The sequence below is a fragment of the Helianthus annuus genome, chromosome 14 (assembly GCF_002127325.2).
Source record: "Helianthus annuus cultivar XRQ/B chromosome 14, HanXRQr2.0-SUNRISE, whole genome shotgun sequence".
Taxonomy (NCBI): domain Eukaryota; kingdom Viridiplantae; phylum Streptophyta; class Magnoliopsida; order Asterales; family Asteraceae; genus Helianthus; species Helianthus annuus.
Genome location: NC_035446.2, coordinates 123166825 through 123238913, shown reverse-complemented (window position 1 = coordinate 123238913; position 72089 = coordinate 123166825). Strand labels below are relative to the sequence as shown.

The 72089-nt window shown below is 37.3% G+C and overlaps 3 protein-coding genes across 4 annotated transcripts; 2 read left to right on the top strand and 1 right to left on the bottom strand.

Annotated features, from left to right (window-relative positions):
* Positions 1-22790: 22790 nt before the first annotated feature.
* Positions 22791-26550, top strand: LOC110907299. Its single transcript, XM_022152297.1, has 4 exons — positions 22791-22892; positions 22972-23183; positions 23305-23622; positions 26307-26550. Exons 1-4 carry the CDS (start codon positions 22791-22793, stop codon positions 26548-26550), a joined length of 876 nt encoding a protein of 291 aa, XP_022007989.1.
* Positions 26551-34167: 7617 nt separating this feature from the next.
* Positions 34168-42244, top strand: LOC110909269 (DNA repair protein RAD4). 2 transcript variants are annotated; one of them, XM_022154302.2, is made up of 14 exons: positions 34168-34436; positions 34736-34774; positions 35574-35695; positions 35765-36058; positions 36171-36263; positions 38045-38137; positions 38226-38324; positions 38430-38479; positions 38553-39278; positions 39377-39480; positions 40012-40118; positions 40550-40906; positions 40999-41208; positions 41727-42244. In XM_022154302.2, exons 1-14 carry the CDS (start codon positions 34394-34396, stop codon positions 42111-42113), a joined length of 2724 nt encoding a protein of 907 aa, XP_022009994.1. In that variant the 5' UTR covers positions 34168-34393; the 3' UTR covers positions 42114-42244. The 2 variants fall into 2 exon arrangements, with proteins under 2 accessions (XP_022009994.1, XP_035839121.1); XM_035983228.1 differs by having other exon boundaries at positions 34175-34436; positions 35597-35695.
* Positions 42245-44112: 1868 nt separating this feature from the next.
* On the bottom strand, positions 44113-45508 carry LOC110909270 (HMG-Y-related protein A). Its single transcript, XM_022154303.2, has 2 exons — positions 45358-45508; positions 44113-44930 (listed from the first exon to the last, which is right to left on the bottom strand). Exons 1-2 carry the CDS (start codon positions 45406-45408, stop codon positions 44466-44468), a joined length of 516 nt encoding a protein of 171 aa, XP_022009995.1. The 5' UTR covers positions 45409-45508; the 3' UTR covers positions 44113-44465.
* Between the last annotated feature and the right edge of the window lie 26581 nt (positions 45509-72089).

Below are 72089 nucleotides of genomic sequence, written 5' to 3'. Positions count from 1 at the left end.
AAGGTGAAAACACCGGTGAGCAGTGATGATGAAACAACTCCGGTGATTCGAAAGAAAGTGAAAGTTCCAGAGTTCAAGATTGATGAAGAAGCTGTTGCTAAGAAGAGTCCAATAATTTGTGAAAATTGTGAAGTTGTAAAGAAACAAAATAGTTCTTTGATTCACAATATGAACAGATTAAAGGAATCTTATGATGTGCTTAACAAAGCGATGAACATGTACAATAACACAAGTGAAGAGCAAGCAACTGCAATGAAAACACTTCAGGGAGCTTTCATGGTCAAACAAAAAGTTGTAAACAACTATATTGAAAAGTGTGCTGATCTCGAACAAAAACTTGAACTTCAAAGAATTGAAACTGAAAGAGTTAACCGTTTATTAAAGAGTTACTCATGTTCGTCTTATGTAATTGACAGGATTTATCCGATGGCTGAAAGCTTGAAGGCGTTTGAAGATAATGAAGTAACTGAAGAAAAGAAAGTTTTAGAAGAGAAGGTTGAAGAAAAGACTTCAGTGAAAAAGACCAAAAAGAAGAAAGACTCTGAAAAGACACCATCTGGTAAGAAACTAAGTGTCAGTTACAACAAGTGTCCACCCCCACTGGAAAATGGATATCTGGCTAGAAATCCAAATGATGAAACAGTAAAAAAGGCAACAAATTTACAGTGGGAGTCGGAGTCGTCAGTAAACTTGCCAGATAGTATTGATGTTGTGTTTACATCGTCTGACACTAATCAACAGTCTCAATTGATGAAGAAAGTCGTGGATCATGTGTTAGAAAACGATGACATAGAGGAGTCAGAGTCGGAGTTTGCGTCAGAGTCAAAGTCTGGGTCAAGCACTCCGTGTCAAACAGAAAAACAGGACAAAATAGTTTATGATAGAAAATTTCTGTTATCAAAATCTAATTTGGATGATGGATTGTTTAAAGTTGCATACACTTTGAATGATTCTGACAAATTATATTCTGATGAGGAATTTCCAATAAGAGGTGTCAAAACTGAATTGATAAACAAGGTTTTCAAACTCACAGAAATTAATATTTCTGAAATAAAAGACTTATGTCTTAATGAAAAACCAAAAAAATACACCTCAAGAGTACAACAAAGATTGAACAAGAAAAAGAATTACAGTTCTGGTTCAGGTTTCCAAAAGAAATCAAACCATAACGGTAATTTCAAAAAGAAAGGATTAGGTTTTACTCCTACAGAAAAACAGAAAAATGAAAAATATGTTCGTGATTTTAAATCCAAAATGACATTTGTTTCAAGAACGTCATCTGAGGAAGAAGAAAAGAAAGATTTCTGGAGACAGTCAAACAATGAATTCCTTGCAAAGAAGCAAGATGAAGTGAAGAAAATGACTGAACAGAAGAAAGATACGAAAATCTGTTTCCGATGCAACATTGTTGGACATATTGCCCGAGACTGTTCTAAGGCAATACAATCAAAACAGGGAGTATTTCGTAAACTCAAAGAGAAAGTGGTTGAGTTCGAACCACCAATTGATAGAACAAAATTGTTTAAAGATTCTACATTTGAAATTGGTGAGAGTTCGAACAAGTTTTACAAGAAGAGAGCTAAATCTGACAACCAGAAATGGGTTGTTAAGAAAGTTGGTGAAAGCTCTAGCGATGATTCTGATAGGTCAAAATCAGAGGAGCTATCTTCAGGCGATGAAACTGATTCCACAAAGTCAGTTGAGCCACATGTTGTTTCAAAATGTGAAGCTATTTTAAAAGATGAAAAATCAGTTCCGATTGTGAATGATGAAGATTTTCCATCACTCCGGGCTGAAAATTATAAAAAGAAAATTGGTAAAACTGAAATTTCTAACCAATTTTATAATGATAAACAGGAATTTGATGCTGAGAAGGTCTTTAACCCCAAGGTAAAACATATCTTTGGAAAGATGATTGACCGAAAAGTCAAAGGGGTTAAGGAATTTTATGAGAAGAAGAGAAAAGGTAAGAAACTGAGTGCTGGTGACTCGGTGAAACCCAAGGCTGGTCAGGCTTGGGTGGATATTTTCTTCGACTAAAAACCTGACTTGCCGGAGCTCCCAGGTTGGTAAGCGTGGAGCATGAATCGGCATCTTGTTTGAGTTTTATTCGGTAACGTCAATCATACAAATGGTAAAGAGGTTTTGTTTATATTTGTTGGTTATAATTACAAGTGGTTAGGAGAGTTGATGGTGCTTGATTGCATATGGTAAATCAAGGACATTAATTTATACTTGCATTTTCCTACAAGTTGTTGAGAGACAATATGATGAACCACATCCCCGTTCCTACAAGTGGTAAAATCAATCAAACTTATTTTCTGGAAAAATCATTTTGATTAAAACAAACTTAAGTGTTTTGAAATCTAAATGGGAAAATAGTTTGTTGATAGGGGGAGTTCTGATTGTTTATGCCTAGTGAATGGCGATTTGATGCAATTTGATGTCAGTTGTCAAGTTTTGTACAGTTTGTTTTATATTTCATGTTTCTAGTGGGTCAAGAGCTTAGGTAGTTTTCAAATTTCTTTAATGTGTTTGCATTTTAGGGGGAGTAGAAAATTTCAGAAAATCCAAAAACATTAGCAAATTTAAAAAAAAAAAAAGTCAAAAACATGATAAAATTTAAAATGAGTTTTTGTTGCATAAAAGAGGAAATGATAGTACATCAGTGGACTATCACAATATGCTAAAGAATTGGAAAGTCAAAATGTGATAAACGATCTTACTGCGGATGTGTCAGTAGATTTTCGCACATTTAGTAAATTGAAACGAGATATAAACCTAAATTCAAACTTACTTGATTTGTGGGTAACTATTCTTGGATATATGGGTAACCCCCGAAATCTTGTTTGAAAGGTCCCTCTTTCTGAGATACTAGGTCTTTATGCTCAGTGATATCTGGGGTATTATTCCGGGACTTCTGTTGTATGGAAGTACTGACCTAGTCCCCGAATAATACTTTCTGCAAAAAGCTTTGAAATATAAGCTCGCCCTCAGCAAGCTGATGAAACAATAAAATTGATAGTCACTGCTGTTGTAAAAAAGATCCTCTAAAGGGGACCCACCTAAAGTCGAAGCCGTCATCTCTCTGCGTATACGGAAGTATCGACCTGAGCTCTCACGGCCCTCGCACATAACCCCTTTACAGATATCATCTGTGGTATACTCACCTGTAAGACTGAACATTGGGATCTGGATACAGGAGTATATTCGAGTGGAGTGATACACAATTAAGTTTAAGTTTCTAAAACATTAATATCATATCTCGAATCGATTGAAATTTGTATGAAAATTTAAAGTGGACCAATATACTGACAATCTAGGTAAAATTGTTTAGAATTGAGAATGTTTAAAGCTTAACGGTGTTAGTGATTTGTCTTAAAACTGATATGATCCTCTTGCACAAACTCACAAAAAAAATATTGTCTGTAAATAGTCCATTTCTGCATTTACTTTCTTTCAAAAAATCCAAAAAGATTTTTGGTGTGTTTTAGCATAAATTTTTTTGAAAAGTCAAAAAGATTTTCGACGACTGATATTGAAAAGCTGATTTTCAAAATTCTAAGTGCTAAACATGATGAATAGTTGGCTTGGGAGATTGTGTTTGTTTTGATAAGAAAAATGTTACAATTCCAAGTAGTTCATCAGTATCTGATTGGTTGATTAGTTTGTGATTAGTGATGTCTATATGCTTAAATGTTTATCATAAAACTTATGTTTGTGGTAGAGTTGTTGTGCAGGAAGAGTCAGAATGTGAGGGGGAGTGCATGTTGGGGATGAGGAACTTAAAGATGTCAACATCTAAGAGAAGAAGTTTGTTGGTGATTTAAGAGTAAGAGATGAAAAAAGAGAGAGAGAAGCCCAAAGACTGATCAAGACTGAAGGTGCGAAGATACGACATTGTCAAAGACTCGATGAACGACTCCGTCAACATCTGAGGGGGAGTTTGTTGGTGCACTACATCTGTCGACTTCGTCTTGGATCGAGTCTTAGTTTTAGATTGTTAGATCAGGGCACGTTTTACGAGAAAACTGGAGAGTATATGTGTTTTAGAGAGTAGGTCCGCTTATTCGTACATGTCCGTATATGGGAACCTACCTGGTCAGGTCCGCTTATACGTACATGTCCGTATGTGGGAACCTACCAACACTATAAATACCACATAAGCGAACTTGTTTGTAACTTTCGAGAATTCCATGCCGAAGTGCTGCCGGTGTGAGGTTTAAGCTATAAACATTGTCAAATCAATAAAATCAGTAGTTTAAGTGAAGATCAAGCTATTTCTATCTCCGTTTCTTGTTATTCCGCACCTGAAACAGAGAAGAACACCTCTGAACGTCTCATTCGGGTCAGAACACGATCCTACACGACCCAACTCTGGTAGCGCACTTCCCGTAATATTCCTGCTTTGAGCAGCTCACAAACTTGTTTATTCATAGCCTTTGCTTTGTCAGTCCCTAGGTTGCGCTTCCTTTGGACTTTAGGCTCAAGGGATGGATAAGTGTTTAAACAAGCTCGGTGATGTCGCACGGGACGCGCGTCATGTCAGACGGTGTCCAGGCGAATATATCCATGTTTCTGAAGAGCAATTGCTTTAGGTGTGTCCTGATGTTTGGGGAAATTGCGTGGCCGATCGTCACCGTTTGATCTGGGTACTTGCGATTCAAAACCAATTTCTCTGGTTCAATTGGTGAGATCTTGCTGGCCTTTACTGGGCGAGCATCCTCTGTCGCCATCGCTTCTTTTCTTGAATAAATAATCGCCACCCCCGTTTCAGTTGGGAAGCCAACTGCTGAATGGGGAGTGGAGGTTACCATGCTCATTTCTCCTTCAGTTTCTCTTTCGATCAGAACGTCGTGTCTTGATTTTACTGGCATAACCATGAAGTTGACGTTCGTTGTTCTCGAGTGCTTGCCGCCAGATAGCGTTAATGGGAAGCTAATCTGACCTAACGAGAAGACTGTTTCGTTGCAGAACCCAGACAGTGGGTAGTTGGCTGGCTCAAGACGCGCTTTATCTTCAGGGTCGAACTGATTGAAACATTGTTCATAGATTATATCGGTCGTGCTTCCATGATCAATGAAAATGTAATTCGTTTCATAATGGGAAGATGACTTGCTGCTCTCGCCAAGCTGGCTCAAATGGGCGCTTGCCCTTGCTTTTCGCGTTGTGTCTTGGTCCATCGACCATGTGAGTTTCCAAATGTCTGACCTTCTTCTGGCCTCCATCATCATTTCTTTGGATTTGGCACGTCTCCTTGAGCACGTTCTTGACTAGATGGCTCAACTTCCCGCTTTTTAGGGCTTTCTCAATCTCTTGCCTTAAGCAGATACAGTCATCGGTTAGATGCATGTATCTTCGTGGAAGTCACAGTAGAGATTAGGGTCTTGGCCCTTCTTTTTTGTCATTGGTTTCGACGCTTTAAAATCATGATTCTCCGTCATGAGCACCTCCTTGGGTGTCTTGATGAGCGGAGTCCAATGTTTATCTCTATTTTCATTCTTGACAGCTTTGCGATAACCAATCCGACCAATTGTATCTCGCGCATCCTCCTTGAAGCGAGGTCTCTCTTCATAACCGCTGGACTGGCTTGCTTTCCAGCCAGGGTTCCTGTTTTTGTTGTGCCTGCCAGAGTCACGCGTGTTGCTTCTTGAATAACGATCCTCAGAATAAGTATTCTTGCCACCTGCCAACGATTCTTCTGTCTGCGCAACAATCTTTGTTGCTGCCATGAGTTTTTCCCATTCTTTAGGCATGCTGTCTTTACCTATGATAGTCCTAATCACATTGTCACAACAGATGGCCTTTTTGAAATGGGCGTGCCTTAAATCTTCACTTACGCCTCCAATTTCCAAACACTCTTTGTTAAAACGAGTGATAAAGTCTTCTAACCCTTCATTGTCTCTTCGCCAGATGTCCATGACTTCGGATGTATCGCGCTGATAACGTCTTTGCTGGCTAAAGTGCGTTACGAATTGGTCTCTGAAATCGGTCCAAGATTTGATTATTCCGGAAGGGAGGCTGTCGAACCACGCGCGAGCAGCTCACGTGAAAGTCTGGATAAAGAGATGGCACCACATTAGGATGGTCTATTGTCCCAATATACCAACACTCGTGAAGAGTCATACATGATCGTCGGGGTCAGTAAGGCCGTTAAACTTTCCCACGGTTTGTGGTAATTTAGCTTTTTCCAGCGGAGCTAGAGTGTAACGCCCCAAAACTCGGGTCTAAATATTTTATTTGGACATTTTATTTGGTTGGCATAAGTAAGTAGGATTTATTAGTTAAGTGGGATATTTCACAAATAACCAAGCTATCTAACTTGGTTAGATAGTGTTGGCTAACAATTGAGAATGGAAAATAATGGGGGTTAAATAAATAAGAGAGAACATGAGGGACTAAGGTTGCCAAATATGAATCTGAATTTAATTAAAAACAAAATCTCACACACACTAGATGGGTGTGTGCGTGAGAACGATCAGGGAGAAGAGAAAAGGGGTGAAACCCTAGTTCTCAAGAAAGCTTCAAATTGACAAGGAAATTAGGCTCAAATCCGATGCATGAACTCGTTTTCTTGATGATCTAGCCCTAACAAACATGTGGTAAGTTGTATTTTATGATTTGATGATCTTGCTATGAAGTGGGTTATGGTTAATCCATGAAATTGTATGAAATTGATCATGTAGATGTGTTAGAATCACATTATAGAACATGAACTATGCAAGATTCTAAGTAATTTGATGATTTTGGATGAAACCCACTTGTGGTAGTGAAGATGATGATATGGATAATCATGCATGTTCATTTGTTGTGTAAGATTGATGTATGATGTTGTATGTAATGAGTGATGGTCAGTTAATTTGGGTATAGTATGAAAATTACATGATTCTAGTGGAATTTGATGATCTTGATATGAGTTAGTAAGAATTTGCAAAGAATGCTTGTACATAATGTTTTGTTAGTAGTACATCCGCCAAGTGTTCGATGAAATGCCTAAGAGAGCAAAATTTGTGAAATTGTATGAAAGTTATGGGTAATTATGTATAGAAGGTGCTTATGGTGTAGCCATTAGCAAAATAATAAGTTAAGTATGCTTAAGGTGGAGTCATTATGAGAATTCGGATTTGAATGTATGGTTTGGTAAAATTATGCATTAGGAACTTGTACCTTATGTCCCAATGATGTAATGCTCGCCATATACTTTATGCATTTGATTCATGGTGATTGAGAGCAAATGTGTACGAATATGTGATGCGTAGTTTATTGATAAGTGATAATGTTGGAATTATGTCGTGTACATATGTAAGATGATAATTTGATTGTGCGAATGTCGAACAATGCGGTTGTCGAATGTAGAGTTAAGAAAGCATAAGTATGTGTATATTGTGTAAGCGACTAGGCGATCATATAGTTGTATGTGTTATACGACATTATGTATGAAATTAATATGATGTCATTAATATGATCTAAGTGGTTGACAAATCATGTCGTATGCGTGTTAGTGGAAGTCAATGTAGATAAGAGTTGGAAAAATGTATGTTAATATGAATAAGTATAAATACTAACATTATTATGGCATGACGGCATGAAAGAATAGGAACCACACTAGCATGGACCAAGCATGGAAGGCCAACGGGTCAAGATGAGGCAAGGAAGCGGTTATGAACACGGATGCACAAGGTAAGTGATTTCCGTAATCACTTCGTAGTACAAGTAAGTAATAAAGTGTTGTAATGAATTAAATATGATGTTTGAGGTCAAATATGTGTTAAAGTCTTTCGTCGTAAATGATGGGTTTAAGGTTGACCAAAATGCCCATGATGGGTATTTTGGGGTAAACGAACTTAAAAGTGGTTTAGAAGCAAGTTATTCGATTAGAGTAATGTTTTGGACAAGTATGGAAGTGGGGATGATGGTTTGGTCAGTCATAGACCAATTAATGCGCGAATACCCTTAACGGGTCAAATAGTTAGAAAATAGTTAAGTCGAATATATGTAAGTTAAGGATTTCTGTAATCCGGAGGTAAGATTTTAAGTTCATATGATAGAATGTGAATTTACAAGCATGTAGGAAGAAACGGGAGGTCAAACGGGTAAACGGTTCAAAAGTTACGTGCATTTTAGTGCGTACGGACGACGTAACGAACCTGCAGAAAACTGCAAAAACTAGAGGGCGTCGCCGACGGGTAGGGTACCCAAAGGTGGGATCCTAAAGAATATGTAGTAATATGGTACCCAAAGGTGGGATCCTAAAGAATATGTAGTAATATGGTACCCAAAGGTGGGATCCTAAAGAATATGTAGTAATATGGTACCCAAAGGTGGGATCCTAAAGAATATGTAGTAATATGGTACCCAAAGGTGGGATCCTAAAGAACATGTAGTAATATGGTACCCAAAGGTGGGATCCTAAAGAACATGTTGTAATATGGTACCCAAAGGTGGGATCCTAAAGAACATGTAGTAATATGGTACCCAAAGGTGGGATCCTAAAGAATATGTAGTAATATGGTACCCAAAGGTGGGATCCTAAAGAATATGTAGTAATATGGTACCCAAAGGTGGGATCCTAAAGAATATGTAGTAATATGGTACCCAAAGGTGGGATCCTAAAGAATATGTAGTAATATGGTACCCAAAGGTGGGATCCTAAAGAATATGTAGTAATATGGTACCCAAAGGTGGGATCCTAAAGAACATGTAGTAATATGGTACCCAAAGGTGGGATCCTAAAGAACATGTAGTAATATGGTACCCAAAGGTGGGATCCTAAAGAATATGTAGTAATATGGTAAAGGTGGGATCCTAAAGAATATGTAGTAATATGGTACCCAAAGGTGGGATCCTAAAGAATATGTAGTAATATGGTACCCAAAGGTGGGATCCTAAAGAATATGTAGTAATATGGTACCTAAATGTGGGATTCTAAGTTAAGAATTTCCTTAAGTAGATACGTATGAAGGTATGTATGTATGTATGTGTGAATATAAGTGGTATGTATGAATGAATGTATGTATGTATGTATGTAGGTGTGTATGTGGGTAGTATGTGTATGTGTATATATATATCCAAGTGAGTATGTACGAAAGTGTGTGCACGTATGTAGGGTTGTGAGAAGGCATGTAATAGGTATGTATGTAGACATGTATGCATGTATGTATGTAGGTATGCACGTATGTAGGAACGTACGTATGAATGTAGGTACGTAGGTTTGTAAGCAGTTATGTGTGAACGGATGCACATATGTAAGTATGTATGAAAGTATATACGCATGTATTCAATGAAATTGAGTATTGACGATAATAATAGTGTGCCTTGTGAACGAAGTGTAACGCAGGTACAATGAGAAAGTCTCACCACGGAATGTACGATCAAATGGAAAGCTGGGATGTAAAGAATTAACGGAACAAAAAGTAAACGTGAATAAATCTTGTATGTTTATAATGCGTACTAATGTTATGAATTTAATGTGGTGAGCGCAGGTAGTACGAGTCATGAGGATCATCAAGGAACAGAGATCGAGGATCGAGTCACTAGTGAGATTGTACGGGAACGTTGATGTATATAATGTAGTAAACATAAGCTATGTTTCTACTTAGTAAATAAGTCGATTGATGGATTTATGTGAAAGAGTTATGTTAAAGTTAATTTTTAAATAAGTTAAGGTGTTTATAATGAAAGAAAGTTTATGGCTTGAACTTCCGCTGCGACTTTTAGTCAAATACGTATTAGGGTCCTACAAGTTCGTATCAGAGCCCTGGTTTGAGGGAATCAAGTACGAGAAGGTAGGTACTTGAACTCAAACCTATGTGCTCTTGTGATAAGGAACCTGTACAATCCATGACTCGATCAAGATCTAAAGGTAGAAATGGTATGAAAACGTATATGTATGTATTCATATGGAGAAGCTAACGGTTTGCTATGTGCAAGGTAAGCTTAAAAGTTTGGAGAGGATGATCCGTGAATGCAGTCTAAGGTGGATGCTAAGGCAGTTAAGGATGTGAATGGACAGACGGACCCCAGGTACACAATGTTGATATGTATGGGTACCGTTGTTAAAAGAAAAAGGAAGAAGTCTCCTTGGGAGGGTAAGTACTAAACGGAAGACAACGATATTGTCTTGGTAAAATTTAAAAAAAAAATGTAGCACGAACTGAGACCCACTAATGCGGACATAAGGCGATGATTACCTGATGGCACGGAATTAGTATGTGAATTGCGCACCTGGCCAGTACGCAAGAAGCATATGACATTCGTGAGACCGTGGTAATTATCGCAGGTGTGTCCGTTAGAATTGGGTAGCTGGTGGGCGTGCGGGTGAAGTGGGTAGTAAGGCTCTCGGGAAATTGAGAGTACTATGTAGGAATGAAAAGTATGAGTGATAAAAATGAAGAATGTTGAATCCGTAAGAAAGTACGGATCAACAGGGTATAAATGAAATGTTTGAATCCGCGAGACGGATTCAAAGAATGAAAGGTGTAAAATGCAATGTTTGAATCCGCAAGATGGATTCAAGGAATGAAATGCAGAAAATGATATGTTTGAATCTGTGAGACGGATTCAGCACGTGTAATGAATGAAAGATGTGAATGGATGATGTAAGTGAAATGTTTAAATCCGCGAAAAGGATCTAAAGTACGAAAGGAAGAAAATGTATGAATGGTATGTTTGGAACCGCTAGACGGATTCAAAACATGAAAGCAATAAAAGGCATGAAGGTGACGTTTGAGTTCTCGGGACGGATTTAAAATATAAAAAGGATGAAATTAGTCCACATCACAATGTGTCGACAGTTTGACCGTGGTTGTGTCAAACGAGTCATACGGGTAAATGTAAAGTAATAAACAAAAGAATGATCGTAGTGGGCATGCAAACCTAAATTTTAAAGCGAAAGAAAGAAGTTCGAACAAGTTATGTGTTAAATGTGTTAGTAATTGACTCTTAGGAGTCATAGTGAATTACGGGCTACGACCCGGATAATGATTTAAGTACGAACAAGAAGGGTAAGTTTTGTTAAGAATACCGAAATGATGTAATGAATGTCTTTGCAGGTAAGCATGAATGGAAAGAAGTATGAAGAGTACCTCAATACATCTATGGTAAGTAAGAAATGACAGTCCGACCTGGAAAGGTCAAACTGCAAAGGTTGATGAAATGAGGAACCAGAATAAAAGAATTTCATGTAAGGAATGAATTGCGAAATGTGTTAAAGTTTGTACGTAGGACGTTGAAAAAAAAAGGAAATATAGGTGAGTAATCACCTAGTATAATGAATGCCCGAATGAAATGTGCTAACCGCTAAAATTTTAGATTATAATGTTAGGAACTATTGATGTGATGAAACCAAATGAATTGGTGGAAGGATGTGCACGGGCGAAAGCGCATTACGCGGATGAATGAAATCTAGCCTGGTATGGCTAGTACTCGGGAAGAATGCGGATCGGTCTGGGTTGCGGATCGTCGATTGATGATATGAGATGAGGTCAGTAAAAAGTTTAACTTATGTTAGATGAGTAAGAATTGGTATATCGAAAGTCTATGATATGCGTATAATGATACGTCGACCCTTCTATGAAGGTGAAATGTAAGTAGAAAGGACTTTAGTAACGGGATGATAGGATTTGCTCGTGGTGAGCAGAATGAAACAAGGTATATGATACAATAATAGAATGAAATAAATCACAAAAGTGAAAATGACACTAGTAAGGGCTCTGGATAAGTTTCTGACCGTTCCTGTGTTTGTGAAGGTAAAGTTTGCTTAATTTAAGAAAGTAGGGACAAAGCGTACAAGTATACTCAATTATGAGTAAAATTTTAGCCAAGATCGTGAATATATTCGTATTGTATTACGCACTCTAAATGAGTACAAAGAAAGGAGGGTAAGAGTAAGAATGAGCAAGGTTTCGGGGACGAAACCTCTTTTAAGGAGGGTAGATTTGTAACGCCCCAAAACTCGGGTCTAAATATTTTATTTGGACATTTTATTTGGTTGGCATAAGTAAGTAGGATTTATTAGTTAAGTGGGATATTTCACAAATAACCAAGCTATCTAACTTGGTTAGATAGTGTTGGCTAACAATTGAGAATGGAAAATAATGGGGGTTAAATAAATAAGAGAGAACATGAGGGACTAAGGTTGCCAAATATGAATCTGAATTTAATTAAAAACAAAATCTCACACACACTAGATGGGTGTGTGCGTGAGAACGATCAGGGAGAAGAGAAAAGGGGTGAAACCCTAGTTCTCAAGAAAGCTTCAAATTGACAAGGAAATTAGGCTCAAATCCGATGCATGAACTCGTTTTCTTGATGATCTAGCCCTAACAAACATGTGGTAAGTTGTATTTTATGATTTGATGATCTTGCTATGAAGTGGGTTATGGTCAATCCATGAAATTGTATGAAATTGATCATGTAGATGTGTTAGAATCACATTATAGAACATGAACTATGCAAGATTCTAAGTAATTTGATGATTTTGGATGAAACCCACTTGTGGTAGTGAAGATGATGATATGGATAATCATGCATGTTCATTTGTTGTGTAAGATTGATGTATGATGTTGTATGTAATGAGTGATGGTCAGTTAATTTGGGTATAGTATGAAAATTACATGATTCTAGTGGAATTTGATGATCTTGATATGAGTTAGTAAGAATTTGCAAAGAATGCTTGTACATAATGTTTTGTTAGTAGTACATCCGCCAAGTGTTCGATGAAATGCCTAAGAGAGCAAAATTTGTGAAATTGTATGAAAGTTATGGGTAATTATGTATAGAAGGTGCTTATGGTGTAGCCATTAGCAAAATAATAAGTTAAGTATGCTTAAGGTGGAGTCATTATGAGAATTCGGATTTGAATGTATGGTTTGGTAAAATTATGCATTAGGAACTTGTACCTTATGTCCCAATGATGTAATGCTCGCCATATACTTTATGCATTTGATTCATGGTGATTGAGAGCAAATGTGTACGAATATGTGATGCGTAGTTTATTGATAAGTGATAATGTTGGAATTATGTCGTGTACATATGTAAGATGATAATTTGATTGTGCGAATGTCGAACAATGCGGTTGTCGAATGTAGAGTTAAGAAAGCATAAGTATGTGTATATTGTGTAAGCGACTAGGCGATCATATAGTTGTATGTGTTATACGACATTATGTATGAAATTAATATGATGTCATTAATATGATCTAAGTGGTTGACAAATCATGTCGTATGCGTGTTAGTGGAAGTCAATGTAGATAAGAGTTGGAAAAATGTATGTTAATATGAATAAGTATAAATACTAACATTATTATGGCATGACGGCATGAAAGAATAGGAACCACACTAGCATGGACCAAGCATGGAAGGCCAACGGGTCAAGATGAGGCAAGGAAGCGGTTATGAACACGGATGCACAAGGTAAGTGATTTCCGTAATCACTTCGTAGTACAAGTAAGTAATAAAGTGTTGTAATGAATTAAATATGATGTTTGAGGTCAAATATGTGTTAAAGTCTTTCGTCGTAAATGATGGGTTTAAGGTTGACCAAAATGCCCATGATGGGTATTTTGGGGTAAACGAACTTAAAAGTGGTTTAGAAGCAAGTTATTCGATTAGAGTAATGTTTTGGACAAGTATGGAAGTGGGGATGATGGTTTGGTCAGTCATAGACCAATTAATGCGCGAATACCCTTAACGGGTCAAATAGTTAGAAAATAGTTAAGTCGAATATATGTAAGTTAAGGATTTCCGTAATCCGGAGGTAAGATTTTAAGTTCATATGATAGAATGTGAATTTACAAGCATGTAGGAAGAAACGGGAGGTCAAACGGGTAAACGGTTCAAAAGTTACGTGCATTTTAGTGCGTACGGACGACGTAACGAACCTGCAGAAAACTGCAAAAACTAGAGGGCGTCGCCGACGGGTAGGGTACCCAAAGGTGGGATCCTAAAGAATATGTAGTAATATGGTACCCAAAGGTGGGATCCTAAAGAATATGTAGTAATATGGTACCCAAAGGTGGGATCCTAAAGAATATGTAGTAATATGGTACCCAAAGGTGGGATCCTAAAGAATATGTAGTAATATGGTACCCAAAGGTGGGATCCTAAAGAATATGTAGTAATATGGTACCCAAAGGTGGGATCCTAAAGAATATGTAGTAATATGGTACCCAAAGGTGGGATCCTAAAGAACATGTAGTAATATGGTACCCAAAGGTGGGATCCTAAAGAACATGTAGTAATATGGTACCCAAAGGTGGGATCCTAAAGAATATGTAGTAATATGGTACCCAAAGGTGGGATCCTAAAGAATATGTAGTAATATGGTACCCAAAGGTGGGATCCTAAAGAATATGTAGTAATATGGTACCCAAAGGTGGGATCCTAAAGAATATGTAGTAATATGGTACCCAAAGGTGGGATCCTAAAGAATATGTAGTAATATGGTACCCAAAGGTGGGATCCTAAAGAACATGTAGTAATATGGTACCCAAAGGTGGGATCCTAAAGAACATGTAGTAATATGGTACCCAAAGGTGGGATCCTAAAGAATATGTAGTAATATGGTACCCAAAGGTGGGATCCTAAAGAATATGTAGTAATATGGTACCCAAAGGTGGGATCCTAAAGAATATGTAGTAATATGGTACCCAAAGGTGGGATCCTAAAGAATATGTAGTAATATGGTACCCAAAGGTGGGATCCTAAAGAATATGTAGTAATATGGTACCTAAATGTGGGATTCTAAGTTAAGAATTTCCTTAAGTAGATACGTATGAAGGTATGTATGTATGTATGTGTGAATATAAGTGGTATGTATGAATGAATGTATGTATGTATGTATGTAGGTGTGTATGTGGGTAGTATGTGTATGTGTATATATATATCCAAGTGAGTATGTACGAAAGTGTGTGCACGTATGTAGGGTTGTGAGAAGGCATGTAATAGGTATGTATGTAGACATGTATGCATGTATGTATGTAGGTATGCACGTATGTAGGAACGTACGTATGAATGTAGGTACGTAGGTTTGTAAGCAGTTATGTGTGAACGGATGCACATATGTAAGTATGTATGAAAGTATATACGCATGTATTCAATGAAATTGAGTATTGACGATAATAATAGTGTGCCTTGTGAACGAAGTGTAACGCAGGTACAATGAGAAAGTCTCACCACGGAATGTACGATCAAATGGAAAGCTGGGATGTAAAGAATTAACGGAACAAAAAGTAAACGTGAATAAATCTTGTATGTTTATAATGCGTACTAATGTTATGAATTTAATGTGGTGAGCGCAGGTAGTACGAGTCATGAGGATCATCAAGGAACAGAGATCGAGGATCGAGTCACTAGTGAGATTGTACGGGAACGTTGATGTATATAATGTAGTAAACATAAGCTATGTTTCTACTTAGTAAATAAGTCGATTGATGGATTTATGTGAAAGAGTTATGTTAAAGTTAATTTTTAAATAAGTTAAGGTGTTTATAATGAAAGAAAGTTTATGGCTTGAACTTCCGCTGCGACTTTTAGTCAAATACGTATTAGGGTCCTACATAGAGCGATGCTCCGGATAAACTTTGAATGTTCGACTGCTTCCGCTGGTCTGTAAACGAGACTGAAAACGTGCTCGGCTGCTTCATTATACATGGTGCGCGGCCTTGGCCTGTAGGACTCATGGTTTCTCTGCAAGCGGCTGAAAACTGAAGAACCTTCGTCTTCTTGCCATGTGGGATCATCCCCGTCCGTGTTGTCCCATTCGTTGTTGATATTGCGTGGCCCAAGCCGGCTGTGCAACAGACGCATGTGTTGCGCATTGGATGGACGATCGTAATAATTGCATGTCTCCTCATAAGTATCACGCGTGTCATGCACGCTTGGTCTTCTTTGGGGACGAGGTCTCTCAAACTGTCTTTGTACGTTCTGATGAGGAGTTGCCTAGCGCGCCCCCTGTGTTGGCGCAGGGGTTGCCACCAGAGATGGTTCTGCTTGCAACACTGCTTGTTGTACGCTTAACAATTGGTAAACAACGTTCACAGTAGCAATCTCTTTGGCGTACCAGGAGGCTAGGGGTTCACCCTCTGGTAAACCTAACAACGATGATATGTTCGAAGATGTTGGGTTTGACGGACCAGCAGTGTTACTCGTTGGGGTAGCCGTTTGAGTGATGCGAGTGATACTCGCACGATGATGTCGCACGTGACGCCCGTCATGTCTTAATATATTATAATCTTAATATATAAATACAATTACTTATATTATATAGAATTACTTATATTGTATATAATTACTTATATTATATAGTCCTGATCAACCAATCATTAATACGATCAATAATCTTAATATATAAATGCAATTACTTATATTATATAGAATTAAGTTATTTATCTATATTTTCAAAATTGTATTAAGAGATGTTAATATGCTACATATCATTAATCTTGTATATCTATTAATATGATAAATATACTATAACTAGAGGGATAACCCGCGCTACGCAGCGGGTTTTCTGTCGGTATCAATTCAGTTAGTATGATACCGACACTTTATGTAACAACTGAAAGAGATATTCCAAAGAGAATATCGACATCTACCGGTACAGCTATAGACTTGTTTTATACCATATCGTAACGTCAAGAAAACATAAACAAAAATATGCTACCGGTACCAAATCATCTCATAACTCTTCTAATTAAAAACAAACTAACTATTGAGACAATACTTATTGCATCACTTGGTGTCATCATCTGAACATTTTTATATATCTGATAAGTAACTTCTGGCCAACTTATATAGAATCATAAGCAAGTTAAATTAACAATAAGTATCTAATTAGGAAAATTTAATATTAAAATGATATTTCAGCAAATTTATTAACATCCTCAAAGTATGAGAATTTACAGTATTTGTTGAACTAAAATAAATAGATTACTCAAACAAAATTTTCATTTTATCTTTACCATAAGAACAAAAGAAGTTACATAATAATATTAATGAATAAAAAAAAACAAGTGTGAATTGCAAGAATTGTCCTTTATCTTTATGCCCCTTTACAGATGGTGTCCTTTATGTTGAAAATTGACGAGTTTTGTCCTTTATGTTTAAAAATCAAGCACGTTTTACCCTTTGGGCCTAACCCAGTTTGTTTTCTCAGTTAAATGTGACCACGTGCAGGTCACATGAGGGTAGTTGTGTCATTTAATGTACACATTAACACATGCAGTAGTTTTCCCCCAAATAAAAACCAGGTGTTGTCTATTCCACCACTTTAATCCTCAAGTCTTCTCTGGTTCATCTTCCTCACCCTTTAGGTTTTGAAATTTAGGGTTTAGCCACAAAGATGTGTGATGAAGAAAGTTGGTACATCCGATCAACAGCGCTGGAAGACTTCGAAGTTCTTGAATTTTATGGTAAGGTTTATGTGATTGTAAACCCTAAATTCTTGTTCATATCTGTTGATTAACACTGATAATGTTGAAATCGTGCAGATGGTTTTCCTCATCTATTCACTCTGCGTATTCATCATGGTGGTCGATTAACACAATCTCTAGGTCGTATGTATGTTGGAGGTAAGATTGATCACGTGGACTTGATTGACATCGACAAGTTCTCTGTACATGAGGTTGATCTCATGCTTGATAAATTAGGGTATAATGCTTTAGAACCAATGTGTTACATGTTTTTACATCCTGAAAAAAATTAGACTATGGTCTTGAACACTTGAGTTGTGACCAAGATTGCCTTAACTTGGGTACACATGTGGAAGAGCACAAGATAATCAATGTCTACATATCACATGGGTTGAAAAACATTAAAGAGCTTTTTTCACTAGTTAAAGCTAATCCACCTGTTACCATAGAGGAGATTGATGAACCTGGACCATTTTCAGTTGTTCCTTTTAAGATAAACTTTGGTGTTTGGCATGAGGTTGGTCATGACACCATAGGTTTAGATGTTGGCCAAGGTAGTGGGCTTAGGCATGAGGTTAATCATGACACTGCAGGTTTAGATGCTGGCCAAAGTAGTGGGCTTAGGCAGGATGATTTGGAATTAGATGATCAGGATAGTGGCATACATATCACAAATGCTGAAAATGATGAGTACATTGTAGAAAATGATGATAATGAGGTAGATCAGGCTAATGAGGTAGATGGTTCAAGTGAGGATGACAATGAATATATTGCTGATGAGGAAAACAATATGACAGACCATGAATTTGACATGTCTGATTATAGGATGCATGTGGATTTAGATGTAGAGGACAACATGAATGATCACCCTACTGTTCATCCAGATTTGCAAAGGGATATGTTAGATAATGAGTTGTTTGTTAGTGGGTCAGAGTCTAATGAATATGATACCAACACAAGGACACATCATTTACACAGACTTAAGAGGGAAAATGAAAACATGGGTAACTTCCACCTAGGGCAGTTATTTGGAAGTAAACAGGAAGCCAAGAAGTTGATAAAGAAGCATGTTGTTGAAACTGGAAGGGTGATAAAATAGTCAAAGATGATCATTCAAGGGTACGTGCAGTTTGCCAAGGTTGCAGGCCTGATTTTGAAGTGGATAACAATGGTGTACATGTTGATAGCCAACCTAAAGCTAAAGGAGCTAAACCTAAGGGTAAAGGGGCAGTTTTAGAAAAAGGTAAGGGTAAAGGGGCATTTTTGGAAAAAGGTAAATCTACAGGGGCTGATAAGTCAAAGGGCAAAGAAAAGGAATCTAGTGAAAAAGCAGGGAACATAAATGTGAGTGGGAGGGACAAAAGGACAAACCCCCATCAATATCAATGTCCTTGGGTAATTTTAATATCTAAAGTTCAAGATGCTGAAACCGGGTTGGTAAAGACTTTAAACACCAACCATACTTGCATTCAAAGTAGGAAACTTTATGCATGTACATCTGCTTTTCTCTCTCAAGAGATGTTAGAACAGATCGATGAGAACCCAGATATCCCAATGAGAGCAGTTTCAAAGGAAGTATTCAATTGGGATCTCAAGAATGAAGGCATATAGGGCTAAAGTCATAGCTAAGAAACAAGCTGAAGGGGAATACAAAGAACAATTTTCCTTGCTCGGGGATTATGCCAATGAATTGTTGGATAAGAATCCAGGAAGCACTGTTAAAATTAATTTGGAAACTGGTAATCCAAGGAGTCCAACAAGACAGTTTAAAAGAATGTGTGTGTGTTTAGCAGCATTAAAACAGGTTTAAGGCATTGGGCAGAGATTTCTTAGGGCTGGATGGGGCTTTTATGAAAGGCCCATTCCCAAGGCAAATCCTAACTGCAGTTGGGGTAGACTGTAACAATGGACTCCATCATGTTTGTTATGCAATCGTTGAGTCAGAAAGCCTTGGTTCATGGACTTGGTTTTTGGAACTCCTGGCTTATTGTGACACCTAGCAAAAACAGACATTATGTGAGCATCTTAGATGTAATCCTACGTGATCAAAATCATGTTGTACTAATAAAAGTATTGATGTCGTGTGCGTTTTCAATAACATGAATGATGAAGCTTTCACTTATAATGATAAAAGCTTAACCTCGAGTATTCATATAAGTCCCAAAACAGAAACAAAAACCCCGGACCCCCCCCCCCCAATCGGCCTACAACCTGAAGTATCATATCTAGGGATGAGCATTTGGTACCGGATACCGGTACCGAACCGGTACCCACTTTCTCCGTTTTTCAGTACCGGTACCGGTACGGTACTGGTATTTACGGGTAAAACATTGGTAAGTACCGGTACCGAACCGGTGTATTCGGTACCGGTACCGGTACCGGTACCCACTTTTCTCATTTTTCGGTACCGAACGGGTACCGTGCTCATCCCTAATCATATCCTTGGATACCAGAGACAATACATAACTAATTATACTTTGTATATTAATGTCTAGTCACCACATTAGACACAAAAAGAACCAATGAACTAGGATTTTAAAATGAATGCTAGCATGTACTATGATATTTTTCCTCTACATCTTAGGTATACAAAAAAAAAGAAGTAATATCACAAATTAATGCAAGACCATTCTTCATCACATGGTTGAAACAACAACCCCCTTCTCTAAAAATTTGCACCATTAAGAGCCCACATGTGCACACCATTTAAGATAATAGCAGGAAACTAAATACATATATAGATACTCACACTCTGAATAGCTTCCTAATACAAGTACTAAATCATTAAATGGTAATCACACAACATTCCCTCCATGCTGCTCGGCTAATGCACATGCCCAAATCCTGAATTTTGTACCATGCAATCTTCATTAAACACCCCTATTTACTCTCACACTCAACCACCACACTCACATGTATAAGACCCTATGAGCACATGCCTATCAAAATACAAAACCTACTGAATCTTCTCATCCCATACACTTATAAGAATTTAGCACTCTCCTCACCAGCCTAGGTCACATGGCATAATTATTGAAAAAATCCTTAGAAGTACTTGATATCTCCCTAAGTCACCTATCAATTAATACTAACCAAACCTATCTCTGATGACACCAACTCAACAGAATAAACCCAACCATGATCAATGCCAATTTAAACCACCAAGTTCCAGCCACTTGACACCACCATTCAGACTCATTCCACCACCCACCCACTCAGTTACGACCAGTAGCGGCTGCCACCCCCACCTCTCCAAACCCGACAGCACAAGGCTGCTTCCAGCCCTCTCCGTTGGATTCCAGCCCGTGTACACACATATTCGGAGGTAAAAATCTACACGTTCACTAGTTTTCATAATATATGCTTAAGAACCCACACTAACATAAGGCTTTTCTTGCACCAAGAAAACCTTCCGGAGATCATACACACCACGAACCTAGCAAGGATTTGAACACCTGACATCTTCAAGATAAAATACAACCTAAATTCTTGCTCATTTTATATCAAGTTCTCTGGTTATATATATATATATATATATATATATATATATCCAAGTAATGGGTTGCACAACAAACACAAGCTGATAACAAAATAATAAAGGGAAACCAAGACTTTTGAACTTTAAAACTCATAGTAATAAAAATAATTTTGTTAGAATAAAAGCATCAACAAGTTCTAAGATGTTTTTTTTTATGAATCAAGTCAGCTACGTAAGAATCTAGGAGCACAAATGGTTGTACAAATGAAAGTAGTAACCTGGTAACATGTTGCATGCTGACAGAATTTGAGGATATAATTAAGAAGCCATAAGCTAGTCATCCATGTAATTTTTGACGTTTTTTTTTATAATATAAAGATGCCTACATGATCTATAATGTTTAATGTTTAATGTTTGTTGAATGACATCTATGAGTATCTATGGACTTAAAATAGAAATACAAAGTCAAAAATTTAAGTTTGTGACCAGACCCAATGCTGGCAGAATTTATTTCAAGTGACCATAACCCAGTAATAACCTTCTATTTTTTTACAAGATTTTGAGTCTAAAGTATACCATATTAAGTGGTACCAAAGCCTATAAAATATCACATTTTAGTAACCTATGAACCCTTAAAAGCCACCTACAAAAAGTAATACACAAGTTGTCCTTGTTTGGACAGAATGTTTTGCTACTTTAATTAGCCATAACTCCCAAACTATTGGTCAAACTAATATGGTTTGCTACTTTAATTAGCCTTAAAGGCTGGTACTAAATTTTGAGTCTAAAACCCCTTGAAAGAACGGTTTTCCCAAAGTATTCCGAATCTGACACGAATATAGTTTTGGAAGTTTAGACTTGGGATTTGGTAATGAACTCTACATTTATTTTGAAAGCCCAAAAACATGTCATTACAGGGAAAATATGTTAGGGTTTAATTAGTTGCTTTGTGAAATATTGCCCCAAAAACTATTAAAAAGTTGTTAATACATGAGAATACTTGGATAATACTACGAGATAGCTTTCTATGAAATAGGCATGTTGTATGTCTATATATATTACGTAAAAACCATATATATGTATGCATGATAACTAGATAACCATACAAAAATAAAGAAGTATATGCATGTGTTGAAGCGAAAGAATAAGTTGAATACTTGATATATATACATAATAAGTTATTAACATATTTCTAAAACACGTATCTTAGGATTCAAGGAAAGACCGAGGACATAAGTGCAAGGTGAGTGTTCACGGCCCCTTTTTCCTTTACTTGTTTTATTAACTTGGGGGAGAAACATGCTAAACTATATACACATGATTTGAGCCGGATTCAATCTACATGAGTTACTCAGTTATCACAAACATAAGCACTCGATACTATAATCATTAACTTTAGGGTAAGCCATGGAAAATACGGATAGATCTATTTGGACTGACACCCCTTTTATGATCGGTAGCGCCGACTAGCCCGTCATGGTAAGTAATTGCATATTTTCCATAAGTCACTACAATGGTCCGCGATAGATCATTGTTGGGGCAAATCATTATATTCAGTCCGAGTTTGATTATAGGCTCATGGAAATTATGATACATTAATGATGATTGATATCATATACACTATGGCTCGGAAAAAGTTTTATATTGACAAATTTTATATACTAAACGTGTCAACATCGCCAACCATTTGTTGATATTTTCAAGCATGTTTTTCAGGTAACTAGGGTTTCTCTCGGGAATTCAAGATGAAATAAAAGAAGGAAAAATCGTGTGGGCAAACCAAAGTTATTTTGTGTCATTTCAATTTGAATAAATGTATTAACTAGAGACGATGTTTTGTAACGAACAATGTGTTGTGTAATAATATATATGTTAGTATGTTTGCAATAACCATATGCTTCCATGACATCACACCTCGTGTTTTTCGCCTTGGTGGGGTGTGACGCTGATGACCTTGATCTTCATAGTAACTCAAATTTTATCTTCATCAGTGATAGACAAAAGGTATGCTAATATTTTGTCATACGTTCCTTTAATCACATCATTACACAATAAATATGCTAATATTTTATCATATGACTAGGGAATTCTACCAGCTATCACAAAGTTGTTTCCATGTGCTGAGCACATATACTGTCTCAGGCACATTCATGAAAATATGAAGTCGCAGTTTAAAGGAAAGCTATACAAGGATAAATTATGGAAGTGTGCATCAGCCACAACTATTCCAGAATTTACAACTACAATGGACGAACTAAAGGCATTCAACAAGAAAGCCACCTGTGGTTGTCAAAGGTCCCACCTTTACACTAGTCCAGATCACATTTCTCTAGTATGTACACTTAACAGGTTATAACTTATCATATTTCATTGGTTTAATGTCTAACTAGTGAGTGGGGTATTTTATTACATGTAGGGCAGTTTCTGATATGCTACTGAACAATATGTGTGAGGTGTACAATGCAAAGATAGTGGAAGGAAGAGACAAACCCATCATATCTGCCTTGGAGTATATAAGAGAATACTTAATGAGAAGGATTGTCACTGTGCTGAATGTAATTGACAAAAGTGAAGGATTGTTGACACCTTGGGCAGCTGAGCAGTTTGAGAAAATCAAGAAGGAAGCAACATTTTACTATGTTCAGTGGAATGGAGGGGAATTTTATGAGGTTAGTGGTAAACCAAATCATGCACGTGTGGTGAATTTGGAGAAGAGGACTTGTAGTTGCATGAGGTGGGAAATAACATGTATACAATCTACAATTTGTTTTAGTTATTGGAGATCTGTTTTAAGTGTTTGTTATGGTTAACAATTCTATATGATGGTTTACAAGTATTGTCACACCCCGATTTCCGGTGGGCCCGGATAGGTATAGTCGTGACGGTTGGATAACAGTTATAACAATATAATAATAATATGCAACGGATTTATTGGAGTAAAATTATTAAATTCAATAAAGCTTGAATATATATAAGTACTACAAGCATTTCAGTATACTCCCACAGGCAGGATCTAATAAACAGAGCTTTAGACATCATAGGCTTTAAGCTGGGAGTTGCAAATTCCAATTCTTTTATCATAGCCGACCCGGATTCCCAGCCTAATCGTCAAGGTTTGGTACCTGCAGTTTAGTCTTTTGAAAATACGTCAGCTTTCGCTGGTAAATACAATTAACTGACACATTTTGAAAATAATTTTTCAAAAATGATTTTAATACATAAAGAAAACCCGTAGGTAACCATTTAATATTTCTTGGGATTTAGTCTTGTCACCAGATTTACATATTTGTCATGCATTGGGAACCAGAAATCAAAGTCGGTCATTTTCAGTGTATAATGATTAAGGTACACCCCAAAGTTGAATAACGTGTCTTACAGTCGGTATGCCTACCCCGACACGTTATTCTGTATGGCCATAATAGTTCATGAGCCGGGACGCTCGGACACGGTACCAATAATCCCCGATTGTTTCAGTTATCAAATATAATGGACTAAACCGGATTCTTACATTTATGATCAATCATAGTCGGCTCATTTATGTAGTACCCGCTCCAAGTGGCGTATTCGCCATACCCCAAGTTTTCAAAGAAAATAAGTTAAGTGTATTTACGTTTTTGCTAGCTTCCAATCAATATGGTTATAATTTAGCAAAAAACCGCAAGTCTAAGTATTATTGACCCGAGTCCAATTATCTGGGAGATTCTATAGTCTAGAATGAACAGATTTATTATCTGTTAGAATGTATACGGGTCAAAGGTTAGTCCCTTTAGATATGACGTGTTACTTAAGAATAGGTTCGCTAGATTAAGCGTATATCAAATAGAATGTGGTTTATACCTATCTGAGTGCAATGACTCATTGGGTAAAGGTTAATTAACCAAGCGTTCTGATTTGGAGAGGTTTTCAAATACATGGACCCATTACGCCTAGTTTATGCGAACTAGGTTCGCATAACTAGTTATGTGAATAAAGACGGGTTTTGAAGGTCGGATGGGCATACGACAAGTCCAAATAGCATATTACATTTTTAGCTGAAGTACTTACTGAAAGGAAGTCAGATTATAAGTTTATTTTAGTTTAAAATCATCCTTTTGGTTCATTTGACCACATAAGGGCATTGCGGTCATTTTTAATAATATAATTTCGACTTGTCATAAAACCCATCAAACGGACTGACCATGTAGTATAACTTCAGTGAGTTATACTTAACAATATCATGGTCCTAAAACTAATTTAAAACAAGTCTAAACATTGATCAAACGGGTCAGAATCGAAAGTCAAAGCAAAAGTCAAACTACTTGACTTTCCATATAGAATTAAGCTCTAAACAAGAAATGACGAGGTAGACATGTCCTAATATGTTTTATAAACCGATATAATGTCAAAACTTCAAGTTTTAATAGTTAAACGCTTGATTAACGTTATTTGCAAAGTTTACATTTTTTACCATTTATTTAATATAATTGTGACTCGTCATTTCGCCTACTTAACGTGATCTTTAGAAGGTATGATCCCAGAGGATTATAACCTTCATTATTACGATCACGTAGCCACGTTCGAATCAAACTTTGGCTTGACCATATTGGTCATAACCGAAAGTCAAACAGAAAGTCAAACTGTTTGACTTTCGGCTAATAACTAGCCTACAAATGAAAAAGACTGAGAAGGAACATTTACCAGTGATCCAAGGTGAGTAAGAACTCAGTTGGGAGGTTTCCTTTGACCAGGACACTCTCCAAGAATGAGTAGTGAAGAAATCAAAGAAATGAGCAAGTGTTCAATGGAACTAAGCTTGCTATTTATACTAGTTTGGATTGTACAAGACCTTGCCAAGTGTTAGGAGGTGTTCTAAGATGAAAGTAGGTGTGCTATGATGTGTTAAGACCAGAGAATGTGTGGCAAAATCGAGCTATGTGTCTACTTGTGATGTTATGCTTGGAGACCAAGCATAATTCTGCCAGAGCGACCCCTTAGGGACCATAAGGGTTCACAGCTTACGGTCCGTAAGGACCTTCAGCGCGCACCAGAACTTAAACACCCTTGCGGACCGTAAGGGACCTCTAAAATTTATATTTTGAGTTTTTCACATTTTTAGTCATCTTTGGCCATTTGGCAATTATAGTCCCTCTCCTTCCCTGAGTCGGGATTAGTCAGAGATCCGAGACGCATTTTAGCTAGCACACGATAAAAGTTTCTCTCCTTCCCAGAACTGGGATCAGTCGGAGATATGGAACACGTTTCAATGAATCGTAGAACATAATTCCTTCCCCCTTCCACATAGTCGGGATTAATTGGAGGTTTGATTATGTATCGTTACATAGTTAAACGATATCTTCCCTTTCCTTAGTTGGAAATTCGGGACACGTGCCGCCTCACAATTGGACGAATATTTACGGGTATTACAGGTATGCCCTGCAGATATGCAGTGGCTGCATTGTGGGAAATGGGAGCTACTGGTGGAAGGGTGGGGGCTTTGGAGAGTTGGGTGCATCCTGTGTACACAATGGAAAGGTGGATGTTGGTTTACTCACATAAGATTAACCCAATCAATGGAAGAACTATGCGGGCTACAGTTCAGTGTCCCATAACCATCACACCACCCAAGCACCACACCCAAGTTGGCAGACCAAGAAGGCAAGGAAGAGGTCAGCCGTTGAAATAAAGGACTTGGCACTTACTGGAAGACTGAAAAGAAAAACACAAAAGGAAAATGTACCAAGTGTGGGGCCAAGGGGCATAATATCAGGACATGCAAGGGTGAGAATAGTGGAAGGGGTGCACAAGCTTAGTAGGATGATGGTTAGGTTCAGGTTTTATGTATGTAAGCTACTTTAAAAACTGTGTTGTCTTTTGCTACTTAGGTTATGGTACTTTTGTAATTTGCACTTTGTATCAGCAGCATGTGTACTACTTTTTGGGCAAATGTTGGCAATGGGAAGTTTAGTTTATATCTAAATCGGCCAGTTTTATGTATATGTCTAAATGGGTCAGGTTTTCTGATAAGGTTTTAAGCAGGTTTTGTGGTCAGTTTGTTGCTTATTGTAATGGGTCAAATAGCCTGCTTTTGTTTAGGTCTTAATGTGGTCAAATGGCCAGGCATTGTGGATGTCTCAATGTGGTCAAATGGCCAGTTTTTTTTTCACATCTAAATGGCCACTTTTATGGTCAGTCAGTTTGTGTCACACCCCGATTTTCACGTGTCTCACCGGTGGGCCCGGTGGGGGATTACCGTGACGTAGTTGGCAATAATATAGTCAAACCACACAATTATATGAATGAACAGCGGAAGCATAAAGATAAATATAATTCAACCTTTTGAATGTAATATCAAGTGTATTACAGAAGTCGAATTGTATCCACAGGGGATCATAAATAAAATAAAGTATTGTTCAGTCAGATACAGCATCAAGTTTGCGAGACTATTCGTGATGCTAGGAAGCTATTACCAGCCAAATTTCGTGTAGTACCTGCACTTAATCTTTTGGGGAAAATACGTCAGTTTACACTGGTAAATACGTTCAACTGACACATTTGAAAATGTTTATTAAAATTGATTTGAATGCACGAGGCACAAACTCTTTTATAACTTGGGAAAATTATTAAAATCTTGTGAACGAATTACATGTCCTTTTATGCGTTCAGTAGCCCGGATCCTGTCCGGGTTAAAGATTAATAGACACACCACATTGCGTAAAACCGTAGTGTAAAAACCAACGGCTACGTCTTTTAATAATAATAATGTCAACATAATATACCGGGTGTACGCCTACACCGGGATGTCGAGGTCGTGGCCATTTCGTAAAATGATGCCAAGGATATCCGGGACAACGGTCATTAACCCCCCAAAGGCTTTTAAGTAACAAGACTGTTTAAATGAGCCGATCACATTATTCAATTAACCACCTAAGCGATGGAAGATATGATGCTCAATCAAGCGGTATTAATATACCGTATCCCAAGCCCGTATAAGGGAAAATAAGTTAAAGTATTTACCTTTGCAAGTATATTCCTTAATGGATTACGTCACAGATAGCTTTTACTGGGGCTCCTATTCTGGAACGAAGGTTTTAATTAACCTATTAGAATCCTAACGGGTCTTTATATTGGCCGTAGCCTAGACCGGTTGGTTCCGAAATATAAATACGGTTTAATCGCGCGAAAAGGCGAAAACCGAGAATGGAGTGTGATTCTGACCCAACAAGTTCAGAGACTTGTTTTATATGGGTTTAAGGTTCACACTCTGGATTTCGGGGTCAAAATAATATGGTTTGACCCATATCGGCTAATTTATGAAAACTAGTTTCATAAGCCGAATCGTGCGCGCAATAGGCGCAACGGGTAACCGTAGGAGTCCTACGCTTGTTTCCTAAGTTAATATGCCTAAAAGAGGTTGTGGTATCAGTAGGATACCTTCCGTGATGCCCGTAACGAGTTTAAGTTTATATTATGCCCCGTAGGGGTTTTTCGGTCATTTTAAAGACTTTTAAAGAGCTTTTCGAGTTCTACAGGAAATCTGAGTTTCCCGTACAGTTTATAAAGTTTAAAATACTTTATTTATTATTTAAAATCAGTAGCAACTGGAATCGGGTCAAAAGACCTTGTAGAACTCAAGTTTTGGCCGAAAAGGGCATATTCGGTATTTACCGAACCGTAGCCATAACCGCAGGTTATGAGCAAGGTAAAAATTATTAAAAATCTTTAAAATTCCAAAAATATTATTTTACAACAGTGGGTAAAAGTTTTGGTGACGAAATCTTGGTTTAGATAGGCGTTATGCTAATTGCGCCGTTTATTACAAAAGTTTACTTTAATTGCGCTTTTTAGCATAACTCTCATTCTAAACCTCGGATTGACGTGAAACTTTAAGGACATGCTTATAATTTAGTAAGCAAGGTTATGGTCCGTTCACGCGTCCGAAATACTCGTTTTATTTTAAAAAGGTCGTTTCGGTCAACTTTTAGGCGATTAACGGAAATGCGTAAAAGACTCGGACAAACAATGAACCGGTCACAGAGGGTTATACCATCATGTAACCTGGTCCTAAGAGAGTCCTAAGGCATATCTATACCTCACTAAAACGGGTCAGAACTGAAGTCAATGCAAAAGTCAAACTTTTGCGACATTCGGCTCCGAACCGGGTCAATATAGCAAATGGTCGATTCAAATGAGCGTAGACAAGTTTATACACTTAATATCATGTTTTATAAGTGTCAAAACAGGTTTCATATCATCTGCATTACAATTTATACAAGAATCGCTAATATAGCTTTCTGTTGACTTTTTGTGTGCACGTTTGACTCGACATTTGTCATAGTTAGAGTGGTGATCAGGGGAAACCCTTTTAGGGGTTTATTACCCGCATAAATACCAACTCATAACTACTTTTGATTCGACAATTCACTGGACCATTCGTGAATTATCGCTATGACAACCGTTAGTTACGACGGTTTGGTTTATAAGCTAAACTAAGCAAAGACAGAACTATGGAAGGTATGGTATACTTACAGAGACTTGTAGCAAGTTTCAGAATAAGGGAAGAGCACTTGAGAGCCTTAGAAATGATCAGAGATGAGTGTTTGAGGTGTGAGTTCACTTATGCACATAACATGCCTATTTATAGTGCTCAACATGCCTCTAGATCATTACACATTGGTCTACAACTGATCATGGATGATGGGCACGTGTCCCATGGTGCTATGGGTCGAGTAGGGGGCGCCCATGCCTCATTTATTGGTTGTTTGATCGTTCACTAGCTCAAAAGGCATGAAAATCCAAAGTTTCTGCATCTGGGCGTCCCACGCGGCCCGCATGGAGGATCCATGCATTTTGTACGCGGGCCGCCTGATGTTTAAAAATCAGGCGCGTATCTTAGGGGGCTCGCGGCCCGCCTTCACTTAACCCAGAACATAACGCGGGTCGCGAGGGGTTAGATTTTCAGGTTTTTTAAATCTTTTGTAATCATGACGAAATCCTGGTAATTAATAACGAAATCTTTCGTAATTATTAACCTGACCTTTCGGTTTTGAAGGGGTAACTTTGCGATTTGGCCCTCGATTATTTACAACTAAGGGCCTCGAGTTATTTACCCGCATTGTTAAGTCCCCGGTTAGTTTATTAATTATTCGGAAAGCCTTAACTTTCATTGTTGACGCTTTTAACCCTTCTCATACGAATTCGATCATAACTTTCTCGTTTTAAAACGAAACTTCGCGGAATTTATACAGTATATTCCAGTGAGCGTATAATACTGTTACAAAGCCTCGGGAGCATTAAAGGGTCACTCAGAGGTATAATTAAACATGTTGACACAGTTAACCCCTGTAGCTTGTAATCTCTCACTTTCTTCCGCGTTTTGCTTCCGTACGATCCATGATTTATTCGTTTGAAGGTACAAGCACCACTTAGGGTTACTATACAGTATATTTACCCTTGTTTGACATTTATAACCCTCGAATTTATATACTTTCAAGGTTTGTCAATATTAGTCCTTTATTTAATATCAATGCCACGTGTAAACAAATGACACGTGTTAACACATCATTGGACACAAAAATTCGAGGTGTTACAGTTTGTTGTCGAGGTAGTGGGTTAATGTCATATGGCCAAGTTTTTTACATATCTAAATGGCCACTATTATGGTCAACTTTTTGCATGCTACTTTAATGGTCATTTTTTGCATGCCACTTTAATGGTCATTTTTTGCATGTCCACAATATTCACAAACACATTCAATATTCATAAACACATTCAACATCCATTAACACATATATTCATTAACACCAGTTTAAAGATACAATACTTGGGCCAAACTTACCATTTTACAAAAACTGTGCATATTTGCACTACAATAGCCTTACATAAGCCCCATAACCATCACCATCAGTGCATACAATCACCAGTACACCCAAAAAAGAACAAACAACATAAACCCTATCCAACTATAAACCAACATATTCTTCAATTACCTAGAATTGCTTTAACTGTGATAGATTTTGTCTTCAAGAAATCTGTTAACATCTTGAGTGACTTTAATTTTGTCTACAAGAACTCTGTTAGCAGCTTCAAGGTTTTTCCTTGCCTTAAGCAAACCTGGGATAATGTCCACGCATCGTTGACACCTTGTGAGATCATACCAGCCTAAGAATCCACATGTTGAACCTTGATCTGGACAACCATAGAATCTGCGACCAGGGTTATTGTCGGTCCAAGAAGTCAAGATTATTGCTTCTTTACCACATCAGCACATCACCATCTTCAATTTGGGGAAGATTTCAACTTGTGATGTTTGGTAGTTCTTGATGATAACCGATTTGGGGGAAATGTGAAGAATTAGGGTTTGGGGTTCTTTAAATTGGGGGAAAATGCTTAAGGGTACATTAAATGACACAACTACCCTCATGTGACCTGCACGTGGTCACATTTAACTAAGAAAACAAACTGGGTTAGGCCCAAAGGGAAAAACATGCTTTTTTTAAACATAAAGAACAAAACTCGTCAATTTTAAACATAAAGGACACCGCCTATGAAGGGACATAAAGATAAAGGACAATTCTTGCAATTCACTCAAAAAAAAAACAATAGAGATCCTCTACTGCTACGTATAGATGGATTCCTCTTCTGGATTCCAAACCAACATTTCAAATCAGTTTACTAATAAACATTTAAATATCTCATCACCATTCAGCCACCGCCACAACATACCACGTAAACCGCTGTCGTCACCATCTTGGCGCCATATGACAAAACCACCACGACACCACCTAACCGCCACCACCACACATCACCTTTTAAAAGGAGCTAAACTCGTTTTGTGTCGGCCACCATGCTTCGCCGTTTTGTTGCTTCTTCCACCGCAGCAGCGGCTTTACGGTGACAAATCGACTGCATCTTGCGGCGTGATGGAGTATAGCTGTGGTCGGCGACTTAGAAACACCTCCACTTAACCACTCGTTTTTACGATCCCTCTCTCTCTCTCTCTCTCTCTCTCTCTGTCTCTTTTTCGTTATCCTTGACAAAGCCTTAACAAATTCTTGGTGAAAAAACCGTATCATCGTTTCTGAAAGCGTACCACCATAAGCATCGCTGACATTCGTCCAACAACGTTGGTGGAGTTAGGTCTGGACCAAAGACGACGGTGGGGTCTACAACGGTTGCATCTGACTTCTGTGGATTGCTATCTCCCCTTATCCACGCGGCGGGGGATGTGGTGGTTTGGTGGTGAGAGACTGGTATAGAATTCGTAGAATATAGAAAATAAAAAAAAAGAAATGAAAAGCAGGTGAACTACTGTTCACCCAAGTTGATAAATGTTATAGAGTTAATAATGAAATAGTGAAAGAAATAAAAAGAAAAGCAAAAAAGATTATAGGATTATATTATATATCCAAGGCCGGCTCAACGATTTTGGGGGCCTAAAGCGAAGTAAAAGTTTGGGGCCCTTTATTCGATTTGGGGACCGACAACAATAGAAAAAAAATCATATCAGATTTGATAATTTGGGCACAAATCCTAAAGAATAAATTAATACGAAAACTGGTTAGTCAAGAATAACAAGAGGAAATCAAAATATAGCAAAGACGTGGATTGGTTAAAGTGCATAAAATCAAGCAATGAAAAAACATGATTATAATGGTTACAGTCAAAAGCAATCCCAGAATTGTTCTAGAAAAACAAGACAACAAGAAGAAGTAACATCAGAATGGGAGGGACGGTCTGTACAAGCAGTGGCGAAGCTTGAAGTTTTCGTCGGGGGGGTCGAAAACGTATATACCCATAAATTTCTATAGAACCGGGGGGTCGAAAACGTATATATCCAAAAATTTCTATACGAAAACTACATGTACAACACTACTGAGCGAAAAGTTCAGGGGTCTGGCGCCTCTCCCGGCCCCTTAAATGCTACGCCCCTGTGTACAAGTAACAACTTAAGCTAATCCTAATAAAAATGGGGGCCCTTCAAATGTGGAGGCCCTAAGCAACCACCTTATTTTGCTTACACAAGAGCCGGGCCTGTATATATCTATCAGACAATTTACAAAAACTAATATGATAAATATACTATATTAATGTAATATCAACCTAAACAATTTAGGAGATGCTATAAAAAGTAATAATAAGGAAAGAACTAATAAGAAACCCAAAAAAATAACAAGGAAAAATAAAAAGGAAAATATATCAAAGAAAACAAATGGACCAATAAGAAAAGAGCACTATTGACTAAATTTGTAATTGTTACAATATAATATAATATAATATAATATAATATAATATAATATAATATAATATAATATAATATAATATAATATAATATAATATAATATAATATAATATAATATAATATAATATAATATAATATAATATAATATAATATAATATAATATAATATAATATAATATAATTACTAATACTGATTAATAATTACTAATAATGCATACCATCAATCACATATCCTCAACCAAATGGAGTACATGATAACCAATATTTTTAATGTTAAAAAAGAACACAATAATCACACGAACTAACAACCACATATATAAACTAAATTCAAAGGAGCTAAAGTTCTTACTCTCAAACCTAATGCTTTGCATTCCCATTCAAACAAATATATTCAAGTTTCCATTTGTGCCACATCATTTCTTTTCGTTTACTTCAATTGATTGAACAATGAAACTTTGACAATTTCGCATTAACAAAATAATATTATCATTTGGGACCATCGTATCCATTATCGATGTTCATATGTGTCTAATTAGTAACAAGAATGAATGTCTGAATAATTTTGATTATTCATCCATCTTGTCCTCATCTGACGGAGTCTAAGGCCAATTTAGGGATGAAAGTGTTTGATAAACTAATAAGGTATTCTATTGTGTCACTATTAGGGCAAGTGTCGTAATGGCCCTATGTGTGCATGTCGTGTGCTCTTGTTGGTTATGAGATACACGTACCAAATCATGAGCACGAGATCTTGATCATTGTGGATCAGTCATAGTTGTTCGTGTTTACTATGGTAGGCGTAATTTCTCTATGCAGCACCACAAGAGATCTTAAGATAACGTCAACATATGAATTAGCGTTCATGGATCCCAATTTGAGAAAGATATGCTAGACAACTTTAAGATTAATATAAAAAAAAACAACAAAGTTGTATATTCGAACTCGATTCTTAAGAAAAAAAAAAAAAACTAAACAACCTTGGAAACACGAATTATGCTAGGGTTTTATGTAAATGTCATTTAGTAATAACTATAGAACACATTATTTTAATCTATAGTAGAGTGGAGACATACATAGACATGTCATATGAGATGTGTGATTTGCATAGGTCTTTCATCTTTGGTAGTTGGGTATACGACGCCGTATGAACTTCTTCCCTCGCAATTCTCTTGTATACTCGCGGCAATTGATTGATGCGTCTTTTTTTTTCCCCGAATGAAGTGACGCACCTCAACCGCCGTTAGTGTTCACCAACGCAAAAACACATCCGGATTGTCGAAAGAAACGACATGAAAACCAGAAATCAAGCCAAGCGAAAGAATCAATCAACTGGTATATACTTTACCCCATAGGAGGTTTATTTGAATATATGTAGTATTTACTTTGTTTTGTGTAATTTCACATACATTTACAAGTTCAATTTCGGAAAATGATTACAAGCCCTAGGCCCCTGTCATTTGATTAAGTATTTCATACTTGATTCGAGGATTGTTATGCCTGAGAAGATAAAGAATCTTAATTTTTTGATAAGGGGTCTAATGCTGGGTGATAAAAGTTGAATATAGTTAGTTATTCAGTATCATTTTGGTAAAACAGTGGATGAATTTTGGGGTTTTCTTTTCATTTTGCAGGTGAAGAGGGAGTACCTGCACATGACCCAAAAGCAAATGGTATTGCTTTATATACTTACTCTTATTAATTGCTATTTTAGTGTTATCAATATATTTTATTTGTAAGTTAAGACAAAAGAAATTCAAGTTAAGTTAAAATGCAAGTAAGAAATGTGGAGTATATGCTTGTATTGAATCCATATCTTTAAATTACTGCTAAGTCTTGAAATTAAGTCTTACACTGGTCGGCGTATCCATGGTTCACTTAGACAATTTTGGAAACGCTGACCTATAACCCTTAAACCAACTTCTACACAGATATTTGGATCTGATGTAAATTCGAGAAAATATTTATAACAGAAATGTAATCGTTATAAATGATGGTTACTGTGGTTATAATTACATTCCCCTCAATGGTGTCATTTTCTGTTGAAAGGATTTGTGACTAACTTTTCATGAACAATCGCAATGTGACATGAACGGTGCATTTATCTATATAATACATTTTGTTGGTCTTAGAGACAGATATAAAGAAGAGTAAAGTACAATTTCCGTCCCTGTGGTTTACTCGCCATCGCACATTCAGTCCCTGAGTGCCAAAATTGACCATTCCCGTCCTTGTGGTTGTCGATTTGAATCAATAACATCCCTGTTAACAGAATTCGTTGATCAACCGTTAGTTGACCAGTGAAATGTCTAAAATATTCTATACGAAAACTACATATATTACACTACTGAGCGAAAAATTCGGGGGGGGGGGGGGGGGGGCTATGATCCTGCGCCTCTGATAGTAGACCTGTTTGTACTCGAACTAGATCCATTAGCAGTCTCATTAGTGCTTGGAGTAACCCTGTATCAGGAACTCTCGCTAATACATCACAGGATGGTGTCAACAAGTTTCTGAAACAAGCTGGTTCACGCCGTTCTCGTGGTTCCAAAAAACAAGATAATCACCCTCTTAGTTGGGATGATGCTGATAAGGTTAGTAGTATTCAGTTCTCGTATCTGTTACTGCTTACTGTTGATCATAATCATCGGTTCATTTTTCAGTTAAAGGGGAAGGAAAAACAAGTTAATGACGACAGCTATGCACAAAATATGTCGGAGGTCAAGGATTCTAAGAACTCATCACCTTCGAACAAAAATGACGGAAGTCCTCAGCAAGCTAAGTCTGAACTGGAAGACGTAATGGCTGATTCAGATTGGGAAGACGGATCGAATCCCAATTTAAATTCTGAAAATAATCATCCAGGTTATATAAACAAGGATATCACTATAGAGTTCGATTCATCACCCGGTGCAGTCAAGCGGAAGCCTATACGCCGAGCTTCTGCCGAAGAAAAGGTTAATGTTAAGATTCTTTTACTCAAGAATATAGTTAACATTAAAAGTTCTTTTGGTCAAGATTCATCCTCCGGCTATACTTAAATTAAAAGTCGTTTCCTTTTTGCTACAGGAAGTGGCTGAGCTTGTACACAGGACACATTTACTCTGTTTAATTGGACGGGGACGATTGATTGATAGTGCTTGTGATGATCCTTTAATTCAGGTTATTTTCTTAATCATTACTTACATTATATATATATTAAAGAACAATATATATATATATATATATATATATATATATATATATATATATATATATATAGGGGAAGGATAAATCGAAAACCCACTTGAGTTGAGAAAACTCAGAAAACCTTTGTAAAAAAACCATGTAAACTCAAGAAACATTTCTAAAAAAATTAGGAAATGTAATATACATATATTTGAACATTTTTAAAAAAGAAACACAAAAAAACACCAAGTAGTTTTTTTAAAAAAAAATGTTACAAAATTTCAGGTTACATAATATATATGTCCAAAAAAATGTAACATGCAAATTTTCAACATTTTTTTTTTAAAAAATAGTAAGCGTTTTTTACATTTTTTTTTTTCATAAATAGGTCCGTGTACATTTATATTACATTCCCTATTTTTTTTAGAAAAAAACAAAAATGTTACATAGGGTTTATTTGGGTTTTCTCAACTCACATGGGTTTTCGATTTATCTTTCCCCATATATATAGGGGAAGGATAAATCGAAAACCCACTTGAGTTGAGAAAACTCAGAAAACCTTTGTAAAAAAACCATGTAAACTCAAGAAACATTTCTAAAAAAATTAGGAAATGTAATATACATATATTTGAACATTTTTAAAAAAGAAACACAAAAAAACACCAAGTAGTTTTTTTAAAAAAAATGTTACAAAATTTCAGGTTACATAATATATATGTCCAAAAAAATGTAACATGCAAATTTTCAAGTGATAGCTACAATTTTATAGCTACACTGCTTATCACAATTTATCTCCTTTTCAGAACAAGTTGCTTTTTTTCTTCCTTTTCACTCAAAAAAGTTTTATTGTTTTCCTTATATATAAGGGTGTTAGGAGTGGTATCGGCAAAGGGTTTTGCCGCGCGGCAAACACCGCCGCCAACCCTTTGCCGAGGCGGTGAATTGTGTGGTGCGGGGAAGGCATGCCGCTGCGGTGAAGGAGAGGAAAGAGAGAGAGAGGGTAGTGTGGGGTGGGGTCCATTCCAATCTCAACCAATCACACCTTTTTCCTTTTTTTTTAAAGTTTACCACTTCACCAAATGTCTAAACCATTGCCAACACTTTTCACCAAAGTTTAAACACTTTTCACTGATTGACGTGGCGCACTCTGATTGGTTGATTTTTTAGTTTGCCACTCTAAGGTGTTTAACCACTCCTAACACCCTAACATACTAAAAATATTATAAACATAACTTCACATACTTAAACATGTTTTTTGTTTTAATATTACTTTACACGTAAATCCTAATAAACATTTTTATTTTAATATGCTAATATTTTTGTAGGTTATGTATTTAGAATTGTTAATTGCTATATTTGTTAAACTAAACTAAAACATTTATCATTTTTCGACAAAGAGATTAAAGAAGATATTTGTGTCCCTTGACCTACACCTAATGAATTTTGAACTCGAGTTTCATAACCGTGTCGGTCCCTTGATGAACCAAACAGATTCCGGCTGAACGTTGATAGCGGTATTGGTATAATAAGAACCTGTTAATGTATTCGTTTTTATTGTTTTTGATAGGTTTAAAACACTTTTTTATATCTTTTTGAACATATCACGACTTTATTTTTTAGATTTTTTCCGGTTGCTATAGCGAGTGCCAGTACCGTAATGAACCAAAGTGATATCGACCAAATTCCCGCCGCGTAGCGCGGGGAAATTCCACTAGTTTGACTTTAATTTGCACTATGTTGTGGTACTCATTATGCTATATGTGTTCTCATAACAGGCATCTTTATTGTCACTTTTGCCGGCAAACATGCTGAAGTTATCGGAAGCCACAAATCTCACAGTCGATGCTTTGACTCCTTTAGTCAACTGGGTACACTGCGTTTTTCTCTCGTTTTCTACCTCTTCGAACATCTTTAAATTGTTATAATTTTTGTTTCAATGGAATTTATTACTTGTAGTTCCATAGTAACTTCCGCGTTAGAATTTCAAGCAATGAAAGATCCTTCCCGTTAGCTTTAGCCACAGCTCTCGAAACCCATGAGGGGACTCCCGAGGAGGTATTTCGTTAACGATATTGGATTCTCTTTTGTGCAAAAACAAAGTAGTTACGGGTTTGAGATGATTTGTTATATCTCAAACAGCACTGGTCAATTTTGTTGCAGGTGGCGGCGTTATCTGTTGCACTGTTTAGAGCATTGAATTTTTCAACACGGTACGGTTTTCGATATATAATTCTATTAGAATGTGTGGTTTTCATAATACAAAATTGGTTGTTCTGGTTTCAGGTTTGTATCCATTTTAGATGCCGCATCCTTGAAGCCAGATGCCGATAGATGTGACGATATGTCTCAAGGAAGAAAACTCGGTAAGGGGGTATTCGACTCATCAACGATCATGGTGACTCAATCAAATGAGGCGTCTACATCTTCCGATAAACACACTGCACCTGTTGGTGTTGACCAGAAGATTGCATCTGAAGCTTCTACAAAAGCTTCAAGCCAAAGGAAAAGTAAAAAGTCAGGTCAAAGTCAAAGTCAAATTGTCTCTCGAGATACAGACTCCACCGTAGTTGACCAGTCAAATGAGAAAACGATGGACCCTTCTTCTACGGGCGTAAAGAGAAAAGGGGATATTGAGTTTGAGATGCAGATGGAAATGGCACTTGCGGCAACTGCAGCACAGACACTTGAACGCAATCTCGACAATGATGTTAAAAGTTCTAATATTAGTTCTTCGAGTTTATCTCCGTTCAAGAGATTGAAGAAGATTAAATTTGAAGAGTCTCAGGATATTTCTACGGCGGTTGGATCGAGAAAAATAGGAGCTCCGTTGTATTGGGCGGAAGTCTACTGTGGTGGAGAGAATTCGACTGGAAAATGGGTTCATGTTGATGCGGTAAATGCTATCGTTGATGGTGAACACAAAGTAGAAGCCGCAGCTGCTGCATGTAAAACTAACTTGAGATACGTCGTTGCTTTTGCTGGTCAAGGAGCTAAAGACGTGACTCGCAGGTAATGAAACATACCCCCCCCCCCACACACACACACACTTTCTCTCTCTCTCTCTCTTGAAAACATTTTAATGAATGTCTGAAATCTTGTTCTTTTAGGTATTGCGCAAAGTGGTACAAGATAGCTTCTCATCGAGTTAATTCGACTTGGTGGGACGCTGTGTTGCGGCCACTTAAAGAGTTGGAGTGTAGAGCAACCGAAGGTGTGGTTTTTTTTAGAGTAAACCCATTTTCGTTTCTAAGGTTTGGCTAGTTTTGCGACTTTCATCCAAAGGTTTGTTTTTCCGCATCTGGATCCAAAAGGTTTGAAATCTTGCCATTTTCATCTGGCTCGTTAACTCCATCCGGCATCCGTTTTCTCCGTTAAGTCAAGGGTATTTCCGTCCTTTTTGTTAAAATTAAGGGCGATTCGGTCTTTTCCACTTTATGTAAAAAGACCGAATACCCCTGAAAAGGACTGAATTGCCCTTTAAGTTAACAAAAAATACGGAAATACCTCTAACTTAATGGAGAAAAATGGATGGAGTTAACAAGCCGGATGAAAATGGCAAAGATTTCAAATCTTTTGGATCCAGATGCGGAACAACAAACCTTTGGACGAAAGTCGCAAAACTAGCCAAACTTCAGGGACGAAAATGGCATTTTACTCTTTTTTTAACATATAAGATTGATAACAAGAAATAATGAATAGTTATTATATTAAACCAAACTGTATACTTTTGGTTCTTGATCAGGCACTAGCGGAACGCCTAATAATGTGAAAAGAGAAGAAAGGACATATCTTGAGGATATGGAGCTCGAGACCAAAGCATTAACCGAGCCACTTCCAACTAATCAACAGGTTAGGTGCATAAATTTATGATTTTTAAGTTTATGTGTTGATAGGGTTTTTTTAATTTTTATTTTAGAGTGAAGTACATGGATGGTCATCGTGGTTTACCAAAATTTTGGATTTGCCTGAAAATACACACTTGTGGTTTGCACTTTGTAATGCATTAGTCATTAACTTTTTCCAAAAGTACATGGATGGTCCCTGTGGTTTGCACTTTGTAACACATTTAGTCCCTAACTTGGACATGCTAAAACTTTTAAATTTGTTAGCTGCGGATTAAATGCGTTACAAAGTGCAAACCAGAGGGACCATCCGTGTGCTTTTGGAAAGCTTGGGACTAAATCCAAAACTTTGGTAAACCACAAGGACCACCCGTGTACTTTACTCTTTATTTTATTATGTTGTCGTTAATCTTTTTCTCGATTCATTGATATATACAGGCATATAAAAACCATCATTTATACGCTCTCGAAAGATGGCTTACAAAGTACCAAATTCTTCACCCAAAGGGCCCCGTTTTGGGATTTTGTTCCGGTCATTCTGTTTACCCGAGGGCTTGTGTACAAACACTGCACACTAAAGAGAGATGGATGAGGGAAGGGCTACAATTAAAAGTCAATGAACTCCCAGCGAAGGTGTTGAAGCGGTCAACAAAAGTCAACAAAGGGAAAGTTCCCGAAGCCGATGAAGATGACGAAAATGATTGTGCAGGGCCCGGAGGGACTATCGATCTTTATGGAAAATGGCAAACAGAACCCTTGTGCTTGCCTTCTGCGGAAAACGGGATCGTGCCAAAGGTCATAATCAATTTGTATAGATTGTAAATTTATAATGTATTTGGTTGATGATTATAAGTTTATAACATTTTGTTAATTACATTGGTGTACAGAATGATCGCGGGCAAGTAGATGTGTGGTCCGAGAAGTGTTTGCCTCCGGGAACCGTGCACTTAGGGTTTCCGAGAATCTTTGCTATCGCAAAGAAGCTGGAGATCGATTACGCACCTGCAATGGTCGGGTTTGAATTCCGAAATGGCCGTTCCTTTCCTGTATATAATGGCATTGTGGTGTGTAGTGAATTCAAGAATATAATTCTAGAGGTAAAGTAATTAACTTTTGATGTCAAGTTTGTTATTTCATAATATTTTATAGAGTAAAATGCCATTTTTCGTCCCTGAGGTTTGGCTACTTTTGCGACTTTCGTCCAAAGGTTTGGTTTTCCGCTTCTGGATCCAAAAGGTTTGAAATCTTGTCTTTTTCATCCGACTCGTTAACTCCATCCATTTTTTAACGTTATGTCATGGGTATTTTCTGTCTTTTTAGACATTTTTGGTGATGATTAAAGGGTTTGGGTGGGGAGAAAGTCAACAGAGGTGGATCTTTATTTCTTATAATGGTTTTTATTTTAATAAAAATGTCTAAAAAGACAGAAATGCCCCTCATTTAACGGAGAAAATGGATGGAGTTAACGAGTCGGATGAAAATGGCAAGATTTCAAACCTTTTAGATCCAAATGCGGAAAAACAAACCTTTGGACGAAAGTCGCAAAAGTGGCCAAACCTCAGGGATGAAAATGGCATTTTACATACTGTTGATGGTGATGATTTTGGTTTTGCAGGCATATGCGGAAGAAGAAGTGAGAAGGGGAGAAGAAGAGAGAAGGAAGAACGAAGCTCAAGCCATATCGCGGTGGTATCAGCTTCTTTCATCTATAATTACTCGACAAAGATTAAATAATCGATACGCAGAGGGAGTTTCTTCACAACCGTCAAATGATATTCAAAAAACGAATGATGCGTTTCATCAAACAAGTGAGGATGTACAGAAACCGATGTCTGACGAAGCAAATGAAGATGTTGGTCAACCTGATGTTGGGCCGCAACCATTGTTTGAAGAAGACCATGAGCATGTGTTTTTGACGAATGATCCTGGTTCGGATGTAGAGAGTTCCGTTAGGATAAAACGGTGTCAGTGTGGGTTTTCAATTGAAGTTGAAGAGTTGTAGTGACGGTTATCCATGTTTCTAAAATCGTTCTTGTTCTTTTGGTGAAAAGTTTGTATGCCGAAATCCGAATGTTAAGATACGACGACCATAACCCAAGATATTTAACAAAACACAAGAAACAACCACCCCCACCCAAGTCATGTCTTTATATTAATTTGTGACAATGAAACTTGAATCCTAATAACACATGTAATTTTAGAAATGGAGGATTCATCGTCGTTGGAGTCTTATCGGTTCATCGTTGTCAAGGTGGCTAATCTTCTAAGGGAAGGAATGTAGCACAACTACTAATTCAAGAAAAAGACTTGAACTTTGACCTCGAAGATCCCCTTTGACATTGTATCAAATATGACACTTGCATGTATGTAGTTTGCGAATATACATGTATGTATCTTGTAAACTACATATTTTTATCTTTAATTAAAGATTAATATTAATAACATATACAAAGAGTAAGAAAATCTTGTTCAAAGTGATTTCCTTACAACTTTCAAATATTTTTTTAGGTTTTGTTATGATCTCTTCTCTTTCTTCATACAGGAAAACCAACACTACCTTTCTATTTGCCTCTGCTTAAAATTTTAATTTACTTAATTTCTCAATCAAGTTATGCTTTTTGGTTATATAAAAAACAATATTCCATCTTCTTTATATAAAGACTAGAAAAGCATCTCTTTTGCTCATGTCCTTGATAACATGTCCATAATTGCTTTTTCTTTTCTTTTTCTTTTTTTCCCATAGACATAATTGCTTTTTAACTTTTGGAACGCCTGTGTTACACTTGTACATTATGCTATAGAGGTTATATATTAAGTATTTTACCAGTTCTTTTGTGATGCTCCAAATGTACTGCTTTAGAAATCTTCCAACTTTAGGAGAGGTACTAGCCAATAAAAAAATGCAAGCATAAAAATGTTTGATTAGTATACTTTCTTTTAAAGGTGAGTTCTCTATAATTTATTCTAGGAGTAAGATCATTCACATTCTATTATGCAATTTTAAGTGAGTGAGTTTTGCATATTGTAAAAAGTGGTTTTGAATGGTTGTGAGTGAAAGAAAAATAAAATATTACTGTTCATCTATCTGTATATTTGGAGGACACTGTTCATCCCTATTAATTTTTTTTAAAGTGGTTGTGAGCGGAGAAGAATGAAAAAGTAATAATAAATACATAAAAATATTATATAATTGATCAAAAGAGAAAATATAGTGATTTTTTACCCTATGTTACAATAAGACCACATGGTGTGGGTGTCGTTCCTTCGCGTTGTTGCCAGCCAACGCCCACCTTCCCACACTATCCTTCGTGTTGTTTGGGCCAGAGGTATTCCACCTGCGTGGAGGGCTAATACAAGTCGACGTGAAACTTGGTTATTAGTTGCTTCAGTTTGACCTTTAAATAAACCTATACATACTATAAAAACAACCCACAATCATCCATTATTATCTCAAACCCCTCCACACCGTGTGGTTTAAAAAGCACTATATTCTCTCTCAATACCTTTTAATACATTTATCATTAAATTTTCTCTCTCTTTCACTCACAATCACTTACAAAATATATCAAAAAAAATTATAATATACGAGCGTCCCCTCAAATTTATAGATTAATAATACATTTTCCCTCTCCTTCCAACCTCATTCACAATACATTTTCCCTCTCCTTCCAACCTCATTCACATTTTTTTGGAAGGGATTCCCATTTTTTGGGGAAGTGAAGGAATGTGAATGCTTTGAATGCTCTACACTTGTAAAAATCAGTAGTAAATAAACCAAACGGCAACATAAGATTCTACACTAACAATTTGAGATGATAGCTTTCAAACTCATTTTCTGATAAAGGTGTCGCATATATATATAGAGGTTTGGATCTCAAAATCAAAGGTCGAGATCTATTTAGATCAACAGTCAAGATCTTTAAAAGAAATGTCCATACCAGAATTTTTTTATCTTCATGACAGATATCAATCACTATATGAATATTAGCATTTTAAAATCATGAAAACACACCTCAACAAATGAAATGCGGATCTCCATTCTTCACAATTAGCATGAAAAGTAGATACAACACAACACACACTTGCATACTTCATTAGAACCTAAAAATTACAATAACCACCTACTAACATAATAAAACTAACAAGACACCCTCACGGAGCCTTTTTTTTTGTTAAAAGTAACTCTATTTCCAGATACGAAATTCCCAAATCCAGAGCAACAACACTCTACCCACTTGTACATCACACATCAACACTTGTACTCAACTCTAAACTTAAGAATCCCACATCCAGTAACACATCTAACACCGTTTCTTTTTTCCATCTTCTCAGTTATCTCATAAACTCACAAAACTCAATTAGCTTCAACACCGGCAGGCTCCGGCTGCACCTTACGCGGCCGTCCCCTCGGCCGGCCGGTTTTCGACGGCGGCGTTGGCACCGTCGCAGCCTTAACTTTCTTTGCTGACGGTGGAGCATTCGGATCCTTCTTCGGGCGTCCTCTGCCTCTCTTAACTTCAGAACCTGCTGTTGCCGGTGACGTCACCGCAGCCGGAGTCTCGGTCTCCGCCGCGGATGGATCCTTAGCCTTCGGAGGACGGCCGCGACCGCGTTTCGCTGGTGTGGCGGAGTCCGGACGCATGTAGTTGTTATTTGAAACCACTAGCTCACCGTTTTCAACGAGTTTGTTCAACTGATCCGCCAGGATATTTGTGTGTTCTTCCGGTAAGCTTCCGCAAGTTGATTCGATGTAGTTTGAGATCGACGATGTGCTTGAACCGTCCTTCTCTTTCAGAGCATCAATCGCTGAGAAAATCATCTGCAAAAACACATCGATCGATCGGATTTCAGATTTTTAAACCTAAGTTACGCACACGAAACAAAATTTACACAAAATCACCTCAAATTTCAAAATTCTGAACCTAATTTACAAACACGAAGCAAAACTTCACAAAATCGAACAAAAACACTTCAAATTCCGAATTTCTAAACCTAATTTACAAACACGAAGCAAAAAATCGAACTAGATCACCTCAAAGTTACAAATTAGTGCCTTTACTGTTTCAAAATCACCTCTGCATATCTGATTTCAACTTTCTAAACCTAATAAACAAACATAGAACAAAATCTATACAAAAACACTTCAAGCACACACACATCGAACAGATTTCAAATTTATAAATCTAATTTACAAAACAAATCTACACAAAATCGAACAAAACACCTCAAAATATGAACAAAATTACCTCTGCGTATGGAGGAAGTGATGGAGGACGGTTGAGTTCTTCGCCGGCCATTGAAGGAGGTAATGGAGTGAGTGCAGAGAGGATGTCAGCTACGAAGAAGCACGGTGAAAAAGTGTGTGCATGGGTGAGACCTTTTGGGGATGATTTATGTGAAGAATTTCAGGGTTTCATGAAAAACAATCGACGGTTGAGGTTTGTGTGGTGATTAGATCAACGGTGTGTGGTTGTTTGTGTAAAGGGTCATGCGGATCGGTGACGTGGCTAGTGGCTTTTGTGTGAAGTGTTTTTGTTGTAGGAGTGAGTTTTGACGCTTTTTTTTTGTTTGTTTTTTCTCTCCTTATTTTGAAACCTAGAGAGAGAACAAAGAATCGTTTAGTTGATTTTTTTTAATTGTTTATTTGGTTATTTTATTGAAGTATAGTTTAGTGGATTAATTTTATAATAGTTAACGAATTTTCACCAACAATTTTAATTATTTTATTAAGATTTTGTCCGAACATGGTTTCCTAGTAATAATCTCCTCTTACATCACTAAAGAAGTCATCAAAGATCAAAAAATTTTCGATTTATTAAATTTTACTGAGAGTAAACTATCATTTTGGTCGCTGAGTTTTGATCATTTTTATTACTTTAGTTTAAATTTGAAATTTTTTGTATCTGGATTTTTGTGGTTTCATTTTTTTGTCATTTTAGTCCAAAAATGAAATAAGTTCATATTTCTCAAATTAAATTCTGGTTTTTTGTCCTTTTCCTCAGTGGCAAAATGGTCATTATGAGTTTTGTAATCTTCACGAATGGGGAGAATGTGAGCGGATTCGGTCAATCGGTCAACGATCACCCAAATACTGTCATGACCAGACGAAGTACGAGTAAGTTTGGTGATAAAGTCCATCGCAATGCTCTCCCATTTCCAGACAGGAATTTCTGGTTGTTCGAGCAAGCCAAAGGGACGTTGGTGTTCAGCTTTAACCTTGGAACAAGTGAGACATTACGAAACAAAGGTGGCGATATCTTTCTTCATCCCAGTCCACCAATAGGATGTACGCATGTCGTGGTACATCTTTTCAGCACTAGGGTGAATAGAATATCTCGATTTGTGTGCCTCTTTCATCAGAAAGTCTCGAAGGTTATCACGATTAGGAATCCATATGCGATTGAGATGATATAGAATACCATCGTATTTAGTCATGAGACTCTCTTCAGCACCACATTGCATCTCGTTGTAGAGGTTACCCTCGTCAACAGATGCGTATTGAGCTTCACGAATGCGGTTTTGAAAATCGTTGACGAGTTGGAGACAACGAATACCCTTAACATGAGTCTTACGACTAAGTGCGTCAGCCACTACATTCGCTTTACCTGGATGGTATCGAATTTCGCAGTCGTAGTCGTTCAACAACTCTACCCAACGACGTTGACGCATGTCCAGTTCATTTTGGTTGAAGATGTGTTGAAGGCTCTTATGGTCGATGAAGACCACACACTTGGTACCATAAAGGTAGTGTCGCCATATCTTTAAGGCAAAAACAACTACGCCAAATTCAAGGTCGTGTGCAGTGTAGTTTTTCTCATGTATTTTGAGTTGCCTCGACGCGTAAGCGATGACCTTGTCTCGTTGCATAAGGACACAACCAAGGCCAAGGTTCGAAGCATCACATTACACGACGAAGTCATCGTTACCATCGGGAAGAGCAAGCATATGAGCATTACAAAGCATGTCCTTGAGCGTTTGGAAAGACTCCTCTTGTTCAGGACCCCAAACAAAATGTTTCTCTTTTTGAGTCAAGGAGGTAAGAGGAACGACGATTTTCGAGAAATAAGAACTGAAATGACGATAATAACCAGCTAGACTAAGAAACGAACGAATTTCAGACGAAGACTTAGGAGCAATCCAATTCTTCACAACTTCGATTTTTGCAGGGTCAACGTGAATACCAAGTTCGTTGACAGTATTACCAAGGAATTGAACTTCTTTCAACCAAAATTCACATTTAAAGAACTTGGCGTAAAGACGTTCAGTGCGTAAAAGTTGAAGGATAAGACGTGCTCTTCTTGAGTCTTGAAGTAGATGAGAATATCATCGATGAAGACGATCACAAAACGTTCCAAGTACGCTTTACACATGCGGTTCATCAAATCCATGAAAACTGTAGGTGTGTTGGTCAAACCAAAGGGCATGGCCACGAACTCATAATGACCATAACGCGTACGAAAGGCGGTTTTGGGTATATCTTCATCGAGGACTCGAAGTTGATGATAACTAGAACATAGATCAATCTTGGAAAAGCAAGTTGCACCTTGTAGCTGATCGAAGAGATTGTCAATACGAGGAAGAGGATATCGGTTTTTGGCAGTAAGCTTGTTGAGCTCACGATAATCAATGCACATCCGAAATGATTCATCCTTCTTCTTGACGAATAGAATGGGAGCGTTCCAAGGAGAAGTGCTAGGGCGTATAAAGTCTTTATCAAGAAGCTCTTGAAGTTGGCTCGAAAGCTCTTGCATCTCAGAGTGTGCTAGACGATTAGGAGACTTAGCGCCAGGCGTAGCGCCATGCATTAAATCGATTCAAAAGTCGACAGAATGAGCAGGAGGCGGACCAGGAAGATCATTGGGAAAAACATCAGGAAAATCACGTACAACAGGAACGTCACTTATGCTTGGGCCTTTATCCTTCTTTTCCATAGTGTGGGCAAGAAAGGCGTAGGTACCCTTGCGCAAGTACTTGTTCGCTTGAGTACACGACATAAGCTTGATACCTTGAGAAGGTTTCTCGCCATAGACGTGTAGAGATTCACCATTGGGAAGAGGAAGACGAATGAACTTGTCAGAACAAACAACTTGTAACACCTCGGAAATTCCTGTCCATTGAAATAAAGACACGTGTCATGAGAAACAGACGTGTCAAGAAAACCGGATCAAATAAAAAGATGTATGGTAGGATTTTTTTAAAAGGGCGTCATGTTATTTAAAATACCTCTGAACGACCCAAGGGCGACATGTTATTAAATCACCTCTGAGCGACCCGAATTTTATAAATCCCAAGATCCTTAAATCATTTGATACACATCCTACATGATAACCGGTTGGTTCCAAATAAATAAAGTTCCATCTTTATTATTATGGACTTTGGATTAATAAGGTTTGTTACTACTGAAGATACTAAATAAAATCCTTGTAAATGGAATCAAGAATAATTATGAAGCTTGTTAACTATAATGGGAATCCAAGACTTGTTCTTGGTGTTTCCGTCACTTTACAAGTCCCATAAAAGGTCACATGAAGGGGGAAACATGTAAGACCTATCCAAGCATGCAATAGCTGAGCCAATGGCCCCACTACCGAAAAAGATGGACTGAATTCGGAAATGGCTTGGTTGCATGGTCAAGACTTAAAAGTTTACAAATTTTTGTCCTCTAACCAACGGTTACGGACCGCAAGGCTCAAGGCTTACGGTCCGTAAGAAGGATACCTGGGCGATTTCAGCAAAGGTCGGTTACGGACCGTAACCATTTCAGCATACGGTCCGCAAGAGATGCTTACGGACCGCAAGGCCTTAAGCTTACGGTCCGTAAGGCTGTCGCTGGCAGCAGGATTTGGACAGCTGCCTGTTCAGCCTGTTGCACCGACTTAAATAGTGGTTTTTCGAAACATGGGACTTGCTAGGCAGTTTTTAGCCACATAGGGACACCTGGGGTGATCACACATCAATTGTAGACTTGCATGTCTTGATCTTGAGCTCATGGGTGCACTATATAAGGGTCAAGAGTTGTGACCATTTGATCATTCATTTGCATCTTCACTTCTGGAGCTCCTGGACAGCTATCAAGTTTTCTTAGGCTCCATAATCCTTCTTAGGACTCTTGTAAGTGTCCTTAACCTCCCTTAATCCATTTTAGCTTAGTTAATTAGCTAAAAGTCAAACCATCGTAATTAAGGTTTGACTTCGGGATTAGTCCATAATTACTCACTAATATCCCGAATTAAAAATACCTTTAAGTAGGTAATTATGTGGGTAACAAACCCTTAAAAGGGTAATTTCAGAATCCCACTCTAACTATACTAATTGTCGAGTCAAAGTACATTATAAAAAGTCAACATAAATGACTATTTGCAAATTAATGCATAATTAGCAATGTAGGTTACATGCAATCTGCTTGATCATTAAAATAACTTGGGAATTAATGTAAGAACATGTTCCAACATGTTCAACTCGACAATTTTCAGTTTAGGCTCGGTTTGGAACCGAATGTCGCAAAGTTTGACTTTTGCTTTGACTTTCAGTTCTGACCCGTTTAAGCCAAGATTAGGATTGTCTTAGAGCTTCTTTTGAACCTATTTACATGTTAGTATAACTCTCTGAGATTATACAACTTGGTTCATTGGATATCCTATTCACGTGCATGTTTCCGTTAATCGCTTATATGTTGACCATTATGCCCATTTGACCTTAAAACGTGATTTTTGAAAATGTAAAAGGGTAGGCACCTTAGTTGCTGATTTATAAACTTGCACCCAAAATTTGAAGTCAGTTTGATGTAACACCCCGAAAACGGGTTTAGTAATTAAACCTCGTTAATACAAAAGAGTGGGTAAAATACCGTTAGTGGTGAAAGTAACCCGGTAAATATTAGGATTTAAGTAAATAAACCTAATATTTAATAAAACGTTAATAAATGTTTTCAAGTAAATAAGGTTTATAAGAAGTCCGAATTAACGTGACTTAAATACATAACGAGTTATGACTTCCCGAACCCGCTAAAGTAACAATGAATAATTAACCTAGTTAGTAGCATGTGATTAAGTGACTAATGGTGAGTTATAGTTCCATTTGATCAAAAGGAAACATGAGGGACCAATGTTGCCAAGTGGGAAAGTTATTTTATTAAAACAAGAGTTAAAACACCAAAACACACACTTAAAGTGTGTGTTCTGGTCGTGACAATCACAGGAGCCAAGGGAGGGTTCCTTACTCAAACCCTAACTTGCTTAAATCCAAGAAATTGAGAGGCCAAATCAGTCCCAAATCGAAATCCAAGCTCGTATTCATGAACACCAAGTTGAAAGGATCACAAGGTATGTAAAATTGTGACGTTTTGATCCATCTCAAAATTCTAGGTTATTTGTAAGAAACTGAAATTGAGCTTGATTATGTCATGCATGAGTGAATCTTGAAGTAATATGATGTCTAGGAGTAAACCCTAGTCAATAACATGTTAGATTGTTGGAAAAACTATGAGATTCATGATGATCCATTGATAAGCTAAGTGGGTTTTATGTTAATATGATGAACACTAGGAAATAGATTGTTGATCTAGTGTAAATTGACGATTTTGAAGTGAATTCAGAAATTATAGAAGTTAACCACTTTGTAAGATGGTTAATTTATGTGAAATTTGGGGTAAGAGATAAGCTAGAGACATGATAAATAAACATGTAAAATTCTGCCCTTAAGGTGTTCGTTGAAATGCCTCAAAGAAGGCTCGAAACTAGAATTTTGTAGTTAAAACACCTAGTTGTGATGTTTCGACTATTATGCAAAAAGTGATTAAAGAGAGAGTTCTAAATGTGTTAAACGCGATTAGAACTTTGGTTAAAACGGAGGCCTAAAGATAACGCCTACCGAGTAGTTAAAGAGTGCTAAAACTAGTTGATAACTCGAAAATGCAAATTAGTATACTAATGGGCATTTGACTATTAAAAAGGTCAAACTGACCTATAATACGATAAATAGCGATTTTGATATGAAATACATAAGGTGGAATAATCGTATTAGAATATGATTAAACTAACCACCTTGAAAACGATGATGATAGTTTGACGCGTAACAAGCTAGGTGGAAGCTTGGAGTGAAAGCGGGTCAAACAAGTCAAGCATGGAAGAAAAGCGTAGCTCGGATGCAAGGTAAGTGAAACTTACATAATTGTGTAGATTACTTGTTCATTCTATACGTTATAGATACAATAATGCTAATATTGAAAATATGGATTTCCGACGTGATTGATACGAGTCGGAACATATAAAGATGATAAAAACCATGTTTATGGCAAAAAGGGGATTCGGTAATGAAATCCGGGACGGGATGGATGTATGAATTAGAAGTCAAAAACCATGTTTTTGATTTAATAGGCAACGTTGGGCATATAGGCCGAACGGGTCAAATGGTGGTGATAACACTATTTGACAATATCGACTAATGCGATTGTCAAGTCTTGTGTTAACAGGAGCGATTAGCGATTCAGTTAATTTCGCCCACACTAAGTGTGATGATAAAAGCAAGGTATAAATTGGGTCTATATGTTGACCCTAGCCAGGTACGTATGCATACGATTATAGTTAACATACAAACTTGGTCAAATAGGTAGTGAAAGCCCCTCATAGTAAATGAGGGGCTAATGTCGACTAAAATGCCCTTGAAGGGTAAATTGAGCGAACAACTTATAAAGGTTGTTTAGGAACTTATCTTACGATCTTGTAACCTTTAGACGCGCATGTAAGTTGTAGACATAAACTTTCAAGAGTTAAATGCTTAAATTGTGTGTTGCCGCAAAAACAACACATCCGTAGGATTAAACTCGGAATAAATAGTCCATTTCGTTAAATCCACCACATTCACAGTTGTGGTGGAAGTCTAGCTAATAACAAATTGGTGGAACTATGAGGTACATGAGAAATGAGCACCGTCCGTGCTAAAATGGTCGTAAATACCCTTAACGGGTCAAAATAAGATTTTAAACGAAAACGGGTAAATAATTGTGTAGAAACCCGTGCTCAGTACTTAATATGATTGACAATATTAGGATTTAAGGGTTTATGATGAATGGTGGTCAAACAAACATGTTTGTTTGATAATCACATAGTCGGGTCGAAAATTGTTGAAAAGATAATAAGCCGAAGGCTTAAAAGTCTTAATTTTATTTAATCCGGATGTTAGATCTTAACTCCATATAATGGAGAATTAAATTATAAACATGTGGGAAGAAACGGTAGGTCAAACGGATAATCGGTTTGAAAGATACGAAAGATTTCGTGTCAAATTACGGCAAAATGGAAAGGTGGATGCAGGTGCCACCGTAAATTACGGTGCCACCGTAATTTACGGTGGACCTGAAATGGTTTACGGTGAAACACTCCTGATTTACGATGGAAACAAGTCAAAACAAGGACTACCGTAAATTACGGTGTCCACCGTAATTTACGGTGGGCCCTGTACAAAAATGTATTTTTGATCAGTTTTGTTTCCCGGACTTGTTTAGATACGTTTTAATTCCCGTATGACTAAAGCATTTCATGTTTTTATGAAATGTAGGTACTTTGTGGAAGCCGGAAGACGATCAAGCTCAACGAAGAACCGAACACGATACAGTTACATGCTTCCGCACTTCGCCACGTTGTAAATTTTAAACAACGAACTTCGATCACGTTATGTAGAATAATTTATAATTTGTAAAAGTTTTAAATAAACCCGCATTCATATAATATGTGTGGTCTTAACTACACATCTAATTGTGGTATTTACATATAAAATTAACTCGAGTGTTACAAGTTGGTATCAGAGCCTTGGTTTAAGAGATTCGAGTATGGTGGGGAGGAACCATGCTTGGACTTAAACCTTATGCTCTTGACAAAGAATAGTGTTCGGTTCGAGGCTTGATCGCAAATCCGGTAAGTACAAGTACGTGAATAGTTAGTATGCTAAAGTGTTGTAAACAACACATAGGGCTATCGTGTGATACGCGTTACCCCAATTAAAATGAATGAAATAGTTGACGAAAATACGCGCGTTGACGCGTATAGTAGAAAAAGCCTTGTATCATAATACGGGCGATTATTGAGGTTGACGTTACTAACTTTTGTGAATGTTTTAATTGAAGGACACTCGCGTTTGAAGACGACGAGAGTCAAACGAATTGTGGATATGATGATGGAACGGTCCGAAGTATGACAAGAGGAGCATACTCACCGAGGACTAAATCGCGTAATGACCGCGAACAAAGTTAATGGCAAAGAACGCGCGTCGGGGAAAACAGTACCAGGTGCACATTTTAAATAATAGCATAAATAGTAATATGCAACAATAAGTAGGAACTTAAAAGTTGCATATGTAAAATTAAAAACTTGGAAAGACCTGAATAGAAAACCTATCCGGGATATTGTTTCCAAGAAAAACAGATAGAGGTATTACTTACATAGGGCGTGATGTGAAAACTGTAAAAAGGTCATGCGTGTCATGTGTTAAACGCTTACTCTGGCCAAGTAAGTAGCGGCATATGTCACCATGAACTTCTTATGGCGGACACGTTTACATCCGATGTAGTAAGGGCAGGGTGAATGGGACTAATTAAAAAGTGCCCAAATGAATCAGATAAACAAAATATTTGATAATAATGTAAACGCACAACCAAGTGACGGGAGCGTATTACATTAGGATAATGAGCCCGAGTGAAGGGACAAACATCAAGCTATTGGGAGGGAGTGTACTTACACTCGAACCCAGAAAACATCAAGCTATTGGGAGGGAGTGTACTTACACTCGAACCCAGAAAACATCAAGCTATTGGGAGGGAGTGTACTTACACTCGAACCCAGAAAACATCAAGCTATTGGGAGGGAGTGTACTTACACTCGAACCCAGAAAACATCAAGCTATTGGGAGGGAGTGTACTTACACTCGAACCCAGAAAACATCAAGCTATTGGGAGGGAGTGTACTTACACTCGAACCCAGAAAACATCAAGCATGTAAAACGATTTAGACAAATACTGGGAGGGAGTGATACTTACACTCGAACCCGAAGAATATAAACATGTAAAATGATCAAGATATGCATTAGGAGGTAGTGTACTTACACTCGAACCCGAAGAATACAAATAAGACTCTTAACAGGCCGATTTTGTAAAACACCAAATTTGAGAACGAAGTAGGAATATAAAAGTAAAACGAAGTCATAATACATACCGTAAGGGTTGCAATAATAACGACTTCGGTAAAACACCCAGTTGGTGGGTAAGGATTTAAACACATGCGTAGACTGAGAAACAGGAACGCGAAATAGAAAGTCAAAAGACTCGGAATATGAGTCATGACTAAAAGATGATAAGAATCTTCGCAAATATAAATTTTGGTAATTGCGTTCAACCATTTCAAAGTTGGACGGGTCAAATAAAGAACGAAGTCTGACATTCATAGGTGATGAAAATTCACCTAAAATGAGTCAAACGAGTCAATTAAGGAAAAAAAAAATGGAGGGGCCAAAATGACCGACGGGTCATGAACTAAAGCAAAGGAATCATAAGGGCCTCGTCTTAAAGAGACGAAAGCTTAAGAAAATAGCCTACGAGGTTAGGTGAAAGAACCTACGGGTCAATAGCGTAAGGTGAGGGAACTTGTTACGATCCCTCGCGTAAAACGAGAACGAAAAACAATAAATTAGGGGTTGTCAATTCCCTTGACATGAGTAATTGACATAGTTAAGAGAAAAACGTTAGACTAAAATTCAGATTTAGTAAGAAATAATATTTTTATAAATATAAATTCTGACAGGAATTTGAATAGTAATCATAAAAGGGTTCAAGTCTTGACGCTGATAGGCGCAAGACGATATATTCGAAAAGTGATCTTTTTGAAAATGAAAGGTTGATATAAATTAAACATGCGTGACACGATCACGGTCAAAGAAATGCAATGTGAAGTGGAATTACATTATAACCAAGCGAGCTGTAAAGGTCATTTAAGTAATCTGGTTGCTTGTAAGCGGTAGATTCGGTATAACTAAACCGAATAAATGAATTTTGAAAACAGAAGAAATTGTTGCTGAAAGTGAAAGACTTCACTAAAGACCTTTAAACGGGTCAAGGTAACGGATTCATTAAGAGTTCGATAATATCTAAAAGCGATGAAAATCGCTAAGTTAACTAAACAAGTAAAAATAACGGAATTACGTTATTTCAAGTCACATTATGTCGTAGCAGGTACGTAGAGGTTCTGTAACCAGAAAGACATTACCATAATTTTTCTGGTAATACTAACAATTGGTTAAAGTATGAGTAATGCTTAAGAAATTACTCAAGTCAAAACGCATTGAGTTTAGAACTCAATGAACTATGTAAGAAAAGGTTTCGAGGACGAAACCTCTTTAAGGGGGGTAGACTTGTAACACCCCGAAAACGGGTTTAGTAATTAAACCTCGTTAATACAAAAGAGTGGGTAAAATACCGTTAGTGGTGAAAGTAACCCGGTAAATATTAGGATTTAAGTAAATAAACCTAATATTTAATAAAACGTTAATAAATGTTTTCAAGTAAATAAGGTTTATAAGAAGTCCGAATTAACGTGACTTAAATACATAACGAGTTATGACTTCCCGAACCCGCTAAAGTAACAATGAATAATTAACCTAGTTAGTAGCATGTGATTAAGTGACTAATGGTGAGTTATAGTTCCATTTGATCAAAAGGAAACATGAGGGACCAATGTTGCCAAGTGGGAAAGTTGTTTTATTAAAACAAGAGTTAAAACACCAAAACACACACTTAAAGTGTGTGTTCTGGTCGTGACAATCACAGGAGCCAAGGGAGGGTTCCTTACTCAAACCCTAACTTGCTTAAATCCAAGAAATTGAGAGGCCAAATCAGTCCCAAATCGAAATCCAAGCTCGTATTCATGAACACCAAGTTGAAAGGATCACAAGGTATGTAAAATTGTGACGTTTTGATCCATCTCAAAATTCTAGGTTATTTGTAAGAAACTGAAATTGAGCTTGATTATGTCATGCATGAGTGAATCTTGAAGTAATATGAGGTCTAGGAGTAAACCCTAGTCAATAACATGTTAGATTGTTGGAAAAACTATGAGATTCATGATGATCCATTGATAAGCTAAGTGGGTTTTATGTTAATATGATGAACACTAGGAAATAGATTGTTGATCTAGTGTAAATTGACGATTTTGAAGTGAATTCAGAAATTATAGAAGTTAACCACTTTGTAAGATGGTTAATTTATGTGAAATTTGGGGTAAGAGATAAGCTAGAGACATGATAAATAAACATGTAAAATTCTGCCCTTAAGGTGTTCGTTGAAATGCCTCAAAGAAGGCTCGAAACTAGAATTTTGTAGTTAAAACACCTAGTTGTGATGTTTCGACTATTATGCAAAAAGTGATTAAAGAGAGAGTTCTAAATGTGTTAAACGCGATTAGAACTTTGGTTAAAACGGAGGCCTAAAGATAACGCCTACCGAGTAGTTAAAGAGTGCTAAAACTAGTTGATAACTCGAAAATGCAAATTAGTATACTAATGGGCATTTGACTATTAAAAAGGTCAAACTGACCTATAATACGATAAATAGCGATTTTGATATGAAATACATAAGGTGGAATAATCGTATTAGAATATGATTAAACTAACCACCTTGAAAACGATGATGATAGTTTGACGCGTAACAAGCTAGGTGGAAGCTTGGAGTGAAAGCGGGTCAAACAAGTCAAGCATGGAAGAAAAGCGTAGCTCGGATGCAAGGTAAGTGAAACTTACATAATTGTGTAGATTACTTGTTCATTCTATACGTTATAGATACAATAATGCTAATATTGAAAATATGGATTTCCGACGTGATTGATACGAGTCGGAACATATAAAGATGATAAAAACCATGTTTATGGCAAAAAGGGGATTCGGTAATGAAATCCGGGACGGGATGGATGTATGAATTAGAAGTCAAAAACCATGTTTTTGATTTAATAGGCAACGTTGGGCATATAGGCCGAACGGGTCAAATGGTGGTGATAACACTATTTGACAATATCGACTAATGCGATTGTCAAGTCTTGTGTTAACAGGAGCGATTAGCGATTCAGTTAATTTCGCCCACACTAAGTGTGATGATAAAAGCAAGGTATAAATTGGGTCTATATGTTGACCCTAGCCAGGTACGTATGCATACGATTATAGTTAACATACAAACTTGGTCAAATAGGTAGTGAAAGCCCCTCATAGTAAATGAGGGGCTAATGTCGACTAAAATGCCCTTGAAGGGTAAATTGAGCGAACAACTTATAAAGGTTGTTTAGGAACTTATCTTACGATCTTGTAACCTTTAGACGCGCATGTAAGTTGTAGACATAAACTTTCAAGAGTTAAATGCTTAAATTGTGTGTTGCCGCAAAAACAACACATCCGTAGGATTAAACTCGGAATAAATAGTCCATTTCGTTAAATCCACCACATTCACAGTTGTGGTGGAAGTCTAGCTAATAACAAATTGGTGGAACTATGAGGTACATGAGAAATGAGCACCGTCCGTGCTAAAATGGTCGTAAATACCCTTAACGGGTCAAAATAAGATTTTAAACGAAAACGGGTAAATAATTGTGTAGAAACCCGTGCTCAGTACTTAATATGATTGACAATATTAGGATTTAAGGGTTTATGATGAATGGTGGTCAAACAAACATGTTTGTTTGATAATCACATAGTCGGGTCGAAAATTGTTGAAAAGATAATAAGCCGAAGGCTTAAAAGTCTCAATTTTATTTAATCCGGATGTTAGATCTTAACTCCATATAATGGAGAATTAAATTATAAACATGTGGGAAGAAACGGTAGGTCAAACGGATAATCGGTTTGAAAGATACGAAAGATTTCGTGTCAAATTACGGCAAAATGGAAAGGTGGATGCAGGTGCCACCGTAAATTACGGTGCCACCGTAATTTACGGTGGACCTGAAATGGTTTACGGTGAAACACTCCTGATTTACGATGGAAACAAGTCAAAACAAGGACTACCGTAAATTACGGTGTCCACCGTAATTTACGGTGGGCCCTGTACAAAAATGTATTTTTGATCAGTTTTGTTTCCTGGACTTGTTTAGATACGTTTTAATTCCCGTATGACTAAAGCATTTCATGTTTTTATGAAATGTAGGTACTTTGTGGAAGCCGGAAGACGATCAAGCTCAACGAAGAACCGAACACGATACAGTTACATGCTTCCGCACTTCGCCACGTTGTAAATTTTAAACAACGAACTTCGATCACGTTATGTAGAATAATTTATAATTTGTAAAAGTTTTAAATAAACCCGCATTCATATAATATGTGTGGTCTTAACTACACATCTAATTGTGGTATTTACATATAAAATTAACTCGAGTGTTACAAGTTGGTATCAGAGCCTTGGTTTAAGAGATTCGAGTATGGTGGGGAGGAACCATGCTTGGACTTAAACCTTATGCTCTTGACAAAGAATAGTGTTCGGTTCGAGGCTTGATCGCAAATCCGGTAAGTACAAGTACGTGAATAGTTAGTATGCTAAAGTGTTGTAAACAACACATAGGGCTATCGTGTGATACGCGTTACCCCAATTAAAATGAATGAAATAGTTGACGAAAATACGCGCGTTGACGCGTATAGTAGAAAAAGCCTTGTATCATAATACGGGCGATTATTGAGGTTGACGTTACTAACTTTTGTGAATGTTTTAATTGAAGGACACTCGCGTTTGAAGACGACGAGAGTCAAACGAATTGTGGATATGATGATGGAACGGTCTGAAGTATGACAAGAGGAGCATACTCACCGAGGACTAAATCGCGTAATGACCGCGAACAAAGTTAATGGCAAAGAACGCCCGTCGGGGAAAACAGTACCAGGTGCACATTTTAAATAATAGCATAAATAGTAATATGCAACAATAAGTAGGAACTTAAAAGTTGCATATGTAAAATTAAAAACTTGGAAAGACCTGAATAGAAAACCTATCCGGGATATTGTTTCCAAGAAAAACAGATAGAGGTATTACTTACATAGGGCGTGATGTGAAAACTGTAAAAAGGTCATGCGTGTCATGTGTTAAACGCTTACTCTGGCCAAGTAAGTAGCGGCATATGTCACCATGAACTTCTTATGGCGGACACGTTTACATCCGATGTAGTAAGGGCAGGGTGAATGGGACTAATTAAAAAGTGCCCAAATGAATCAGTCTCAATTTTATTTAATCCGGATGTTAGATCTTAACTCCATATAATGGAGAATTAAATTATAAACATGTGGGAAGAAACGGTAGGTCAAACGGATAAGCGGTTTGAAAGATACGAAAGATTTCGTGTCAAATTACGGCAAAATGGAAAGGTGGATGCAGGTGCCACCGTAAATTACGGTGCCACCGTAATTTACGGTGGACCTGAAATGGTTTACGGTGAAACACTCCTGATTTACGATGGAAACAAGTCAAAACAAGGACTATCGTAAATTACGGTGTCCACCGTAATTTACGGTGGGCCCTGTACAAAAATGTATTTTTGATCAGTTTTGTTTCCCGGACTTGTTTAGATACGTTTTAATTCCCGTATGACTAAAGCATTTCATGTTTTTATGAAATGTAGGTACTTTGTGGAAGCCGGAAGATGATCAAGCTCAACGAAGAACCGAACACGATACAGTTACATGCTTCCGCACTTCGCGACGTTGTAAATTTTAAACAACGAACTTCGATCACGTTATGTAGAATAATTTATAATTTGTAAAAGTTTTAAATAAACCCGCATTCATATAATATGTGTGGTCTTAACTACACATCTAATTGTGTTTACATATAAAATTAACTCGAGTGTTACATTTGAGGTCTAGATTAAGAGTTATGCTCAATAGCGTAATTAAGAGCTTCTTTACTAATTAAATGGCGTAAATTACGTATAGCCTATTAAAACCCAAATTTTTATACCAAACTTTTTACCCACTGTTATAAAATAATATTTTGGGATTTTTGGTGATTTTTATTTATTTTTAGGCTGAGCATAACTTAGTGTTCTAAGATTAATTCGGTTTATGCCGGTTTTGCCCTTTTTAGCCATAAAATGAGTTTTACAAAACCTTTTGACCTCAAACCAATTTCTATTGATTTATTATGATAAATAAATTATTTTGAGCCTTCTGGAATATTAAAAATATCAGCTTTTTACAGAAAACCCGGAAATGGCTCCAAATCGCCTTTTTAGGCATTTTTAACACATAAGTGTGCATTAGGACCTTATTTAGCATAAGGGTTTGAACCTACTGATGTAATTAGTATACTTTTATATTTCTAAACAGTAGGCAAATGTTTTGAACTCAGAACTCCAGAATTGACCTTTTAGGCACTTGTGAAATTACCAAAATGCCCCTACGGTGCATAGTAAGGTTAAAGATAATAAATTTCACATTAATTTGATACCCTACTGTTATAACTTAGTAAATTAAGTATATTTACTAATGTAATCAGACCTGTAACTCAGGTTATTAATTTAACTCTTTTACACCTTATAAAATGACCAAAACGCCCTTTTGAGGCATAGTTTTGGTTTAAAATCATTTGGGGCATAATGGAAGGTATCATTCTGATATCACAACATATTTTAAGCATAATAACTTCAGAAACTTGTATTTGACTCCTATGGTTACTCGTTACGCATTATACGCGTTCGGATCGGCTTATGTGGCTAATTTGACCCTTATAGCCGAAACGGGTCAAACCATATCTTTTTGGTCTCAAAATTCAGAATGTGATTATATTACCCATATAAAACAAGTGTGCAAGCTTGTTGGGTCAAAACCACATTCTTAAACGGTCTTCGCCTTATTGTGCGTTTAAAACCGTAATCTTTATATAAAACTAACCGGTCTAAGCTTAAGACTCGTTAGGATTCTAATAGGTTATTAAAACCTTAATTTCCAGATCTAGGAGCCCAGTAAAAGCTACTTGCACTCGTTATATTTGGTTTATACTTGCTCAGGTAAATACATTTAACTTATTTTCCCTATACGGGCTTGGGGTACGGTATATAAAATACCGCTTGGTCGGGGAATTGACCTTAACCAGTTGATGGTTAAGTGCTGTCAAATTAACTCGTTTGAAAATGATGTTTTGTTTGTTTAACGCCTTTGGGGGTTTAATGACCATGTCCCGGATATCCTTGGCATCATTCCATGAATGGCCACGACCTTAGCACGCGGGTGTAGGCGTACACCCGTAGTGCATTTTATTGCATATAATCGTCGGCACGGGAGGAGTCTCGCGGCGATTTATATTAAGTGGTGTGTCTATTGAGCTTTAACCCGGCACGACCCGGGCTACTGAACGCAGAACAAACATGTAATTCTTTTACAAGATTATTAATCAAATAATTATCCCAAGTTATAAAAGTTTTATGCTGTAACGCCCCGCGTTTTCATACTTTCAATATTTAGAAACCATCGTTTGTAAAACTATTTTTGGAAACTTTGTATTCTTGTAATCGTTCTTTCCTTGTAATCATTGTAAATCCGAGACTTGGATCATAAATAAAATTCGTATTTCTTTAAATTCACCATCTACATATTCATACATGTTCATACGTTCGAATTCATTGTACATCGAATCCTTATTTGTAATTCATACTTATACGATACTTATTCACGATGCATGTCCATGCTTGTCCTTAAATTGTTGATACCTAAAAAACCCCTAATAATATGCTTATTTATACAACGGTTAATCATCTAATATGTGACATATACTTGTCACTTACAAACATGTTACATACTTGTACATTACACTTTTTACCTAGTTAAATCATGTTTTATTTCATATTTCACCTTGTTACAAGTTAGGGGAAACATTGTTGCATATTATTACACAACTTAACTAACAAAATTACTCATTATAATGTCTTAAAAAAATAAAAAAAATAAAGAAATATGGCAGCCCCAATTCAGCAAAATTCAGCCCCATATAGTTGGGTTTTGTGGGCTAGTTTCAAGGTGTAACCCCTTCTAAACACTTCCAAAGCCCAACCCATTGAATACCACTTATAACCAGCCTCTCTACCACTTTTGCAACACTAAAAACTCTCAAAACATCCTCCAAACCGTAGCTGAAAGCAAAGGTTCGAGCAGATTGACACCCCTTCACGAAAATGAGCATAACTCACTCATTTCTTAACGAAATCACTTGATTCTTTTTCCTACTTACTTGGATAATCATGGGGTTCGATTCCTAGACTTCTCCTTGGAGAAATCAGACCTGGAAATGCCCCGAAATCATCCATAAACTTTCTGTTTGTTTTTATGTTCATCAAAAACTTGTTTAAACCTATGTAACTTGTGTTCAACACATCTCATACCTATGTCCTAATGCTTACAACTTATCCCATGGTTGGTTAAGCTTAAAAACAAGGTTGAGACATTTAAAATCAGAGGATTAAACCTCATAAACTTGGTGTTTTGTCTAGGGTTTCAACCCACAAATCATGTCAAGCTTTCAGGGTGCGCAGGTTGTCAGGACAACCACTTTGGAGGAAGGTAAGTTCAATAGCATCGAACCAGGTTAGTAAGGCAGTGGCACCATCTTTGCCTGTGAACTCCAGAGGTTTACAGGCCATGAATTGCTTAAACAGGAACGGTGCCTTAGGTGTTTCCACCTTTGAGTCAACAGAGGCATGTTCAGTGGAGGGTTGGATCTTGCTTACGATGTCATGTATGACTTGGGCCATTTGCTCGGCCATTTGTTCAGCGATAAGACCTACTAGCTCTTGTTTGGAGATGGAGTCGGTGTCGTTGGAGTTCTTTTTCGAACCTGAGCGTGACTTCTTCGACTTCTTGCCAGAGTTTGGAGAAGACATCTAGAGATTCGAAAGAGGAAGAAAGGATGAGACTTGATCATAATTTAAAATAATTTTTGCATGTATAAGCATGTAAGTGTTCACGTATCACGTATGGTTTCACATAACTTGCATGTATTCAACAAGTATCCAATAAGCATAATCACGTATGAATGCGTAAAAGAGTATAAATTTAGTTTGTTCACGAGAATTATTATTGTTTTTTATTGCAAGAGACGTGCGAATTGTGTGTCAGTTTTGAAATGAACGAGGTAACAAGTATAAAATCACATATAAATTGAATTAACATAAAAAAGAGGCTCATAAAACATTGGATTGTCTCAGGTTTAGAAACATCGACTATTCTAAAGTGAATCAAAAGTCCTTTTAAATTAGGGAAAACGTGCTTTGGCCTATAGGTAAGATACTCTCATCGAGAAGCGATTAACGGTATCTTACCCTTCTAGTTACACGTCCCTAATTGATTAAAACAATCGAAACTTTGGCGGGATTGAAAATCTAGGAATGGGACTTAATCGAAAAGATGCGGGTTTCACCCCTAACTTGACGATTTTGTATCCTAAATGTGGTTGGTACTCGTCGGTCAAAAGTTAATTTTGACACTTTGACGAGGGTCCACTAGAATTCGAATTGGAAATTTACCATCAAGATGTGGATTTCATGTCACAGCCCCCGACCCCACCATGGGAGCGGGAGCCGCGAGCCAGTTAGATGGTACCGGTGTTTATTAATTACACAGCAGAAAATTTTCATCAGGACCGTAGTTAGGAAATATTTATCAGAGTTTCAAAACACCAAATTTTTATAATAATTAAATGGGATAAAACCCAAGTTTTATTCCCAATACAATTTATAGGGATAAACCCTAATTATTGAAAACATAATTTCTTTTTTGTTTGGGTAACTTTTATAGCCACTTCTTTAAGCTTTCGGTGCTCTATAGTTGACTTCTAATGGCTTTCACCTTAAGTTACCTGAAACGCGTTTTAAAAAGATTTTATCAGCAAGAAATACTGGCGAGTGCATCCTAGTTTAATCAAAAACAGCTTTTATAACTTTACAGTATTGAGAGCGATTACAATGTTTATATCTACCAATATACTCATTCAGTACTTTCAAATCCATGACTTGTGGGTCATGTTACTCATTGGCTAACTTTTCGTCCAATTGTAACGGATTACAAGTAATGTATACAAAACCCCAACATACCGGCAATTATTGTAGAATACATAGACTCAATCACTGTTAAGTATAATTTAAAACATTTGAGGTTTTGGTAAAACAGTTTGGTAGAAAATGACTCACAAAAAAGGTTTAAAAAAAGAGAATGTACTCACATTGTAGACTTAGGTATTTCTACGGGCTTCCTCGTAATATTTCTGGATTATTTCCTTGAGTTTCTATGAAAAACATATAATGCACACGTGTTAGTAAGATAACCCAAATCACATTAGCCGTACAACATGAGACAGAACTCCAACGAACTGAGTCAGGCAGAGCCTTGACATGCATTACGGAGTCCTCGATCAATCGAGCAGAGTATCGACTTAGTGTCCATGGGTTAAAATACTTACAACGAGGCAAAGCTTCGTGTTTTAGGGGCATTATACTCGTTAAAATGCGTGTACAGAAGTTGAGAGAGAGTCAGAGAGAATGAACGATTTAGAATGAGGCAGGAAGCCTCCTTATATAGGTTGGTCGAAGGGTGGCTCGCGCCCCGCGACGCCCTCACTTTCTTCTCCCGCGGCCCGCGAGACCCTAGATTAGGGCGTAGGGTTGATGAGTAACGATGGGTAGGTGCGACGCGTGTAGGACACGTGGCAATTAGGGTATCCGACAAGTAACAGGTTGTCGCAGCCTGTGACTCGGGACTCCCTCGCGGCCCGCGAGCGAGGTGTAATTCTTGTGTTATTTGATTTTTATAAATATTAAAGTTATTTAGGACCGTTAACTAATATACGGGGTATATCTAGAGTGTTAGGGGTGTTTTAGGAGGGTTGTTATATTTCACTCCTAACTTGATGGCGTAATTTCGTGCAAAATAGAATTAGCGGAATGAGAGTCGTTTACCAAATTGTGGGTTTCACGCCTATTTTGGTAAACTCATCTCATTTGTATTACGAGTGTCTTCAAGTCTTCAAGTGTGTAAAATGTCTTAGGAAAGACATGTTTGTAAAAATTAAGACGAAAAGAAGAGAAATAAGCAGAATTAACATTTTTAATAAATAACAAGATTGGTCAAAAGCATGGTACCTACTCTAGACTAGGTCGAACATGGCAATTCTACCTAATTCTCTATAGTTATGGCTCTGATACCAGTCTGTCACACCCCAACCGACGGTAGAATCATCGGAATGAGACGAAATAGATTGCTCATCGCACATAACACTATTTGCGACAATAATTAATTCAAAACCCATTTTCATTTCATATCATAAATTGTCAAATACAACCAAAAGAAATACAAGTACATCAAAAGACCAAAATACAACAACTTAACATGATAAAATAAGCAAATCTAGTAATTTCTTGTGCGTTTCTAAGTCTTCCCTACTAGATTCATCATAATATCAACATCAACCTATAACATGTTAAAAATAAAGGTTCAACGCAAAAGCATTGGCGAGTACACAAGTTTGAATATACATAGCATAAGTATGAAAAGAATTTACTCGAATCCACATGGCAATTGTATACAAGGTAAACTAGCATGCATTACTAAATGTCAAACCCCAAGTGTCCACAAGAATTAAGTGTCCCTCGCCACAAAAGTAACGAGACTAATTTTGAATAAAAGCTTAACAAGACCCCAACGGGCGGCGTGCTACTCCTATAGCGCTATATATGTTAAGTCTGGGCTAGCTAAGTTAATTACATGTAGCATAGAATGAATCTAAGTATATCAAGTAGTGTCACACCCCAACCGATGGCGGAATCATCGGGGCATGGCACTGAGCGGAACAGATTGTCCAGGATTTTCCATAACAATTATCATCACTATTTAGTTTAAATTAACACGTCCAATACCGTGTCCCAAATAACAAACAAATTATTACAGACAACAACTAGTCAAATATTCTGTTCCGACAACTCAGATTTAAATAAGACACATAAATATTGTTTAAATGCTCCTAAAGACCCAGCCTGACAAGATCTACAGACAACTATGCTCTAGTTGCTCTTTCCTGACAGACAACTATTTGTTGGGGGCCTCTAGAGCTTTATTCTAGCCTCGCTTTCCTAGCAAGCAAACATCTTAAACACCTGTCACATACGTTAAAATAAAGTCAATACATATAATGTAAAGGTGAGCATACAAGTTTGATAATGGCATATAGAGTTTGAAATAGTTTACGCATAACCAGCACGCACACAGAGGAAAACGAAGCATGTTAATATCGACATGGACCTATCGATACCAATGACTGCGGGTTGACCGTCCGAGACGATTCGCAATACATGATTACCACCGTAATCCATGCAAGTAATTGTCCTTAACAACCCCCGTGTGAATGGGTGCTGAGTCCAAACTATAGTACTATGTCGTTAAGGCAGGTAGACAGCAATCCAGGTGTAAACACAATCAACAAGCATTCATTTAGTCACGTAATACATGCATATCGGTTAGCATTCAAATAATTGAGTAGTGTGATCGATTAGTGATTTTGATAAGTAACGTATGTAACACCCAAAAGTGCTAAAAGCAAAAAGGGATCGAGTATACTTACTGCGATTGATTGATGGATTGAAGGGAGCGCTTGGGAGTAGGGTTAGCCTGAACAGTTCGATAGCATAACGATGAATAACATTCTACGTGTTACAGATTATCAAGTGATGATGGGTCGAACAGCCTGGTCGATCGAACAGTAGGCTCGATCGAACGGGTTGTTCATTCGGCTAGACAATTCGTTCGGACAGTCCGTTCGATCGGCCGGTAAGCTCGATCGGCTGGACTGTTCGAGTGGATTGTTTCTTCCTTTGAGTGAGATGTGTTTGTGTATGATGGTTTGAACTTTTGAAGTTTTCGTTGTAGTATTTGAGAACACTGAAGTGTTCTTACCTTTCAGGTCGATCGATCGAACGGTCCGTTCGGTCAGCATAACCGATCGGTTAGGATCTTCAGTAGTAGTCCTCATCAGGATGTCACTCAATCGAACAGCCTACTCGATTGAATAGCATGCTCGATCGGGTGGCATTCCTATACGACAAACGAATTGAAAATCGACTAAGTGTTGAAGCATAGTATCTCATGATCCGAGGAGTAATGTTGACGAACAGCTGTTCGATTGAACAGTGCCTCGTTCAATACCATACCTCATTAAATTGTTAAGTGTGGGGCCATATGTTAGCCGATCGGCTGGCCTGGTCGATCGGCTGGCACGTCCGATCGGTTGGGCTGTTCGTTCGAACAGCCTACCCGTTCGGCCAGCATCCTGACCTGGTCAGCCTATTCATTTAACACTTGGCTGTTCTGATTATTTGACGTTATATTGAGGTATTTTGTCAACGAGATTAACTAGGGAACATCCGTTCTTACTTGTTTCTCCTGCTCGGACAGGAATCACCCAAATCCGGCCGGTGAACGGTTCGGAACCATGGTTTAACGTTAAACCCGAAGTCGGTGAACCTCATAGATAGAATCCGGATCTCGAGTCACACAACCATTGGAATGATTAGTGAGTTGGCTCAAGCTCCGTTTCTACCGGTTTGAAGGCATTGAGTGTAAAAGAGTTGAAAGAAAGTTGGAATTCCTTCTTTCAATCCTTCACATCGTGTAAATGTTTAGATCATTGATAGATCTTAGCTTGTTTATGTGGAAATCAGTTAGATCCGAGCTATTCATGGTGGATTGAAGTCAAATCATGATGTTCTTGAAGAACACCATGATGACATCATCCAAGAATGCTTAGATCTTGGTGATTTCACGGTTAGAAATCAAGATTTGAAAGATAGAAAGGTGTAGGAGCATGTTTTGATTAAGGAAGTACAAGATTTAGGACGAAAACTTACCGGAATCGGAAGAAATCTGAGAAAAGAAGAGGAGCACGAGCTGGTCGGTCAGAGCTTTCCAAAAGTGGAAAAGAGTGACAATGACAGCCCTATTTATAGGCTCCAAAAGAGGAAAGGGCTGGCCGATCGGCCAGGCTTCCCCGATCGGACAGCCTACTCGATCGAGCAGCCTGTTCGATCGGCTGGGCTGTTCGACCGGCTGTTAGCCTGATCGATCAACAGCCTGGTTAGAGGGTTCGGTGCGACGATTTTCGATATTTCGGTTTCGATTGAAGACGATATGAGTACGATAGAGTTTCCTATTCAAATTACTTTCAGTCCCAACTACTATATCTAACATACAATCATCTATACTTCACCCTATCCTTACGTTACCATTCGTCATAATTCGATTTCGATTGCATTCGATTTGTGCTTCGAGTTTCGATTGATTCGATTGATCACTACACAAAACATAAAGTAAACATGCACAGGTAACACATAAGGCACACACACACGTATAGTAACAACCAAAGTTCGTGTAATTCGAGCTCGAGTTCGATGATAGTTAGATCGGTTTGATTACTGATTAGTTAACTTTATCGCATTGTTACTTCCTACTATTCACAGTCGTAAATCGGTTCGCGTTGATCAAACATTCGATTACTTCGATTCTTCCTTGATTACAACACTTACTCACGTAATACAAATAAACATAAAATCGACTAATTACAGTCAAAGAAAGTCAAAGTTGACTTGGACTTTGACTTTGACTTTGACATTCGAAAACACGGGGTGTTACAAGTAGCATGTATAACGGATTGAGCATAAAATATGTTTAAGAGTGTGTTTGTGAGTTTAGTATGTTAACATGTTACAATCCAAAGTGTTTAAAAGGAAATTGGTCAAGTGTACTCACGGTTTTGCAAGCTTCCACTTGGTAATTCCGTGAAGAGTTGACTGTTGGAGGATGGAACACCGAGTCACCCTACAAGGGTAAACAAAGGTGTGTAAGTTCATGGGATTTAAGAATAGAAGGATTCGGACTTGGAATTTAAATATCAAAAAGTATGTATAAATGAAAGTAATATCAAGTTCTAAGAGTTTGTTTATGACACCATAATTAGTGGTTTCATGGGTCCCAAATTACCCATTGGAATGATAACAAGAACTCTAGAATCTTTGATATGATAGCTTAGGTTTATGATGGTTAATCATGGTTTGATTAACACCACAAACTCAGCCATGTTTTTATATAATAATATGTATATTTATAAGGTAATAATATATCCTAAACTAAATCCAATTATGTATTATCATGTAACATCATGTATGTCAAGCATGGAGGTTTGAAACCTCATTATAGATTCACCACTACACAAACCATCACAAGGATGATTCGGAGGGTCATGAATATCAAGATTCACCACTACACAAATCATCAAAATGATGATTCGGAGGGTCATGAATAACAAGAAATAAACCTATTCTAACAATGCTCAAGTGACCAAGTACACTACAACCCAAGGTGTGCTCATACCTCATGAAAAGAATGAACTAAGTGAGGAGAGCTAGACGGGGCTAAGGTACTTTGATTCTTGCAAGTCACAAGAGTGTTCATACACAATTTAGGAATGAAGGAGTGGAACTTGGTTTGGAATTCCAAGGCTTCCATTTGTTCATACTTCACAAGTCACAAGTTCATCATATGGAAGATGATGTCTTGTGCTTGCTTTCATCATTCTCAAACATGTATAAACAGAAATAAAAGGGGTGTTTGAACTCAAAACTTTGGTGGAAATCCGCTAAACACAAACCCACAACCATAGACTAAGTTGTGAGTTTGGTGGGAACAAGATTCTATCAAGTTTTCTATCAAAACATGAAGAATTAAAAAGATAAAAATGAGCAGAATTATGGGTGCACTTTGGACCTCAAAAATGGTGAGGTTTCACCTTAGTTTGCCCAAGCAAACTTGTGAAAACCTTCCTAGAGGTTATCCAAGTGTTGTAGAAGAAATAACAAGAAGAAATTTGAAGGAGAAGTGAACTAGAACTCACTTATAAGAGCTGGAACTTTTCTGATGTTGATGAAAACTCAGTTGTGTTTAAGTGGGTTTTTGAGAGTGTTTGAAAGTGGTAAAAGTGGGATAAAGGATGGGGAAGTGCTTATTATATAGGTAAGGGATTATGGTTTCAATGGGTTAGGCTTTGGAAGTGATTAGTGTGCATTTAACATTGAAACAAGACCACCAAACCCAGCCCCAAGGCTGTCGTGGTCGCTGATTCTTCCAACCCATGTATTCTTTTTTTTTTTTGACAACTTATGTTATGTATAAGTGATGTATGTTAGGTATTTAGGATGTTACAATGTTTACCTAACTTGTAACAAGGCCTAACATGAATAAAAACATGATTTAACTAGACAAAAAGTGTGATGTATAAGTATGTAAACATGATTGCAAGTAACAAGTATATGTAACATATTAAATGATTAATCATTGTGTGTTTTATGTATTTAAGGTGTATCAATTGTATATGTGTCATGTAACATGTCCTAACATACATAGCAAACATGAAACAAGGGTTTAATCAAGTAATTAAACATGGATTCGGTGTTGTAAGAATGAATGAAGTGTTGAAATGATGTAACAAGTATATGTAACAAGTAATGAAGTGTTGAATATGTATAAGTCTCGTATTCGATTAACCAAGCGTTTTGCATTTAGGTATCACGAATACACGATAGTTGTTTACGAGTTTAACATATGTTTAAGGGAATCATGAATCATGTATCAGACGAATGCACGTATCAATGTATAAACAATGTATAAATGATGTATATTTCATATAAAAGATTCACTTCATTATGATCAAGGTCTCGGATTTACAATAGCTTGAAACGAAATACGATTAGAAAGGAAACGAGTTTCCAAAAATAGAATTACAAGCAGAACTTTCTAAAAACGGAAAGCTGCGAAATGTGAGGCGTTACAATTCTATCCCTCCATGGACTCCTCCCGCATGGGCTCATGTATATAACAATCCACCCCACTAGAATTCACCTTGTCCTTAAGGTGAAAGTAAAGGGAAGCTCGAATGGAGCACCATTTTGTTTCCCATGACGGTCGCCATTCAATTTTCCAGCAGCAAACAAATAAGTCGTAGCAAAGCACCACAGGGGCTTCCATCCGCGTTCCAAATTTGTGTCTTTAACCACCCCATGGTACATCGACGAGCTCTAAATGCTGCATTCACACATAGTAGGCTTGAGTATGCTAACCATGAGGGCATTCAGGTAGATCGTTGACTTCGATTTAGTTTGTGAAAAAGATGTAAGGTCCGCTTCACCCAATGAGGGTGTTGGTTTTGGCTTGACTTTAGCGGGGAATGGTGTGGTTTTTTCGGGCGGGCTCAATACGGGTTTAGGGAATATCGTGGGATATTGGACTATTTTAGGTGTAAAGTAGCAAGTGTGGGCGTGGTGGCGGAAACGGTAATAGATGACAATATTTCCGCGGGCTTTGGCGTCGAAGTGGCGGTTGAAGGGACTTGTTTCAATGGCGGTGTTGCTGCAGAAACGACTACTAGAACAAGGTGGGGGGCTTCCCACGTGGATCAGATCGATTGGAGCTCATTGAAGATGGTTTGATATCTAGTCTAAAGCACTTTCTCCAATCTTGATCATCCTTAATGAGGTAAACAAGAAAAGACCATATGAATATTTTGTAAGTGCATTCTCATTAACCTCTCGTGTTACCTCGTTTCTAAAAGTATCTTCAACAGGGTTCATCGACCCCTACAGATGCTAATAGAGAGGTCTGTGCATTATTTGCTGGAAAAGTCTAACGTTAAGGTTCTTTGCCTTAGAGCATTTAATATGGATTCTTTATATATATTTGTGAGTGAGTTACTTATATTTTAAAAGATGGTTGTGAGTGGTTGTGAGTGGAGAAGAGAGAAAATGAATTGTTCATTTGTAAATATACGGGGAACACTATTCACCCCTATAAGTTTTTTAATATTTTTGAAAATGGTTGTGAGTGGAGGCGAGAAAAAAAGGTAATGATAAACGTGTAAACAAATATTATTTAATGGAAAAGAAGAAAA

Bases quoted from the DNA above. Each gene is read 5' to 3' on its own strand.
- LOC110907299 (XM_022152297.1), top strand. From the start codon at position 22,791: ATGACATCACACCTCGTGTTTTTCGCCTTGGTGGGGTGTGACGCTGAT. The intron at 22,893-22,971 runs GTATGCTAATAT...TCATATGACTAG, and splicing joins TCATCAGTGATAGACAAAAG to GGAATTCTACCAGCTATCAC. The intron at 23,623-26,306 runs GTGGGAAATAAC...TATGCCCTGCAG, and splicing joins AGGACTTGTAGTTGCATGAG to ATATGCAGTGGCTGCATTGT.
- LOC110909269 (XM_022154302.2), top strand. From the start codon at position 34,394: ATGAAAACCAGAAATCAAGCCAAGCGAAAGAATCAATCAACTG. The intron at 39,481-40,011 runs GTGTGGTTTTTT...GTTCTTGATCAG, and splicing joins GGAGTGTAGAGCAACCGAAG to GCACTAGCGGAACGCCTAAT. The intron at 40,119-40,549 runs GTTAGGTGCATA...TGATATATACAG, and splicing joins CACTTCCAACTAATCAACAG to GCATATAAAAACCATCATTT.
- LOC110909270 (XM_022154303.2), bottom strand. From the start codon at position 45,408: ATGGCCGGCGAAGAACTCAACCGTCCTCCATCACTTCCTCCATACGCA. The intron at 44,931-45,357 runs GTAATTTTGTTC...GTGTTTTTGCAG, and splicing joins CACTTCCTCCATACGCAGAG to ATGATTTTCTCAGCGATTGA.